Source organism: Arachis hypogaea, chromosome 12, assembly GCF_003086295.3.
Source record: "Arachis hypogaea cultivar Tifrunner chromosome 12, arahy.Tifrunner.gnm2.J5K5, whole genome shotgun sequence".
Taxonomy (NCBI): Eukaryota; Viridiplantae; Streptophyta; class Magnoliopsida; order Fabales; family Fabaceae; genus Arachis; species Arachis hypogaea.
In genome coordinates, this window is record NC_092047.1 from 98,917,589 (window position 1) to 98,989,677 (window position 72,089).

General features: G+C 33.9%; 2 protein-coding genes and 1 non-coding gene across 9 annotated transcripts; 2 read left to right on the top strand and 1 right to left on the bottom strand.

Moving 5' to 3' along the window:
• Nucleotides 1-1,500: 1,500 nt before the first annotated feature.
• LOC112727827 (probable proteasome inhibitor) lies at nt 1,501-6,651 on the top strand. The gene is made up of 9 exons (XM_025777741.3): nt 1,501-1,934; nt 2,778-2,949; nt 3,574-3,720; nt 4,606-4,692; nt 5,426-5,503; nt 5,612-5,646; nt 5,742-5,796; nt 5,891-5,980; nt 6,413-6,651. Exons 1-9 carry the CDS (start codon nt 1,760-1,762, stop codon nt 6,483-6,485), a joined length of 912 nt encoding a protein of 303 aa, XP_025633526.1. The 5' UTR covers nt 1,501-1,759; the 3' UTR covers nt 6,486-6,651.
• Nucleotides 6,652-19,231: 12,580 nt separating this feature from the next.
• Nucleotides 19,232-19,340, bottom strand: LOC112731150 (small nucleolar RNA R71). The gene has a single exon (XR_003166941.1). It is a non-coding gene; the product is annotated as a small nucleolar RNA R71 (small nucleolar RNA).
• Nucleotides 19,341-42,215: 22,875 nt separating this feature from the next.
• Nucleotides 42,216-57,068, top strand: LOC112727829 (uncharacterized). 7 transcript variants are annotated; one of them, XR_011868768.1, is made up of 8 exons: nt 42,217-42,514; nt 42,654-42,722; nt 43,199-43,295; nt 43,407-43,512; nt 43,632-43,674; nt 44,898-45,000; nt 45,156-46,228; nt 51,859-52,390. XR_011868768.1 is itself a non-coding variant. In XM_025777746.3 (8 exons), exons 1-8 carry the CDS (start codon nt 42,432-42,434, stop codon nt 56,795-56,797), a joined length of 561 nt encoding a protein of 186 aa, XP_025633531.1. In that variant the 5' UTR covers nt 42,217-42,431; the 3' UTR covers nt 56,798-57,068. The 7 variants fall into 7 exon arrangements, 6 of the variants coding, with proteins under 6 accessions (XP_072065649.1, XP_072065648.1, XP_072065647.1 ...); XM_025777746.3 differs by lacking the exons at nt 45,156-46,228; nt 51,859-52,390 and adding exons at nt 54,449-54,502; nt 56,792-57,068; XM_025777745.3 differs by lacking the exons at nt 45,156-46,228; nt 51,859-52,390 and adding exons at nt 54,449-54,502; nt 54,584-54,823.
• The last annotated feature ends 15,021 nt before the right edge of the window (nt 57,069-72,089 follow it).

Sequence of the window (72,089 nt, forward strand, 5' to 3'; positions counted from 1 at the left end):
AAATCATAAATCACTTTCTCTATTTATCCCAAATTGACGTTGCAGAGATGTGAAGAAGAAATGAAGAAATTAACTTGCATGTAAATGGAAATAAATCACCTTTATCCTCTGACTTAGCTAAGCTTGCTTTGATTAGGGCGATTAGACATTTGCTTTTGTGATTTACCTTTTTCTCTCTTTCTTCTCTGGTGAATGAACCAGGAAGAAGCTTTTTGTCTCTTTCTTCATGAATCTGACGGATGAAGCTTTGTGAACGTTGACTTTGGTTGGCTTCAACTTGGATGAATCAACTTGGGCTTGGATTGGCTTGATTTTCCATTCAGCCCAAATGATTTCTTTGCTTCATTTCTTTGGGCTTTGTTTGTGGATCAAAGAACTCACCAACAACCTTTGTTTCTTGGTTTCATTGGTTTGGGCTACTGCTTCTTTAATTTTGGCCTGCAACACTAACAAAAGCAATTAAAACTAATTGAGTGTTTAACCCAATAAATTAATGTTTATCATCATCATTTAAATTAATTATTTTCTTAACTTAACAGTATTCATTATTTCTAATAATAGGTAAATTTTTAAATGGCACCACAAATATTATCTGATGAAGAGCCGATGAATTATTTTTAAAACTTAAAAATCTTTTAATCCTTAATAAGAAAAAATGATTAGATATGAGATTGTACATTTTTGGAAGAAAAGTGAGCGAAATGTCACCATAAATTTTAAAATATTAGATTTAATAGTATTTGTATAGTTTTTTAGAGTCTGCATAATTCTAAAATGTCTCAGAATGTCTCGAAAAATTTCAGAAGACTCTAGAAGATTCTAAAAGAGTATATATGTATATAAAAGTATGAAAAGAAGTATAGAAGCATCTAAAAGTATTTAGATAAATGTGATAAGTTAAATATTTATAATGAAAGTTCTATATATTTGATCTAGACTATTGATTAGATTTAATTACGACTTCTATTAAGGAGGTAGATGGTTATAACTAGAGTGAGATTTTAAATTTAAATATATGAATTATTTGTATCAAATTCTTAAGTAATAAAATATTATTTTTACTAAATATGAGCATTAGGCTGGCTTGATGTTAATTAAGAGTTTAAGTAAATTTAAGTGCCGATATCCTTGCATTTGGTTAATATCTTTAAAATAAATAGACACATATACAAATACACAAAAATATATAGACAACATAAAAATACACAAATTTTATAATGTGTTTAGTAATAATGTACAAGATATATATATAAACCAAATGTTAATTTTACTTTCGTTAATATATTTCATCACTACTACATCAGAAATAAAAATTGGTAATTTAAAAAATAATTAAAAATAAAAAGTCAAATTTTATGTTTTATATATTATATTTTTGTATCTTAACTTTTAAAAAAAATACTAAATATATATATTTTATGTATATTTATATATAACTGTATTTATCTAAATTTATGTCTCAATATATAAACTATAAACGTAAACTACCGGTTTAATAATTAATATTTATATCTCAATAAACAAATACAGTCCTAAGTTTAAGTTTGAAGCGTTCAAGTATATCCAATGCCGACAGATAAAGACTCTAGCCCCGAACCACTTCGCCTTTGTGCTCAACTTCTCTCCGAAGAAACAAACACCTTCTGTGTCAAAATTCAAAAGAAAGAAAGAAAAGAACCACAACACTGTTGACTCCTCTTCACTCCGGAAGCTGAAAGCTGAAACGCAGTGTCCCAAACGTTAGAATCATAAACCGACAATGGCTACGGATAAGTCGGTGATGGCGGTCATAAGGGCGGCGAGGCCTTCCTTTCGAAACGACCACGATAAAGCAGCGTTTGCCGTTCACGCCACCTTCCTCTCTTCCGGCTACCTCCTCACCGCCACCGGCCCCCAAGCCCTCTCCGACGACGCCCTCTCGCATCCCTCCACTGGTAACACTTTCACTAATTCCCCGTTTTGTTCTCTCTTTTTTCTTTAACGAAATCATTTAATTTCGATATATTTTATGTGAAATGTCCAAATATAATTAATTATCACTCTTCTTTAGTGAAAACAATTGACAATTCTGTTTTCTGTTGTCACTTCTTTCTTCGCAAGAAACAGAAAACATAGGAAGTAAAAAGGCAAACCAAACGTGCCCTAAGTTGGTAGCACTAGCTATGCAGAACAATTTTCATCTAATCGGTGTAAGAGAGTTTTATAGGATTATCTAATCGGAAGTTTCTGTTTATGACTTTAAAAATAGTGACGAGGTGAGTCATGTATTGTTGATAATGTGAAAATATATAATTAGATGTATACTTAAGATTTGTTTATGCTGGCCGTGCATACAATTCAAATCCTCAGATATTTTAGGAACATTTTATCCATCAAGATTGAATATGTGTATTTAGCCGTTCAACATGTACTTTAAAAGATTATTTCTTCTTGAGTTGATGATTGATTGAAAACCATCAAATACTGATATGTTATTGATTGAGTGAATTAGAGAGGTTATAAAGTAAATTTGAGCTTTCTAAGTTGGTAGCTGTTAATGAACAATGATAACCACAAATAATGGCAATTCATGCCGGAAAACTGCACTATGCTTGGGCTTCCATACTAGACAAAGGATTAGGCTATGCAATCTAATCTGCGGATCAAGTCAATTAAGCTGAAGTTAGAAGACACCTTGTGGTGTCAAGAGAAGATGTAGCAAATTGATATATGCAGCTTGAATCTTATAATTAGCATTTACTGATCATTTTTAATATGTGGTTCGTGATTGTGTGTAGAGGAGGTGTCTGTAGAGAACTGGAACCAACTAGACCAAGAATATGCCTTTGTTTATGTCAATCCAGAAAAGGTTTCAAATAAAGTGCTGGTAAAGTGCCTCGTCATGAATGAGAAGTTACTCATTGATGCCTTGAAGGAAGGGTCTTCTGACCCTGCACACCTTGAGATTTGGTAAGCCTCTTTTTTCCCCCTTCAAGCTATAAGTTCTTCAAGATTTTGCTTTCATTTGCTGCATTGCAAAATTAAATTTTTGTAACTGACCAACCTGGTTTTCTTTGTTCGTGTTGAATTGGGCTGCGTTGGAGTTTGGAGCTTCTATTTGTTGATGACTTATTTTATTACTCTTTTTAATTAAATAAAATTTCCATTCTTGAACGAGGAAGACCAGAAACTAAAATATAATGGCTATGTTGGGGCAAAAAAATCATACATGATTTTTAATGAAAACTGAAGTACCGAATTGTGATTTGAAAACCATTTGAAATCAGAGTTTTTACTCTGTATTGTCAACTTTCACCCTTTTCCCCATTCCTTTCTTTGTCACATCAAATATTAAGATAGAATAGTTGAGGGAACAAAAACCACCAGAAATATTTTGTATATTCATTCTATGCTGCAAATTTCAAGCTTGTGTGTATTGAGTTTTGTTGCTCAAAGGTTATCTGCTTTTCTTTCTGGGTGAAGATTTTCCTGTGTCGGATATGTTGTGAAAATTAAAATTTTCTATGGTTAATCGTACTTCTTGTGAATTTACGGTTATGTCATGATCTGATGCTTTGATTTTTCTACATACAGTGTTAGGGATTATACTATAGCAAATGAAAGCAGCAATTATTCTGAGCAGTTCAAGAATTTGGAGCAGCTGGTGAGAAGACTAAATCAGGATATCTTAGCCAAATTAGATGGCTCCTCCACTTCCAGTTCAGCAAGTAATCCTCCACGGTACATATGGTTTCATGTCTCAATCACCTCTTTTTATCTTTTCCTTTTGTAAAATCTTCCTTCTTCCTTTTTCAACTTAAGAATGATGCTGTAATATATTTGTAGAAGTATTAGGATTTTTTCCTATTTCTGTTCTTTTATGTAGTTCCTGAGTTTCATGTATATGCCATCAAATATGCATTTCATTGTGTAGTTATAATATACTGATTATGGGTAATTGTGGTATTCTGTTACTATTCTCAACATTTTTAGCTATTTACATCGATACCAGATTTGCAGACAGTTTTCAATGAAATATTTTATTCTTCTGAAAGTTTCTGTTATGTTTTATTTAATAAGCCTTTTTCTTTTGACTTTTTTGTGTGCATTGTGCTAAGTTGTGTAGTACTGAAAATTGCATGATTTTTTTCCACTTTGAAATTCAAGATATTTGATTACGCTGCCTATATGTTTTATCTATATATCAGATTTCTTGATTGATTCCTAGTTAACGAACATGATCCAATTCTTGATTTGATGCCCATTTTGTGGCTGAGTAATCATATTTCACTTTTTACTTGAGGTTATGAACATGTCAACTCAGCTGTCCGTGTCCTTTTGTGTGCACAAAATAAACCATGTAGGATAACCAAATGAACTGAACTTCATTTTCCTTATTCTGCAATCAAGCACAGGTGCAAAATGTTGTACTGAGCACCTACACACACAATTTCGAGCCAGGATATGAATCTTGTATAAATCAAAGTCTCTACTCACATTGAAAATAAACTTTTGGTTGTACTTTCATACTTTGTATTAAACGATTGTTTGCATATGATGATTTTGAACGTATGATTTGTTTTATCAGATATCCTCTTCACTAAATTTTATCATTGTACTTTACAGATCTGGATCAAGAGAAGCAAGGCAAGAGATACACGAGCCTCCTGTTGGATTTGGTGGACATGGTGGTGCTCCAATTCATCCCTCTGGGTAAGGATTTGCCTATTGATATTATGATTTCAATGTAGTTTGTCAAACTGCTGTTATCAGCCTTGAATGATTGAATTCCCTCAATAGGAGAGATTTTTTTAAGGGTCTAAGTAATTGAAATATTTTTTGTTGTTTAGTTAATTGTCCATGTTTGTAATGTGAGTAGGCAGTGTTAATGATGTAGCATGATTATGTTCTACACCAATTGTGATCCTTTAAAATAAGTCTCCTTGTGAAGTGAAAAAGTGAGTTAACACTTGGATTAGTAACTCCCGTTGGGCATGGATCCCATGAAATTATCTAAAGGGAGTTCTTATTTTACAAGAATATTCATTTTAGTTGATCCAAATTTGTTTTACATATAATTACCGTTCCTACTAAGTCAAGGATTTTTAAATCACATTAACCATGATATCGTATTCATCTTCAAACTCTCGTGTGACTTAATAATTTTAGTAAGCCTTGTCCATTTATTTTCCCAACTGATGCAAACCAGATTCCTAGGCAACTGGTCAGTTGCTAGCTTGTAGACAGGAATAGTGTCCCATTTGTTTAATTTGTATATCTAGTGTTTGTCAAGATCAGTTTATATGCACTTAGTATATTTGATGGAGCAATTGGTTCACTTAGTTGCTTCCAAGCTATGCCGTCGTTATTTACCATCTTCACTATCTTCTCTTCATATAATAATGTTGAACTTTGCATCGATCAATATTTTTCATGTTTTCTTTAGAGTTATATATCCTCCCGTTAATCCAGTTGGTGGTAGTGATCTCTTTCCTGGGCCTCCTGCTGGAGTGTACCCTACATGGTATGTCTTCTCCAATATACTTTTTGGTTTTTCTTTCAAAGTTGTTAGCTCCATGTTAAAGTGCTTTTTAGTGTTTCATTAAGTTGAAACTCTTGTCGTTGATTTCAGGGGTGATCCGGGCACTGGTGGCAGCATGCTTGTAGGTATGTATCAAGAAAAAATTCCGATTTAAATACAATTATAACAAACATGGTTTCCCCTAAATATTTGCAATGCTGAGTTCTCAACTTGGAAACAGGACCTAATGATCCCCGTTGGTTTGGTGGAGAACCCCCTTTCCCCGGAGGACAACCGTAAGCTATCTGTATCTCATTCTTCCTGCATTGCTCTCCTACGATGATTTCTCATTTTTGAGGCTCACATCTGTGGTTTCATTTATCAAAATAGGGGAGTCCCTCCTGGTGTTCCACCGGGTGCACGGTTTGATCCCTTTGGTCCACCTGATGTTCCTGGCTTTGAACCCAACAGGTTTCAGAGGTATGGTTTGTTTATTTATTATACGTCATTTTGCAGCTTTTTATTTATTAGAATTTAGTTTCGATGTATTGTCAGCGTTTTACATGTACATCCAATTATATAAAGCTATATCAGCAAAAATAACTACTTTTTATATTGACAGCGTGAATTTAAAAGAACGGATGTGATTGTACCACTATGTAAACTGGATTAAAAGTTAAGATGTGTTTCCCTATCATGTCTTTGATGAAGAACTGAACATATTTGGTGAAAAAGGATTATTGTTATTACGTGGAATGATGAAAACTTCAGTTGTATTATTACTTCTCATATTTTTAACAAAGCAGCTGTTAGGGATAGTTAAACATTACATCAACTACAAAATCAATATATCGTGTGTTTGTGTGAAACACACTGAATTAAAATTTTCTTGTTTCTCTTATTCTTTTTCAGGAGGCCACCGAGGCAAGGTAATAATGTTCATCCAGATTTGGAACATTTTCGGAGGGATGGGGATTTTATATAGTTACCGAAGATCACGTTGTACATAGAACTGTTTAGTCATCTTTGGAACATCCATCTCAGTTTGTGTAATTTTGGATATTTCACGCTATAAACAATTCAATTTCTTACTTAATGTCTTAATTCCTGTTTCCAAGTCTTGGATAAATGAAATTAAAAAAGTTATTGCAGACCTTTTTTTATTAGGAATACATTCTTTCAATTTTTTTAATAATTGATAGAGTAAAGTATGATATTTTATTATTAATTTTATAAATAGGACAAAAAAAAAAGAGAGTAAGAGCAATGAAAAATTAGAGATTATATTTTACTCTTTCAATTTTTTTAACAATTTAGAGGATCTATTTGTAGAAAAAATTTGATTAGAGTAATTCAAACAACCTAGTGAGAAAATGATTAAATGAGGCATATTTTATACAAATTTGATATGCTGTGAAATAAATTAGAAAATAAAGTAATTACATAAAATTCTTAAACATTATTTCTTTGGAACTTTTAACAATGCGATATTAGATGAAAATCAATTTTTTCATTAATTTTCTGGATGGTGTGGTTTTTTCATATTAGATACATGATATGATTCGCAAAACAATTATTTCATAAACATAAAATGTATGTCACTAATACCAAAGAAAACATGTATTGTATATGTATTGCTTTATCTATTTATTTTTCTTTTGTTTTATTAAATGCAATTTATTCTCTTCCTCCTTTTCCTACTTATCTGGTGCAACATTCTTTTTAATAAATAACACATGACAAACCCAAAATTGTGGTGCCCTCTTCTAATTGAGAAAGTCCTTTGACTCCTTCTGCCCCTTCATCATTTTCAATAGTTCGTCATCATCAATTTCAACTCACAGATTTTTTTCTTTCTTGCTAATATACAGATTTTAACTTCATTGTCCTGAATTTTTACTTTGATTAATGTATTTAAATGTGTTGATTATAATTGCAATAAATTTTTATTATAAATGTTAAACAATTTGGTTATATAGTTTATTTACTATAAATGAGAACCTCGTCTATATTTTTTTTATGGGACCACTTCGATATTTATCACTATTCTAGAAATGCACGTAAATAAAATATATTTTGTGTTCATGAGAAATGAAATTTGTATGAAAATCTTGAACTCCTTTGATAATCATACAATGTGAGTGGGAGACACAATTTTGCATGACAATTTTAGGGTATATAAACATTTTTTCCCCAAATGGAAGAACCAATCTATGTCAATATAAGTTGGTTTGGTTAAATCCAATTGAGATTTATTTCTAAAATGAAAGAAGTTAGTTGATTCGGGTCAGATCATCATGTTATGATTTTTAAGTAGCTAGGTCCAAATATACTCCCAACCCAAAATACATCTTTATACCTAAGAAAAAGAAAACTAACTAAGGTTTTAATCTTTGTTGTTTTTCTCACTAAAATATATAAATTAGAAAAAGAGAGAATGGAGATTTCAAATTAGATATTTTAATCTCAACAATTTTTTATTTACTAAAAGTCTTTCGTAATTATTCTTGTCAAACACATTAGAGAAGTATTTATTAATCAAAAAATTATAAAGTTATTTTTTATTAAAAATATTATTCATACACCAAAAATTAACTACTAAAATCAACTACTAATATATTTGTGTATAAATACACGTGTGATTTAATAATTTATTTTTAATGTGTATTTATATTCTAATATGTATTTTATACTAGTGGGTGACTTTGATAACTAATCTTAGTGTTAGCATAGTCATTCTTTATATATACATTTTCTTTTACCAAATGAAATAATACCTTAAAAATAATTGTTCTAAAGCAAGCTAACCAAAATTTAAAACATGAATATTTAATTAAATATGTAAACTAAGTTAATACTAATGAAAAAAATTAGATAATTTAAAAAAAATATTTGTATTTTTTATCTTTTGATATTTCTTTGAGATAACTCAATCTCAAACATTATACAGTGTCCTTACTGTGAATTTTAAAAAACATAAAAACCAATTTTTACAAGAGTAAAAAATTGTTTATAGTTAAAAATGTAAATAGGTCAAGTGAGGTTTTAATTCTCAATATATCAAGTCTATAATATGATTAATTGATTTGAGCTGGTCTATTATCAACTATTTGTCAAGTATTAACTCTGATATGCTATTGAGTATAATCTAAAACATGTTTAAAAAGCCTAATATTTTTTATATGTAATATATTAAATTTAATATAAAAATATTATTTATATATTAAAAAATATTTGTCCTATAGATAAGGTGTCTTTCTAAACGGATTGTTAATTCATTAACCCAAATATCAAGTACAAATAGTTTTAGATAGAAATTTGGATACTTTTAAAATGATTAAAAATATAGCTCAATTCAGCTTCTCCATTTTCTTTATTTCATCTTCTTTTATTATCAGTTTTTTGCCCTACGGCTCACTTCTATTGTCTCCATGAGTCTCCTTACATGTCTCTTACTCTTCTCTTCTAACTTTATCTGCATCTTCTACATCCAAGGAGCAAACAAAATAAAAATATGAGATTATAAAACATAACTAGATCATAAAATATATGACACTTTAATAGATATGAAAGATACCTGATTGATGATATCTAGCCAAGGAATCGCACACGTATTTCCATTTTAATTTTTAGTTGGCACATATGGGCTACAATATTAACACTTTTTCCAAGGAGCATAAGAGAAGCACTTAAGAACTTTTTCATTAGAGTGATTGCTGTACAAAAATGAAGAATCGAGTCGTTAATTCAAAAATAAAAATAAAAGTTAATGTTATAGTATTAGATTTGTAATGATTGCATATATTTTTTTTTATATTTGATTACATTGTTTATTATTAACAATTTCTTTTTTTATATAGATATTTTGATTTTTTTTTTAAATAATTTTTACAAATAATTTATGTAAATAAATTAATTAATAACTAATATTAAACAAATATCTTAAATTAAAACTGATTATATTTTTGTCTAAAACATATCTATAGACTGAAATGTATTAGGTGTTTACACAGTCATCAACGCATTAATATGAGTACAGATTAGGTACCAGCTGCCACCAACTATCAGAATGGAGCATCATACTATACTACTATAGTATTCGGTAATTAGTAGGGGGCAACTTTATAAAACTTGGTCCGAACTCCAAAGAGCTTTGGTTTTGGGTGTTCTAGAAAAAGTTAGAACAGGAAACTCAGTTTCATAAAAAAAAAATAGCAATAAGACAACACAATAAAATTATACAACTCTGATCAGAGCTCCAATCATTTGGTAAATTCTACTTCATCAGGTTTTTCTTTTTGCTAACAGATTAATCACAATATTAATCTCCCTTTTAATAAGATTAAATTAAACCTCTTAATTAAAATTTAATAGTCCAATGATAGATTAGTAAATGAGAACTAATATAAGAATATTAATATAATTAATAATTAATTTAATTAGTTGATGAGAATATTGTATTTTATTGTGATTGAGATACTGATATAATGTGACCAATTTTTATTGTAGTCTATTATTATGTATCTAATCTAGTATGTATGTACTAAAAATACGTAACTATAATTATACCGTTATATAATATATATTAAAATATAAAATATATATTTTTATATATAAATATATTATAATTAATTTGATAATTAATTTTTTGTATATATATAATAATTTTATTATGTATCTATCTGCTATTATCTTTAATGCACAAAAATTGGAATAGAAGAAAGCGTGTCAACTCTTCTGCATTACTTGCATGCAAATAATTTGTTTTTTTTGGCAATTTATTTGAATAAAATAAATAAAATTTAAAATTATATAAATATTTTAAATTAAAATTAGTTACATAACTTGTTTTAAATATTTTTATATAAATTGAATGAAATTAATTTAATTTATATTATTTACATATAAATCAAATTAACTTGATTCAATTTGTTATATATATTTTATACTAATAATAATTAATTTAATTTCCTATATATATGTTGAATCAATAAAAAGAAGAGAAGCAAGTTCACTGCCTCATAGGAAAAAAAACGCATCTTATACTTTCAACTGTGAGCATCATGAGGGTTGCATCCAATAAATTATTAGATTTCTTATTTTAGTTTGGGTTTCGTTCTATTGAAAATAAAATTTTATATATTTTAATTTAAGATAATTTCTAAAGAAACTAGCTCAAATAAACGATTGTTTATTATTATTATTATTATTATTATCGTGCTTTGATATTCATTTCATTTCATTTAATTTGCGTTATGCAGGAGTAATACTTCATTTCTTCTTGTAGACAACATGAGAAAACAAAATATAAATAGGTTTTAATAATAAAATTGTTTAATTTGTGATCTATAATGTACGGACACTGATACAAATACGAAATATGATATGATACGAAATATACTGACACACAAATTTTAAAATTTTATAAGATATAAAAAATATATATATAATATAAAATATTTTTTAAATAAATTATAATGATATTTTAATATTTTATTGATATTAAAATATAAATTAATTTTTTTAATTATTTTTAATGTTTTATTTTAATTATATAAAATATTTTTTATTTTAATAATAATAATAATAATACATACTATTTTTAAATTTATTTAAAAAATACATGTTAAGAATAAGGTTGGATACATTAATACAATAGACACATTAAACAAATATCAATGAATACCATGTTTAAAATGTATTCGATAACATAACAACTCAGACAAATATCCATGTTTCTAAACTTGTGATAAACTTGAATATCAAAGAAATCGATATATGGATTTGTTTTAGGGGGTTTATCTTCTGGATTTTTTAAGCTATAAACATTATCTTCTAGATTGTTTAACTTAGTATATGCAAATGAAAAAAAAAGTCAACGGAGTTACCCCTATAATTTAGTTTTGTCCCTACTAATTAGAAATAAGGACCCGCTTACATTAATTTAAAGAACAAAACACATCGCGTTGATGCAGTAGAGATGCATTAAAACTAAGTTTGAATACTAGTTTACGATAAAAATATAGAAATAGTAGACACAGAAATTAGTTTAATTGTAAAAATAGAGACAGCGATATAATATAACTTCTTATTTTTGAGACAACTTTTTTTATGTATTCATTAAAATTTAGGACGAAAGATATTTGTCTTATTTGCTTTTATATTTATGCTTATTGTTTGTTAATTATTTTATTAGTTCTTAAAGTATTATTAAATTTTTAATTAGGTTTTTACCATTTGAAAATTTATAACTGAATTTCTACTAGTAGTTATATTTTACAAAAAAACATAATAATACAAACAACAACAACAAAGTCTTGTCCCACTAATTAAGTGGGGTCGACTACATGAATCAAACAACGCCATTGTACTCTGTATGTATCATGTCTACAGAGAGACCGTTTATATGTAGATCTCGTTTGACCACCTCATGGATGGTCTTCTTAGGTCTTCTTCTGCCTTTCGCCCTTTGTCCATCTTCCATCTCATCCACTCTCCTGACTAAATGTTCTATCGGTCTTCTTCTCACATGTCCAAACCACCTGAGACGCGATTCAACCATCTTTTCCACAATGGGTGCTACTCTAACTCTCTCCCTTATATCTTCATTCCTTATTTTATCCAATCGCATATGACCACTCATTCATCTCAACATCTTCATCTCTCCCACACTCAGCTTATGTTCGTCCTCCCCTTTAGCCGCCCAACACTCCGTACCATACAGCATAGCCGGTCTTATAGCGGTGCGATAGAATTTACCTTTAAGTTTTAAAGGCACTTTTTTGTTGCATATAAAACCAGATGCACCCCGCCATTTTGACCAACCTGCTTGGATCCTATGATTTACATCCTGTTCAATCTCTCCATTATCCTGTATGATGCATCCAAGATACTTAAAACTTTTAACTTTTCGTAGGATGTTTTCTCCAATCTTCACCTCTATATTGGGGTTTTCCCTTCTCAGACTGAACTTACATTCCATATATTCCGTCTTGCTACGGCTTATGCGCAGACCATACACTTCTAGAGCTTCTCTCTATAACTCCAACTTCTTATTTAGGTCTTCCCTTGACTCTCCCATAAGGACGATATCATTGGCAAAAAGCATGCACCATGGCACAGGCTCTTGGATGTGCTCTGTGAGTACTTCCAAGACTAATGTGAAAAGGTATGGACTTAAGGATGATCCCTGGTGTAATCCTATACTAATAGGGAATTCCTCTGTCACACTACCTTAAGTCTTCACACTAGTTGTGGCCCCATCATACATGTCTTTAATTGCTCGAATATATGCGATCCTTACTCTCCTCTTTTCTAAAACCTTCCATAAGACCTCCCTTGGTACCCTATCATACGCTTTTTCCAAATCAATAAACACCATATATAGATCCCTTTTATTACTACGATACCTCTCCATCATCCTTCTTAATAGGTATATCGCTTCAGTGGTAGATCTGCCTGGCATAAATCCAAATTGGTTCTCTGTTACTTGTATCTCTTTTCTCAACCTCCGTTCTATCACCCTTTCCCATAACTTCATAGTATGACTCATAAGATTAATCCCTCTATAGTTTCTGCAACTTTGTATATCCCCCTTATTCTTGTAGATAGGTACCAAGGTGCTCTTTCTCCACTCATCAGGCATCTTCTTTGACCTTAAAATCACATTAAAAAGCATGGTTAACCAGTTGATGCCTTTTTCTCCAAGACCCTTCCAAACCTCAATCGGAATATTATCAGGTCCTACTGCCCTGCCATTTTTCATCTGCTTTAGAGCCTCTTTTACCTCGAAGTCTCGAATCCTTCGATAGTAGTCAAAGTTTTGATCTTCTTTCCTTGTGCATAATCGACCAAGGCTCAGAAGAGTCTTCTGTCCCTCATTAAATAACTCGTAGAAGTAGCTCTTCCACCTTTCATTAATCTTCTCCTCTTGAGCCAATACCTCTCCATCCTTATCCTTTATGCACTTAACCAGATCCAAATCTCTCGTTCTTCTTTCCTGGCTCTTTGCGATTCTATATATACCTTTTTCTCCTTCTTTCGTGCCCAAAGACTGGTAGAGACCCTCATATGCTCTTGTTCTTGCTTCACTTACAGCCACTTTTGTCTCTTTCTTAGCCGCCTTATATTTTTCCCAATTATCTGCATTGCGGCATAAAGACCACTCTTTAAAGCATTCCCTTTTTATCTTTATCTTTTCTTGTATACTCGCATTCCACCACCAGGACTCCTTGTCTCTTGGTCCTATTCCTTTAGATTCACCAAAACTTTCTTTTGCTGTTCTTCTAATTACTTCTGCCATCTCCCTCCACATCTCTTCCGCGCTTCCATTCCCATCCCACTTTGCCTCTTCTCCTACCCGTCTTAGGAAGCTTCTTTGTTCCTCACCTTTCATCCGCCACCACCTCGTCCTTGGGTTCTTCGTATGATGTCTTTTCCTCAACTTTTGCTTAACGCGAAAATTCATGACGAGTACCCTATGTTGTGTTGTCAAACTCTCTCCCGGGATAATTTTACAGTTAATGCAAAATTTTCGGTCGACTCTCCTCAACAAGAAGAAGTCGATTTGAGAGCTTGTCATGCCACTCTTATAGGTTATAAGATGTTCGTCTCTCTTTTTAAAATATGTATTTGCGATGAGAAGATCAAAGGTTGAGGAAAAGTCCAAAATAGTTTTACCCTCAGCATTGATCACCCCGAAACCATGGCCTCCGTGAATACTCCCATATCCAGTCACTTCTCTCTCAACATGGCCATTTAAATCTCCTCCTAAGAAAATCTTATCTCCCTAAGGTATGCCTTGAACCAAACTCTCTAGATCCTCCCAAAACCTTATCTTGTGTTGTTCGTCCGAACCCACTTGCGGTGCATAGGTGCTAATCACATGGAAAGCACCTCCCTCCACCACAAGTTTGATAGAGATGATCTGATCTCCCACCCTCTTGACATCCACTACGTCCTTCTTCCACTACTTATCCACAATTATTCCAATCCCATTCCTATTCTTCACCTTTCCCGTATACCAAAGTTTGAAACCAGAAGTATCCAACTCCCTAGCCTTTGCACCAACCCATTTCATTTCTTGTAGGCACATAATGTTAATCTTCCTCCTTGTCATGGTGTCCACCACCTCCATGGACTTTCCTGTTAGAGTGCCTATGTTCCATGTCCCAAATCTCAACCTTCTGTCGCTTCGACCTTTACCTTTTACTTTGTGAACTAGCTTATTTGCCCTCGTCCGTTCACGAAAACGTGAGAACCCTTGCTCATTTAACACTACATCCGGGCACCGATGCAGCGGCTCTTGCTTTGACACCGTACTCGAGCCATACGGCGCGTTGCTTCTGGGCAACAACCTAGCTTTAGCACAATAATGTCTTTGATTCATGTCATGGGGGTTTGGCTATATTTTTATGTTGGTTGCCGAAGACCTAACACAACCCTCCTCCTTTATCCGAGCTTGAGACCGGCTATGTACCGCAAGTGTAACATAGGCGGAGTTAAAAAAAAACACATAATAATAACTATAACAAAATATTTACTTTCATAATATTCTACTATTTATTTTATATCAAGTAAAAAAAATATTTAAACGATATTTTGTATTTGGTTAATGATGAGCGGATAATTGATACGCTTTTTGGCATTGTTTTTACATAGTTTTTAGTATGATTTAGTTAGTTTTTAGTATATTTTTATTAGTTTTTAAATAAAAATCATATTTCTGGACTTTACTATGAGTTTGTGTGCTTTTCTGTGTATTCAGGTATTTTCTGGCTGAAATTGAGGGACTTGAGCAAAAATCAGATTCAGAGGTTGAAGAAGGACTGCAGATGCTGTTGGATTCTGACCTCCCTGAACTCAAAGTGGATTTTCTGGAGTTACAGAAGTCCAAATGGCGCGCTCTCAATTGCGTTGGAAAGTAGACATCCAAGGCTTTCCAGCAATATATAATAGTTTATACTTTGCCCGAGTTTAGATGATGCAAACTGGCGTTCAACGCCAGCTCTCTGCCCTATTCTGGAGTTAAACGCCAGAAACAGGTTACAAACTGGCGTTTAACTCCAAGGAAGACCTCTACACATGAAAGCTTCAATGCTCAGCCCAAGTACACACCAAGTGGGCCCGGAAGTGGATTTCTACATCATTTACTTATCTTTGTAAACCCTAGTAACCAGTTTAGTATAAATAGAACTTTTTACTTTTGTTTTTACATCTTGGAATCTTTGGATTATCTTTTGATCCTTTGATCACGTTTTGGAGGCTGGCCATTCGGCCATTCCTGGACCTTGTTCTTATGTATTTTCAACGGTAGAGTTTCTACACACCATAGATTAAGGTGTGGAGCTCTGCTGTTCCTCATGAATTAATGCAAAGTACTATTGTTTTTCTATTCAATTCAAGCCTATTTCTTCTCTAAGATATTCATTCGCACACAAGAACATGATGAATGTGATGATTATGTGACGCTCATCATCATTCTCACTTATGAACGCGTGCCTGACAAACACTTCCGTTCTACATGCAAACAAGCTTGAATGCATATCTCTTAGCCTTCTGATTCATGATCAGAATCTTCGTGGTATAGGCTAGAATTATTGGCGGCCATTCTTGAGATCCGGAAAGTCTAAACCTTGTCTGTGATATTCCGAGTAGGATCTGGGAAGGGATGGTTGTGACGAGCTTCAAACTCGCGAGTGCTGGGCGTAGTGACAGATGTAAAAGGATTACTGAATCATATTCCAGTATGATCGAGGACCGACAGATGATTAGTCGTGCGGTGACAGCGCATTTTAGACCATTTTCACTGAGAGGACGGGATGTAACCATTGACAACGGTGATGCCCAACATAAGCTTGCCATGGAAAGGAGTAGGAATGATTGGATGAAGACAGCAGGAAAGCAGAGATTCAGAAGGAACAAAAGCATCTCTATACGCTTATCTGAAATTCTCACCAATGAATTACATAAGTATCTCTATCCTGTTTTATATTTTAATTATATTTTAATTATCAAATATCCATAACCATATGAATCTGCCTGACTAAGATTTGCAAGATGACCATAGCTTGCTTTAAGCCGACAATCTCCGTGGGATCAACCCTTACTCACGTAAGGTTTATTACTTGGACGACCCAGTGCACTTGCTGGTTAGTTGTGCGAAGTTGTGACAAAGAACTAAGATTATGAAAGTGCGTATTAAGTTTTTAGCGCCGTTACCAAGGAATGAACGATCACGATTTCTGCGCACCAAGTTTTTGGCGCCGTTGCCGGGGATTGTTCGAGTTTGGACAACTGACGGTTCATCTTGTTGCTCAGATTAGGTAATTTTATTTTAATTTTAAGCTTTTTGTTTTATTCTTTTATTTTCAAAAAAAATTTCAAAAAAATAAAAATAAAAATAAAAAAATTAAAAATTAAATTATTCTATATTCTTCAGAATTTTTAAGAATAAATTCTAGAGTTTCATGATGATCTGTTGAAGTCTGGCTGGCTGTAAAGCCATGTCTAATCCTTTTGACCGAGGTTTCAACTATCTCAAGAGAAGAGCTTCTTTGTCTTTTCCAGCAAATTAGCTGTTGTATATAATGTTCTGCTGAAGCTTGGCTGGCCATTGGCCATGTCTAGTATTTTGGACCGGAGCTTTCACTGAAAGCTTGGCTGGCTAGTAAGCCATGTCTAATTCCTGGACCGAAACTTTAGACTAACATTGCATGATTCCTGGAATTCTCATTAAAAATTTTGAAATCCTTAATTTTCTTTTTTCAATTAATTTTCGAAAAATACAAAAAAATTTAATAAAATCATAAAACCAAAAAAAAATAATTTTGTGTTTCTTGTTTGAGTCTATTGTCAATTTATAAGTTTGGTGTCAATTGCATGTTTATCTCTTTCTTGCATTTTTCGAAAATTCATGCATGTGTTCTTCATGATCTTCAAGTTGTTCTTGATGATTTTATATGTTTGATCTTTACTTTTTATTGTTTTGTGTCTTTTCTTGTTTTTCATATGCATTCTTGCATTCATAGTGTCTAAAAATTAAAAATTTCTAAGTTTAGTGTCTTGCATATTTTTCTTTTCTTAAAAATTTTCAAAAATAAGTCTTGATGTTCATCTTGATCTTCAAAGTGTTCTTGGTGTTCATCTTGACATTCAAAATGTTCTTGCATGCATTGTTTGTTTTGATCCAAAATTCTCATGCATTGAGTCTTTTTGTTGTTTTTCTCTTTCTTCATTAAAAATTCAAAAATAAAAAAATATCTTTCCCTTATTCACTCATAAATTTTCGAAAATTTGAGTTGACTTTTTCAAACATTTTTAAAATTTAGTTGTTTCTTATGAGTCAAATCAAATTTTCAATTTAAAAATTCTATCTTTTTCAAATCTTTTTTAAAAATCAAATCTTTTTCATTTTTTCTTTCATATTTTCGAAAATTTCAAATTGATTTTCAAAAATCTTTTTCTTATTTTGTTTCATAATTTCAAAATCTTCACTAACAATTAATGTGATTGATTCAAAAATTTTAAAGTTTGTTACTTGCCTATTAAGAAAGGTTCAATCTTTAAATTTTAAAATCATATCTTTTTGTTTCTTGTTAGTCAAGTAATCAACTTTGATTTCAAAAATTAAATCTTTTTAAATTTCTTTTTCAAATCTTTTTTTTTTCAAAATAAATGTCAATCACATCTTTTTCAAAATCAATTTCAAAATCTTTTCTAACCTCTTATCTTTTTAAATTTGATTTTCAAATCTTTTTCAAACTAATCCTATCTTTTTGTTTCAATCATATCTTTTTCAAAACTACCTAACTAATTCTCTCTCTAATTTTCGAAAATCACCTTCCTCTTTTTCAAAATTCCTTTTTGATTAACTAATTGTTTTAAATTTTAATTTAATTTAATTTAATTTTTCCTTTTTTTAATTTTCGAATTCTAACCTTAATTTTAAATTAAAAACAAAAATATTTTTATTTTAATTTATTTAATTTTCGAAAATTCTTCTCTCTCACCTCCTTCTAATTATTTATTTATCTACTAACACTTCTCTTTCACTCAAGAATTCGAACCCACTCTTCCCCTCTGTGTTTGGATTCTTATCTTTTCCCTCTTCTATTCTTCTCTTCTTATACTTACATAAGGAATCTCTATACCGTGACATAGAGGATTTCATATTTTCTTTTGTATTCTCTTCTTTTTCATATGAGCAGGAACAAGGATAAGAACATTCTTGTTGGAGCTGATCCTGAACCTGAAAGGACTCTGAAGAGGAAGCTAAGGGAAGCTAAAGCACAACTCTCTAGAGAAAATCTGACAGAAATTTTCGAAAAAGAAGGAGACATGGCCGAAAATAATAACAATGCAAGGAAGATGCTTGGTGACTTTACTGCACCAAATTCCAACTTACACGGAAGAAGCATCTCAAACCCTGCCATAGGAGCAAACAATTTTGAGCTTAAACCTCAATTAGTTTCTCTGATGCAACAGAACTGCAAGTTTCATGGACTTCCATCAGAAGATCCGTTTCAGTTCTTAACTGAATTCTTGCAGATCTGTGATACTGTTAAGACCAATGGGGTTGACTCCGACGTCTATAGGCTTATGCTTTTCCCATTTGCTGTAAGAGACAGAGCTAGAATATGGTTGGACTCTCAACCTAAAGATAGCCTGAACTCTTGGGATAAGCTGGTCACGGCTTTCTTAGCCAAGTTCTTTCCTCTTCAAAAGCTTAGTAAGCTTAGAGTGGATGTTCAAACCTTCAGACAGAAGGAAGGTGAATCCCTCTATGAAGCTTGGGAGAGATACAAGCAACTGACCAAAAAGTGTCCTTCTGACATGATTTCAAAATGGACCATCCTGGATATATTCTATGATGGTCTGTCTGAATTATCAAAGATGTCATTGGACCATTCTGCAGGTGGATCCATTCACCTAAAGAAAACGCTTGCAGAAGCTCAGGAACTCATTGATATGGTTGCAAATAACCAGTTCATGTACACTTCTGAAAGGAATCCTGTGAGTAATGGGATGCCTCAGAGGAAGGGAGTTCTTGAGATTGATGCTCAGAACAAAATATTGACTCAGCAAGTCAATATAATTTCTCAGAGTCTGAATGGAATGCAAGCTGCATCCAACAGTACTCAAGAGGCATCTTCTGAAGAAGAAGCTTATGATCCTGAGAACCCTGCAATAGCAGAGGTGAATTACATGGGTGAACCCTATGGAAACACCTATAATCCCTCATGGAGAAATCATCCAAATTTCTCATAGAAGGATCAACAAAAGCCGCAACAAGGCTTTAATAATGGTAGAAGAAATAGGTTTAGCAATAGCAAGCCTTTTCCATCATCCACTCAGCAACAGACAGAGAATTCTGAGCAGAATCCATCTAGCTTAGCAAATATAGTCTCTGATATATCTAAAGCCACTGTGAGTTTGATGAATAAAACAAGGTCCTCCATTAGGAATTTGGAGGCACAAGTGGGCCAGCTGAGTAAAAGAGTCACTGAAACCCCTCCTAGTACTCTCCCAAGCAATACAGAAGAGAATCCAAAAAGAGAGTGCAAGGCCATTACCTTACTTGGTGTGGCCGAACCCAGAGAGGAGGAGGAGGACGTGAATCCTAGTGAGGAAGACCTCCTGGGACGTGGTGCACGAATTGTAAATCACACTTTTCACAAATCGTACCACTAACCAGCAAGTGCACTGGGTCGTCCAAGTAATACCTTACGTGAGTAAGAGTCGAATCCCACGGAGATTGTTGACTTGAAGCAATCTCTGGTTATCTTGTAATTCTTAGTCAGGATATCAATTATAATTATCAGTTTGGATTGCGAAAAATAAAAGAGCATGAATTAAATACTTCTTATGCAGTAATGGAGAATATGTTGGAGTTTTGGAGATGATTTGTCTTCTGAATCTTTGCTTTCCCCCTGTCTTCTTCTTCACGCACGCAAGGTTCCTCCTATGGCATGCTGTGTGTTGGTGGATCACCGCTGTCAATGGCTGCCATCTGTCCTCTCAGTGAAAATGGTCCAGGTGCGCTGTCACCGCACGGCTAATCATCTGTCGGTTCTCACTCATGCTGGAATAGGATCCATTGATCCTTTTGCGTCTGTCACTACGCCCAACCCTTGTGAGTTTGAAGCTTGTCACAGTCATTTAATCCCTGAATCCTACTCAGAATACCACAGACAAAGTTTAGACTTTCTGGATTCTCAAGAATGCTGCCAATGGATTCTAGCTTATACCACGAAGATTCTGATTAAGGAATCCAAGAGATACTCATTCAATCGAAGGTAGAACGGAGGTGGTTGTCAGTCACGCATTCATAGGTTGAGAATGATGATGAATGTCACGGATCATCACATCCATCATATTGAAGTGCGAATGAACATATTAGATAGAAACAAGCGTGTTTGAATAGAAAACAGAAATAATTGCATTAATTCATCGAGACACAGCAGAGCTCCTCACCCCCAACAATGGAGTTTAGAGACTCATACCGTCAAAGAGTACAAAGTTCAGATCTAAAAATGTCATGAGGTACAAAATAAATCTCTAAAAGTTGTTTAAATACTAAACTAGTAACCTAGGTTTACAGAAAATGAGTAAACTGAGATAGATAGTGCAGAAATCCACTTCTGGGGCCCACTTGGTGTGTGTTGGGGCTGAGACTTGAGCTTTACATATGCCTAGGCTGTTTCTAGAGTTAAACGCCAGGTTGTAACCTGTTTCTGGCGTTTAACTCCAACTTGTAACCTGTTTCTGGCGTTTAACGCCAGAATGCAACATGGAACTAGCGTTGAACGCCAGTTTACATCGTCTATCCTCAAGAAAAGTATGGACTATTATATATTGCTGGAAAGCCCTGGATGTCTACTTTCCAACGCAATTAAGAGCGCGCCATTTGGACTTCTGTAACTCTAGAAAATCCACTTTGAGTGCAGGGAGATCAGAATCCAACAGCATCTGCAGTCCTTTTTCAGCCTCTGGATCAGATTTTTGCTCAGGTCCCTCAATTTCAGCCAGAAAATACCTGAAATCACAGAAAAACACACAAAATCATAGTAAAGTCCAGAAATGTAATTTTTATTTAAAAACTAATAAAAATATACTAAAAACTAATCAAATCATACTAAAAACTATGTAAAAATAATACCAAAAAGCGTATAAATTATCCGCTCATCAGGACGTTCAGTGACCAATAAAGAGTTTCCCTTTGAGGAACCAAAGGAATCCGAGGCTCATCTAGAGACCATAGAGATTCCATTGAACCTCCTTATACCATTCATGAGCTCTGATGACTATTCATCTTCTGAAGAAGATGACTATTCATCTTCTGAAGAAGATGAAGACATTGCTGAAGAGCAAGTTGCTCAATATTTAGGAGCAATCATGAAGCTGAATGCCAAATTATTTGGTAATGAGACTTGGGAGGATGAACCTCCATTGCTCATTAAGGAACTAAATGCCTTGGTTCAGCAAACTCTACCTCAAAAGAAACAGGATCCTGGTAAATTGTTAATACCCTGTAACATAGGCACCATGACCTTTGAGAAGGCTCTGTGTGACCTGGGATCAGGCATAAACTTAATGCCACTCTCTGTAATGGAGAAACTTGGGATCTTTGAGGTGCAAGCTGCCAGAATCTCATTAGAGATGGCAGACAACTCAAGAAAACAGGCTTATGGACAAGTAGAGGACGTATTAGTAAAGGTTGAAGGCCTTTACATCCCAGCTGATTTCATAATCCTAGACACTGGGAAGGAAGAGGATGAATCCATCATCCTTAGAAGACCCTTCCTAGCCACAACAAGAGCTGTAATTGATGTGGATAGAGGAGAATTGGTCCTTCAACTGAATGAGGACAACCTTGTGTTTAAGACTCAAGGATCTCCTTCTGTAACCATGGAGAGGAAGCATGAAAAGCTTCTCTTACTGCAGAGTCAACCAAAGCCCCCACAGTCAAACTCTAAGTTTGGTGCTGGGAGGCCACAACCAAACTCTAAGTTTGGTGTTGAACCCCCACATTCAAACTCTAAGTTTGGTGTTGGGATGTCCCAACCTTGCTCTGATTATCTGTGAGGCTCCATGAGAGCTCACGGTCAAGCTATTGACGTTAAAGAAGTGCTTGTTGGGAGGCAACCCAATGTTATTTAATTATATTTATTTATTTCCTATTGTTATTTTATGTCTTTTTTAGGTTGATGATCATGTGGAGTCACAAAAACTACTGAAAAATCAAAAACAAAATGAAAAACAGCTTTAAAAATAGCTCACCCTGGAGGAAGAACTTACTGGCGTTTAAACGCCAGTAAGAAGCATCAAACTGGCGTTTAACACCAGAAAGAAGCATCAAGCTGGCGTTAAATGCCAGAAACAAGCACCAAACTGGCGTTTAACGCCAGAACAGAGCATGAAAATGGCATTAAACGCCAGAAACAAGCAACATTTGGGCGTTTAACGCCAAAAAAAGCAACAAGCTGGCATTTAACGCCAGACATGCATGCTAAGGGCGTTTTACACACCTAATTGGAGCAGGGATGTTAAGTCCTTGACCCCACTAGATCTGTGGACCCCACAGGATCCCCACATTTTCTTCTCTCCTCTTCACACCTTTTCATAACTCTCTTCCACAAATACCCCTCACCAATCACCTCAATCACTCTTCCACATCACCTCTTCACCACTCACATCCATCCTCTCTTCCCCAAAAACCCCACCTACCTCCAAAATTCAAACTCTTTTCCCTCCCAAACCCAACCCTAGTGGCCGAACCCTAAACCTCCTCCCACTCCTATATAAACCCCTCATCCCCTCTTCATTTTCACACAACACAACCCTTTTCTTCTCCCCCTTGGCCGAATACACTTTCTCCCTCCATCTCCTCTATTTTCTTCCTCTTCTCCTTCTTTCTTTCTTCTTTTGCTCGGGGATGAGAAAATATTTTAAGTTTGGTGTGGTAAAAGCATTGCCTTTTATTTTTTCATAACCATTAATGGCACCTAAGGCCAAAGAAACCTCAAGAAAGAGGAAAGGGAAGGCAATTGCTTCCACCTCTGAGTCATGGGAGATGGAGAGATTCATCTCAAAGGTCCATCAAGACCACTTCTATGAAGTTGTGGCCAAGAAGAAAGTGATCCCTGAGGTTCCTTTCAAGCTCAAAAAGAATGAGTATCCGGAGATCCGACATGAGATCCGAAGAAGAGGTTGGGAAGTTCTTACCAACCCCATTCAACAAGTCGGGATCTTAATGGTTCAAAAGTTCTATGCAAACGCATGGATCACTAGGAACCATGATCAAAGTGTGAACCCGAATCCAAAGCATTGGCTTACCATGGTTCGGGGGAAATACTTAGATTTCAGTCCGAAAAATGTAAGGCTGGCGTTCAACTTGCCAATGATGGAAGAAAACGCACGCCCCTACACTAGAAGGGTCAACTTTGATCAAAGGTTGGACCAAGTCCTCATGGACATATGTGTGGAAGGAGCTCGATGGAAAGTTGACTCAAGAGGCAAGCCGGTTCAATTGAGAAGACTGGACCTTAAGCCTGTAGCTAGAGGATGGTTGGAGTTTATTCAACGCTCAATCATTCCTACTAGCAACCGGTCTGAAGTTACTATAGACCGGGCCATCATGATCCATAGTATCATGATTGGGGAGGAAGTGGAAGTTCATGAGATTATACCTCAAGAACTCTACAAGGTGGCTGACAAGTCCTCCACTTTGGCAAGGTTAGCTTTTCCTCACCTCATTTGCCACCTCTGCAATTCGGCTAAAATTGACATAGAGGGAGACATCCTCATTGAAGAGGACAAGCCCATCACTAAGAAAAGGATGGAGCAAACAAGAGATCATGGACCTCAACAAGAGCACTCCATCATCCTCCATGAGATTAGAGAAGATCAAAGAGCTATGAGGGAGGAGCAACAAAGGCAAGGAAGAGACATAGAGGAGCTCAAGAGCACCATTGGTTCTTCAAGAAGAGGAAGACGCCACCCTCACTAAGGTGGACCCGTTCCTTAATCTCCTTGTTCTTATTTCTCTGTTTTTTGTTTACTATGCTTTATGTTTATGTTTGTGTCTTATTACATGATCATTAGTATTTAAGTGTCTATGCCTTAAAGTTATGAATGTCCTATGAATCCATCACCTTTCTTAAATGAAAAATGTTTTAATTACAAAAGAACAAGAAGTACATGATTCGAATTCATCCTTGAAACTAGTTTAATTATTTTGATGTGGTGATAATACTTTCTGTTCTCTGAATGAATGCTTGAACAGTGCATATGTCTTTTGAAATTGTTGTTTATGAATGTTAAATATGTTGGCTCTTGAAAGAATGATGAAAAAGGAGAAATGTTATTTGATGATCTGAAAAATCATAAAAATGATTCTTGAAGCAAGAAAAAGCAGTGAATACAAAAGCTTGCGAAAAAAAAAAGAAAAGAAAAATGGCAAAAAAAAAAAGAAAAAGAAAAAGCAACCAGAAAAAGCCAAAAGCTCTTTAAACCAAAAGGCAAGAGCAAAAAGCAATAGCCCTTAAAACCAAAAGGCAAGGGTAATAAAAAGGATCCAAGGCTTTGAGCATCAGTGGATAGGAGGGCCTAAAGGAATAAAATCCTGGCCTAAGTGGCTAAACCAAGCTGTCCCTAACCATGTGCTTGTGGCGTGAAGGTGTCAAGTGAAAACTTGAGACTAAGCGGTTAAAGTCGAGGTCCAAAGCAATAAGAAGAGTGTGCTTAAGAACCCTGGACACCTCTAATTGGGGACTCTATCAAAGCTAAGTCACAATCTAAAAAGGTTCACCCAATTATGTGTCTGTGACATTTATGTATCCGGTGGTAATACTGGAAAACAAAGTGCTTAGGGCCACGACCAAGACTCATAAAGTAGCTGTGTTCAAGAATCAACATACTGAACTAGGAGAATCAATAACACTATCTGAATTCTGAGTTCCTATAGATACCAATCATTCTGAACTTCAAGGGATAAATTGAGATGCCAAAACTATTCTAGAGGCAAAAAGCTACTAGTCCCGCTCATCTGAATGGAGCTAAGTTTCATTGATATTTTAGAATTTATAGTATATTCTCTTCTTTTTATCCTATTTGATTTTCAGTTGCTTGGGGACAAGCAACAATTTAAGTTTGGTGTTGTGATGAGCGGATAATTGATACGCTTTTTGGCATTGTTTTTACATAGTTTTTAGTATGATTTAGTTAGTTTTTAGTATATTTTTATTAGTTTTTAAATAAAAATCACATTTCTGGACTTTACTATGAGTTTGTGTGTTTTTTTGTGATTTCAGGTATTTTCTGGCTGAAATTGAGGGACTTGAGCAAAAATCAGATTCAGAGGTTGAAGAAGGACTGCAGATGCTGTTGGATTCTAACCTCCCTGCACTCAAAGTGGATTTTCTAGAGCTACAGAAGTCCAAATGGCACGCTCTCAATTGCGTTGGAAAGTAGACATCCAGGGCTTTCCATCAATATATAATAGTCCATACTTTGCCCGAGTTTAGATGACGCAAACTGGCGTTCAACGCCAGCTCTCTGCCCTATTCTAGAGTTAAACGCCAGAAACAGGTTGCAAAGCAGAGTTAAACGCCAGAAACAGGTTACAAACTGGCGTTTAACTCCAAGAAAGACCTCTACACGTGAAAGCTTCAATGCTCAGGCCAAGTACACACCAAGTGGGCCCGGAAGTGGATTTCTACATCATTTACTTATCTCTATAAACCCTAGTAACTAGTTTAGTATAAATAGAACTTTTTACTATTGTTTTTACATCTTGGAATCTTTGGATTATCTTTTGATCCTTTGATCACGTTTTGGAGGCTAGCCATTCGGCCATTCCTGGACCTTGTTCTTATGTATTTTCAACGGTAGAGTTTCTACACACCATAGATTAAGGTGTGGAGCTCTGCTGTTCCTCATGAATTAATGCAAAGTACTATTGTTTTTCTATTCAATTCAAGCCTATTTCTTCTCTAAGATATTCATTCACACACAAGAACATGATGAATGTGATGATTATGTGACGCTCATCATCATTCTCACTTATGAACGCGTGCCTGACAAACACTTCCGTTCTACATGCAAACAAGCTTGAATGCATATCTCTTAGCCTTCTGATTCACGATCAGAATCTTCGTGGTATAGGCTAGAATTATTGGCGGCCATTCTTGAGATCCGGAAAGTCTAAACCTTGTCTGTGATATTCCGAGTAGGATCTGGGAAGGGATGGCTGTGACGAGCTTCAAACTCGTGAGTGCTGGGCGTAGTGACAGACGCAAAAGGATTACTGAATCCTATTCCAGTATGATCGAGGACTGACAGATGATTAGCCGTGCGGTGACAGCGCATTTTGGACCATTTTCACTGAGAGGACGGGATGTAGCCATTGACAACGGTGATGCCCAACATAAGCTTGCCATGGAAAGGAGTAGGAATGATTGGATGAAGACAGCAGAAAAGCAGAGATTTAGAAGGAACAAAAGCATCTCTATACGCTTATCTGAAATTCTCACCAATGAATTACATAAGTATCTCTATCCTGTTTTATATTTTAATTATATTTTAATTATCAAATATCCATAACCATATGAATCTGCCTGACTGATATTTGCAAGATGACCATAGCTTGCTTCAAGCCGACAATCTCCGTGGGATCGACCCTTACTCACGTAAGGTTTATTAGTTGGACGACCCAGTGCACTTGCTGGTTAGTTGTGCGAAGTTGTGACAAAGAACTAAAATTATGAACGTGCGTATTAAGTTTTTAGCGCCGTTACCAAGGAATGACCGATCACGATTTCTGCGCACCAGTTAACAAAAAATACAGTAGTTTAATTTAGTTAAAAAATCTATGTACAAAATTTTATAACGTAAAAATTTAGTTATAAATTTAATAAAATTATAAACAACCTAAAATTTATTTTCTTATTAAAATATTAGTTAAAACAATAAATTTGGCTATGCTCGAAAGGATATTTTCTTTTTTTATAATATAATAGAATCCTCGTTTCTAATAATTGGAAAATGATTCTTTTTGGGGAAAAAGTAATTTTGATGTACTAATCTATATCATTTTTTTTTCCACTATGTTATCTAATTATCTGTTTTGTTTAAAGTATAAGACTAATAATATTTTATATGAAAATACATAATAAATGTTTATAAGGAATTTTTTTATATTATTAATTTACAAATGAAAAAAATTCAAGTTTTAAAAAGTTGAGAGAAAAAAATAAAAAATCTTCAGAACCAACAGTTTTTAACAATTTTAATTAATATTTAATCAACAAAAATATTAAATTATCTTTAATAAATAAATTTTATTAATTTATATATTGAAATTTTAATGAATATAAATATAAAATATATTAATCTATGTACATAAATTTTAATAAATATAAATATTTATTATGTAATTTATTTATATAAATTTTTATTAATATGAGTATAAAATATTGTTAGCCAAATCCCAAATATTGATCCAACGGTCATGTAATATTGCCGAAAAAGAAAAAGGGTTTAAGGCTTTTAAAGCAGGAAAGTGATATCCAATTTCTCAGTCATCTCCTCTCAAAGGGAGACGTAACTGTGTGGGAAACGTGTGGCATGATTTCTATGTTCCTTCCAGAAGCCCACCCCCACCCAACATCGCAACATTTCATAAGATCCAAATTAAAAATAATTAAATTAAATTCAGACCTTTATATGCCACCCTTTTCTTCTAGAGAAACCATGCACATACTAAGGAAAATGTCACAACCGAACCCAATTAGGCCCTGTCACTATCATTGTTATTAATTTATTAATTAGTCCATTTCAGTTTTGGGTTTTATATATAATAAATATTACAATATAATCATATGTGCCTCATGATACTTTCTAGGCAAATACATATCCCATCTTTTTTCAAAATCTTTAAAAGTTCTCAAAACCGCAATGCTTCATAGCTCTTGAACCTCATCATCAGGTTTTGTTTGAAGCTCACCAACAAGAACAAATTGAAGTATATGATTATGATTATGGGTATGAACAATAAGAAACCAGTGATCTTGGTCTTACTGCTACTCTTGATTGTTTCAAATGGAGAGAGATCTTCATCAGTTGTAGAAGGAAGGGCACTCTCCTTAGTATCACATCAAGGTTAATATCGTAATTACAGCTACTCTTCAATTTCTTACATTTCTTTTTATCTCTGGTGCCACAAATTATTGGGATTTTGTGTGGTATTTGCAATAATATTATTGACTTTATATTTGCAGAGTACTCTAAGATTTTTTCTACACTTGGAGTTGTTTGCAAGTGTTGTGATGGAATTGATGGTGCCTGCTCAAATACTTGGACAAATTCTTGCACTAATTTGCAGTGTTTACCATGGAAATCTCACTAGTTCGTAATCTGTTTTTCATTGATTTCTTGTGTATATATATCAAGTTTAGGAATATTAGGTAAAGAAATTAAAACAATCCCAAAATTTTGTAGTTTCTGTGTGTATTCGGTGGAAATATATGTGTATGTATCTTTGGGACCTTATCAATTCAGGGTAGTTACAGATTGGATTTCACCCAGCATTCTCACAAATTTATTTAAAAACCTAGCAATATAGAGATTAAAATATTTGGGTAAATATCTTTTTTCATTCTAAACGGTTTGGATAAATGTTAATATTATTTTTGAATTTTTTATTTTTCAATGTCAAATGTTTTAAAAGTAATTTGATATTTGTATTTATGTTTTTTGGATTGTTCTAATATGGGACAATAATTAAATTGGCTTTTAAGTTGATTTGAAAAATACAAAATTATAGATTGACGTGTTACTGATGTGTGATATGGCAGTCCAAGGTTGTCACCATTCAGCAGTATAATTAAAATGTATTTAAAATATTAAAAATGAAATTAAAACAAATTAAATACTAAAAATATTTTTAAAATTTCTTGAAATATATTTTAAATAATAAGAATAGAATTAGATAAATTTAAATACGTAAAATATTTTCCAAAATTTTTTAAAATTTTTAAAGATAAAAAATATACCTGTATGCTATTCTAGAAGCAGTAATAAATCAAATTCTCTTAACTATATACTCTAATTATTTTGGTAATATTATATTCGTCATAAGTTTAGTTTGTTAAAATTTTTATTTTTTAAAAATAATTTATAAAAATTAATTTTTAAAAATTAATTTTTTAAATAATATTTATATTTAATAAATTAAATTAAAAATAATTTTTAATAAATATAAATAATAAATATATTTAAAAATATTTTTTAAAAATTAAAAATATTATAATAAATATTAATATAAAAATTAAATTTAAATATTAATTAATATAAAATTATATTAAAATTTTTAATTCTGATAACCACAAGTCAAAACTTTAAAAAACTATTCATATCGATTTTATTTTGGTTTTGTTGTTTACCCTTTTAAAGTGCATGCCGCAATCAAATCTGAAAATCATGGAATTTGTTTTGAGCATATAGGATTTGAATGTATAAGAATAAGACGGGATACTTTCATGTAAATTATTTAGAAATTTCATCATTGGTCTACTTCTAGGAGAAATAATTTTGTATTCAAAGCTAGAGAAAACCGGATGAAAGGTAAAAAATTAAGGTTTTGGAATTTTGATTAGTTTTAAAAAGAATAATATTATATGACCAATAAATTTATTTAATACTTTAAATAATAATATTAAATTTTAAATTCAAATAATATAAAACTAGTTTCAATAAAATATATTGGTCATTAATATTTTTCTATTAAAAAAGTTATTTTCAAAGTTTGGCTTTATTTAAACATTCAACGTTTCACGCGGGTCTTACACAATTTTATATGTGGCTCAAAAAAATGAGACAGACATTTTTTTTTTTTCAACTCTCAAGTATTAACAACCGAGGTGAACTGAATGCAATTAAGGAAGCAGAAGATTCTCGTGGAAACTAGGAGCAATTGAGCAATAATAAGACAGAACATTGAAAATAATATTTTTATATTTTATTTGATGATAATTTAAATATAAAAAATAAATTATAAAAATTTAATTTATTTGTATTTTTTTATACAAAAAAAATAAAAAAATATAATAATAAATATATAATTATAAAATTAATAAAAATAATAAAAAAATATATCTTTTATTAGTATTTATACCTCTTTTTTATTAAAATATAAATATATACTAAATAGGTCTCGAAAAAAATTTGAGTTGGATGTTTTTGTTGAATCTCCGGTATGCTAATAGGTGTGAATGCAAAAGAAATTTCAGAAAATGGATTTTATTATAGGGGTAAAAATAGGGGTGGTAACATGCACTCTATTTGTGGGTATCCAATCCGATCCAATTCGGTCGGATAGGGTTGCTAACCCGATCCACAGCGGGTAGGGTAGTATCGGTCGGGTCGGATATGGTGCGGATTGAGCCTCAATCTTACTCGACCAACCCGCATCTTATATATATACATGTTATATACTTATATAAAAATATGTTTCAAGTGGATGTTGAACAAATGATCCCTCACTAAATACAAAAGATCTTTATCCACTAAGAGAAGATCATTAATTGATAATTTAATATCTTTTTTTACATAAAAATAAGTTCTATTTTAAATTATCACCAAGTTATATAATAATGTTGCATCTTTTTAATAATATGTGGGTTAAGAATAGGTAGGGTTAAGGTTGTGATATTCGGTTGTGATATTCTCAACCTGCGGATAAGATTATGGTTGGATCCAAAAACTACCTTACCCTACCCATTCCCACCCCTTAAGTAAAAATCACATTGATAAAGGTACAAGACCTGAACTTGACTGTGAATGTCAAACAGTCCAAGCTTGGAATGAAACTTCGAAAAATGTTCGGAGCCAAACTCTTGGTCAACACATCCGCAACCTACTTGGCTGAGGAAATGGGCAACAGTTTTAGCGAACCATCTTGACATCTATCCCTCATAGTATGACAGTGAATCTCAATATGCCTAAAACGTTCATGGAAGAAAAAATTAGAGGCAATGTATAGAGCTGAATGGTTGTCGCAAAAAATCGTGATTGGCTTGTCCAAAGGCACTTGAAAGTCCTTGAGGATGTAGCTTATCCACCTTTTCACACAAGTCGCCAAAGCCAAGGCTCTATATTCTGCCTCTGCAGAAGTGCATGCAACCGTTGTTTATTTTCTACTTTTCTAAGAGAGCAGAGGCGAGCCAAAGAAGAAACAAAATCTTGAGACCGATCTTTGTATGTCCGCACATATACCGCCGTCTGAATTAGAGTAGCCTGTCAATGTCATGTTAGAATTCGCAGCAAACAATATGCCTCTCGCTGGTGCATTCTTGATGTATTTCAAGATGTGTAGGCCCGCCTTAAAATGATCTGTGGTCGTGCAATCTAGGTACTAATTCAGTTTGTTCATTATGAAATTGATATCACGCTTGGTATTAGTGAGGTACAAAAACCTCCCTATGAATTGGTGATAGGGAGTCAAATCAGCAAGAAGTGTGCTAGAACTCTTGGACAGCATTGAAGTGTAGCTCATGGCTGTAGAAACTGGCTTGGCATCAGAGAGGCCAAACTCCTTCAAAATATCCAAGGCATACTTGCGCTAATACAGTAAGATGCCTGCTGACTTCGAGCAATCTCAAAGCCAAGAAAGTATTTAAGGTCGTTGAGATCCTTGATACAAAACTTAGCATCCAACAAAGTTTTCATACGTTGAATTTCAGCCTTATTATTACCAGCCAGTACCAAATCATCGACATAGACTAAGATGGTAGTGAAAGAGGAAGAGCTGCCTTTAGTGAACAAAGAGTGGTTCACCTTGGATTGATGGTAGCCAAAAAGCTTTAAAATAGAACAAAGTTTATGATTCCATTGGAGGTTGGCTTGTTTGGGGCTATATAAAGAGCATTCAAGCTTACAAACATGATTAAGAGAAATATAGAGTCCTGGTGGAACACACATATAAACTGTCTCAGGCAAGTCACTGTGAAGAAATGCGATATTGACATCCAATTAATGGATATAACACCCTTTTGTTGATGCAAAAGCAAGAAGGATCCTGAAAGTCGAGAGCTTAAGAACTGGGCTGAATGTGTCAAAATAGTTGACACGGGTTGTTTTTGTGTAACCTTTGGCAACAAGCCAAGCTTTATGTCTTTCAATTGCACCGTTTAGAAGATACTTGATCTTAACCACCCATTTGCAACCCACAGCTCTATGAGACTTTGAGAAAGGAACAATAGACCAATTGTGGTTGTCTTGAAAGGCTTTCACTTCAGATTTAATTGCCTGGCTCCAACACTCATGTTGGATGGCTTGCTCATAACTCTGCGGTTCAGTATTGGAGTTGATTACAAGAGAGAAAATTTTGTATGCATGCGATAAATGATCATATGATAAGAATCAGGACATAGGATACCTATTGCCGAAAGACGTGGCACTGTGCAAAGAAGTTGTGGAACACAACTGCATACACTAAAAATTGGACAAGTGAGTTGGAGGTCTCTTTGGTTTAGTTGAATGTCAAAGGGGTTGAGGAGTGATGTGTGGGGTAGGTGGGGAGGGAGGTTCAGGGTGTTATGAGGGTGGCGAAGTGAAGTGTGTATTGATGCACCACTATTTCGTGGTACATTTTATGCTGAATTGAGTGGATTTTATCCATTATTCTCACACTTATTCATAGAAATTGCATTTTTACATTTTCCTTCCTAATTTCGTGCTATGATTGAAAACATGCTTCTTTGGCCTTAAATTTGCTAATTTCAATCCTCTCTTATTACCATTCGATGCCGTGATATGTGTGTTAAGTGTTTTCAAGGTTTATAGGGCAGGAATGGTTTAGAGAACGGAAAGGAAGCATGCAAAAGTGGAAGGAATACAAGAAATTGAAGTTTTGAGAAGCTGGCAGCGACGCGCACGCATAGACGACGCGTACGCGTGACCAGTGAAATGACCAATGACACATACGCATGGCTGACGCGTACGCGTGACAGAGTGTCACGTGCTGCAATTTACAAAAAATGTTGGGGGCGATTTCTGGGCTGCTTTTGACCCAGTTTCAAGCTCGAAAATGCACATTAGAGGCTGCAGAGCGGAACTGGAGGAGGGGATCAATCATTCACATTAGTTAGGTTTTAGATGTAGGTTTCTAGAGAGTTTTAGGATTTTTTCTTTCAATTCTCCTTAGGTTCAGGTTCAATCTTTCTTTAATTTAGTTTTCTCTCACTTTTATTTGTTTAAGTACTTTAGTTCATCTTCTTCTCTTGTTAATTTCTCTTTTTCACCATTTTTATGTTTATGAGCTATTGTTACATTTGATTTCGTCTAATGAAATTTATGCTTTCTATGATTATTGTTGCTCTCTTTAATTGTTAGTCATTGATTCTTGCAATTGGTTGTTTGGATTTAATATTCCGTGTTAATTTTCTATATTTTTATTTTGTGTCTTCCAAGTGTTTGATGAAATGCTTGGATGGATTTTAATTTAGATTTTTATGTTCTTAACTTGGATTGATCAATTAGAGACTCTTGAGTTATCAAAACTCTTTTGTTGATTGGTAATTGAAGATTGCCGGTTAGCTTGAACTTCACCAAAGCTAGTCTCTCACTTTGAGTTGACTAGGACATGTGAACTCAAGTTGATTGTATGCACTTGATCTTCTTCCATTGGTTAGAGGTTAACTAAGTGAAGGCATCAATTCACAATTACCATCAAAATTGACAATGATAATAAGGATAGGACTTCTAATTCTCTTTCCTTGCTTATTAAACTCAAAACCCAAAAAGATACAATCTCATAACCAATAATACATACACTTCCCTGCAATTCCTTGAGAGACGACCCAAGGTTTGAATACTTCGGTTAATTTTATTGGGTTTGTACTTGTGACAAACAATTTAAATATTGATTGAGGTTTAATTGTCAATTTAGAACTATACTTGCAATGCGATTATTTTTGTAAAATTCTTTACCGACATTTTTTCCCATCAATTTTTGGTGCCGTTGACGGGGAATTACAAACGTGTGCCTTATTATTGGTTATTGTATATATTTTTTTGCTTGTTTGTTAGTTTTTGTTAGTTTTAGGACTTTGTTGCTTATTTTTATTAGTTTTTGTTTTTATTTGCTACTATGAATTCTCACCCCTTTGGCTATGAGTTTGGTTCAAATTATGTTGTAGGGAATGGAAGCTACAATGAGAACATGCATCAAGGATGGGACAATCAAAGGTGGGAGGAGCCTCAAGCTTATGGACAACCCTCTTGGCAACAACCTCCACAAACGTACTATGAGCAAGAGTCATTCCATGATGCATACGAAGACAATGGATATGGTGGACCTCCTTGTAGTTACCAACAAGCCCCACCATACATCTATGAACCTCCTCATCAACATAGTTTTGAACCACCATACTCACAAGTTTCTTTCTACCATTCACCTCCACATGAACCTAACCCTTATCCACCATACCAATCACCATACGAACCATACATAGAACCACCCCAATTCCAACACAATTACCCCCAAGAACCACCACCTCAATATACACAATCTCCATATCCTCATCAAGAAGAACCACGTTCGTATTATGAGCCCTTTCTCCCAACAAATGAACCTTCCTATCCACCCCAAGCTACCATGTGATACCTTTAGTGTTATTCGCCAAGGGCAAAGAGATCTTCAACCTACACTTACCTCTACTCTTACTAGTCTCACTTCTACTCTCCAAGCTCTTATATCCCGTGTGGATCCACCCTCTACCTCCTATCAACCCTCAAACTCTAGTGTACTTCCTTTTTAACCACATAATGCTCTCTTCATTCCACCACCACCCTCCATGAAAGAAAATCCATATCCATCAATCCAAGAGCAACATGATCCAAATTATGCTAGTGACATGGAACAAGAGAGAAGGGACTGTCTTAGGGAATTAATGGATCGGATCCACGCATCCATACTTCAAGAGAAGCGAGTGAAGGCCCAAAAGGTGGAGGAAGTAGAGACCCTTAATGATGAAGGAATAGTTGAAGATTTAGGAGAGGTTGTACGAGAGGAAATTTTCATCATTGAAGACAACTCTACACCAAGCGACATTAACGATCTTGTTGAAGCTTCTTCCATCGGATGTGAAACCGATATTGAGGAGGAATGTACACACCCTCCAACACATGACTCAATCAATGAGGAAGAGTTGGAAGAAGTTAACAAGAAAGTGGAAATTGAAGAAAGCTGTCAAGAGGTGGAAAACATCAAGGAGGAGTTTGATTTTGTACTAGAGCAAGTGGAGAAAGCTGAAGTTAGTGAAGAAGAGGAAGTAGTTGAAGATTTGGGAGATGCGGAACCTCCTTGGGAATCTCAAGTCATAGATCCTCCTTCCAAGAAGTTTGGATTCGATGTTGAGGAGGGTGTACAACCTCCAAAGCATATTATGGTTGAAGACTTTGAAGAGGTCAAGGAAGAAAGTGCACAACCTCCAAGACCCTTGGTAAATAATGAAGAAGAGATTGAATTGGAACAAAGTTACCAAGAGGAAGATGTTGCAGTTGAAGAAGCTCGCCAAGAGGTGGAAGTAGTCAAGGAAGAGTACAAGAGAGTGGATATTACAAGATCACTAACAACACCTCTCCCTAAGCCATTACCATCCAACACAACATTCAAGTGAGTAAAATTCTTATCCTTGAACTTTACCTTCCCATTTGAATATGATTTGCTTGAGACGGATGGTCAACTTAGAGCTCTCTGTGGTTTTAAGAGTAAAAGGGAGATGGTTAGTGGTTGGCAACACAATCCTAGGTTCGTTATGGTTGGATGTGCAAGGTCTAAGTACAATGGTTGGTATAATTCTCAATTTATTGAGTCTAGGAAGTTATTTGGATGCTTCAGTGAGAATTCGGATTGCTTGTCACCTGGTTGGAACAATGATGATCAACTTGAAGACAGGTGTAGAAACAAGATTTGGGATCTCGGCATACAAGAGGATCAACTTTGGGAGCTCAAAGCTTGTGAAGAACTTCATCAAAGCTTGGTGAATTCACTTGGAAATGTTAGAGCCTATTGGAAGTCCAAGCGTTGGTGGAAGTTTAAAGATGAGTTCAAGCACAAGCCACCATGACAAGGACCTCATCAAATATCCAACTTAAGGACTTTAACTAAAAGTGTTAGGTGGGAGACATCCCACCATGGTAAATTCTTCCTATTTTATCTTTTATTTAGATTGGTAATAAGTTGAATTTTCATTTTTTGTCAGGTTTAGTTAGTTTACAGTGTGATTTCGCTTGTTTATCAATGTTTGACATTACTTTGGTATCTTGTTCATTAAAAAAAAAAAAACAAAAAGAGCTGTTACGCGTGCGCGTGACCGACGCGTACGCGTCGATGCCCAAATTTGGCTCATGCCCAAACCGTGCTGGAACGGCGCGACAACGCGGTCTGGACAGAGAGTTATGCCAGAACCGTGCTGGTGGGGTGCCAGGCGCATAACCCAACCCACGCGTGCGCGTCACTGACGTATACGCGTCATTTGCGTTTTTCACCATCCACGCGTAGGCGTGGACGACGCATGCGTGTCGACGCCAGAATTCTGCTGGTCCAGTACTTCAAACAGAGGGTTGGGCTGCCACTGTGCGACTATTGTGCACGGAGCACAATTTACATCCACGCGTATGCGTGACATACGCGTACGCGTCACCTCCTCATCCTGCAACCCATGCGTACGCGTGGGCGACGCTTTTGCGTCGCGTCTTCTTTTTCTTTCTTCTCTCCTTGCTTCTTCTTTCTTCTTTCATTTATTCTTCTTTCTTCCTCCCTTCTTACTTTCTTCTCATCCTTATTCTCTTTCATTCTCTTTTTCTTATTGCATTTTCATACTTTCATTCATTGCATTTTATCTTTGTGCATGTTTTTAGTTTCTTTTCTATATTTGTTATTTTTCTATTGGTGTTAAATGTTCTTATTCATCTGTCGAATATTTCTTTCATTATTTTGGTGCTTAGTGACTTGTTTATATTGTTGGGTGATATTATTTATAGATCAATGCTAATCTTCTATAACACTTGTATTCCTTTTTCATTGATATGAACTTCTATTGTCTTTCACAACCCACTCTATCCCTCATTGTTGCAATTCTTACACTATTGATATTCCATTCACCTATATTATTTTCTCATTTGTATGTTGTAGCTACCATGTAGTTGAGAACCTCATTATTATTTTCCATTAGCCCACCATACTTTATTTGTTTGCATATTTTTGTTTATGGGTTACTCTTCTTCCTTTTTCTCTTCTTTCAGGATGGCCACCAAGAAGGAAAAGGGAAAACTTCTAAATGGAGCAACAGACAAGCCCATCTGCACATTCTTTGGAGGAAGCACATCAGTTGTAGCAACCCGTCCACTTGCACATCTTTGCATGCACCGAGGACAGTGCAATCTTTAAGTATGGGATGTCGATACCGAATTCTGTGGGTTAGTTACTTTCTTTTCAACACCAATGTTTAGTTTTCGTTGTTATTGAGTTGTTGCATTGCATGATAGATTGCATGTGTAGTTAATTGCTTGCATTTAAGTACTACTTGGTTGAAGTAATATTTTCTTTTTCAAAAATTTTTTTAGAGCATTTCACTAATTTGAATTAAAATTTTTGTTGAACTTGCTTGAAGAAATTTATTTTGGAACATGGTTTAGAGCTCGAATACACAAACCTTGTGAGCTTTTTGAACCTATTTGATTAGTTGCATCTTATCAACCAATATTTTGTTTTGGTGTGTGTTGTTCTCTCTAAAATTGTGATCTTTGTCTTGCTTGATTCTATATTTTCATTGTTTGAAGTATGCATGCACTTATGTGATTGAGGCCTTTGTTTCACTGAGCTTACATATCCATATGGCCTTACCCTTTTATTATCCCTTGCAAACCAATTTTGAGCCTTTTTAACCCCATTTATTCTTTACTTTAGATCATCACTAACTCTAAGTGGAAAACAATAATGTCCTTAATTTGAATCCTTTATTAGCTTAGACTAGTGAAAGTGTTCATGATTTAAGTGTGGGAAAATTGGTTTGGGAACATTTGGTTTGAGAAGTGGGTATTGTATACTTTTAGTGAAAATGTGAAAATGATAGTTGAGCATATATTCTTGCATTCAACACCTTAATCATATGCATTGAGAAAAACAAGAGAAAAAAAAAAAAGAAAAAGAAAAAAATGATAAGAAAAAGAAAAGAAAAAGAGCAAATAATAAAAGGAGACAAAATGTCCCAAAGTAAATGGTGATAGCAATGCATATGTACTGTACTCAAATTTGGATGCATGAATAGGTGGAAAACATAGCTAATGGGTAGTTAGATTTTATATTCTGATTGCATGGAATGTCTTAAGTTAAGTGGGAAGTTTGGGTTAATCAAGGATTCATATTTTTGTCCACTTGACCAAATACAATCCTACCTTGACCCTAACCCCATTACTACCCTTGAAAAGACCTCTTGATATGTGTATTTGTGCATCAAATTTTTGTAGATTGGTAGAAGAAGAGCAAGCCTTAGAAAACAAGATTAGTAGAGAATTGAGAGAATCGAACCTTAAACACCTGAGCGATTAGAGTGTATACATGTCTAGTGAGGGTTCGATGTTCGATTCTTTGTTCCCGGCTTTCACGAGCTTTCTTCTTGCAGGTCTACATGTATTTCATTTTGAGGTTTGAATTAGTAGAATCCAGTTCATATTTGTTCTTGGAAAATTTGATTTACTTTTAACTAAGTAGTTAGAAGCATTTCACATTTAGTTACATTCATCTAGATAGGTTACATTTCATATATTCTACCATTCCTCTTCACCACCTTTGTAGCTTCTCTTAAGCTTAGCATGAGGACATGCTAACATTTAAGTGTGGGAAGATTTGATGCACCACTATTTCGTTGTACATTTTATGCTGAACTGAGTGGATTTTATCCATTATTCTCACACTTATTCATAGAAATTGCATGTTTTACATTTTCCTTCCTAATTTCGTGCTATGATTGAAAACATTCTTCTTTGGCCTTAAATTTGCTAATTTCAATCCTCTCTTATTACCATTCGATGCCGTGATATGTGTGTTAAGTGTTTTCAGGTTTATAGGGCAGGAATAGTTTAGAGGACGGAAAGGAAGCATGCAAAAGTTGAAGAAACACAAGAAATTGAAGTTTTGAGAAGCTGGAAGCGACGCGCATGCATAGAGATGCATACGCGTGACCAGTGAAATAGACATACGACGCGCACGCGTGGCTGACGTGTACGTGTGACAGAGCGTCACGTGCTGCAATTTACAGAAAACGCTGGGGGCAATTTCTAGGCTGCTTTTGGCCCAGTTTCAAGCCCGAAAATGCACATTAGAGGCTGCAAAGCAGAGCTGGAGGAGGGGATCAATAATTCACTTTTCATTCACATTAATTAGATTTTAGATGTAGATTTCTAGAGAGAGAGGCTCTCTCCTCTCTTTAGGTTTTAGGATTTTTTCTTTCAATTTCTCCTTAGGTTCAGGTTCAATCTTCCTTTAATTTAGTTTTCTCTTACTTTTATTTGTTTAAGCACTTTAGTTCATCTTCTTCTCTTGTTAATTTTCCTTTTTCGTCATTTTTATGTTTATGAGCTATTGTTACATTTGATTTCGTCTAATGCAATTTATGTTTTCTATGATTATTGTTGCTCTTTTTAATTGTTAGTCATTGATGCTTGCAATTGCTTGTTTGGATTTAATATTCCGTGTTAATTTTCTATATTTTTATTTTGTGCCTTCCAAGTGTTTGATGAAATGCTTGGGTGGATTTTAATTTAGATTTTTATGTTCTTAACTTGGATTGATCAATTAGAGACTCTTGAGTTATCAAAACTCTTTTATTGATTGGTAATTGAAGATTACCGGTTAGCTTGAATTTCACTAAAGCTAGTCTCTCACTTTGAGTTGACTAGGACTTGTGAACTCAAGTTGATTGTATGGACTTGACCTTCCTCCATTGGTTAAAGGTTAACTAAGTGAATGCAATTCACAATTACCATCACAATTGACAATGATAATAAGGATAGGACTTCTGCTAAGAGCTTTCTCAGTTATTAGTTTATTTTCTTGTTATTTACATTCCTTGCTTATTAAACTCAAAATGCAAAAAGATACAATCTCATAACCAATAATACATACACTTCCCTACAATTCCTTGAGAGATCCGAGGTTTGAATACTTCGGTTAATTTTATTGGGTTTGTACTTGTGACAAACAATTTAAATATTAAGTGAAGTGGTGAAAAGGCATCAAAGATGAAAATTCTAGTCATATCAAAATTACATGAATATGTTAATAAGTCAGTTGTAACAGCTTCATGCATAAAGGAAAATTTATGTTCATAAAAAAAATCACATTTTTTGATAAAAAAATATCCTTGCTATGTAAATTCAATAAAGGAAATTTCTTAGCGCCTAACTTATATCCTAAGAAAACGCACTTTGTAACTCTCCTATCAAGTTTCTTTTGTTAAGAAGCCAAAATTGCAACAAATGTCAAACATCTAAACACCTTGAAGTGTTGCATGTTTGATAGAGATTAATGAAGAACTTGAAAGGTGTTGTCGAAATGTAGAGGTGTAGTTGAAATTCTGTTCAAAATGTGGACATCATATGCAATGGCAAAATTTCAAAACTTTATGGGGAGATGACTTTTGAAAAGTAAGGCTCGAGCCATGTTAAGAAGATCCTGATGCTTTCTCCCCACCACACTATTTTGTTGAGGAGTTTCAACATAAGTGGTGTGGTATAGAATTCCTTTTGAAGCATAGATTCAGGCATATGGAATTTTTTTGCCATTGTTAATGCGTAAACATTTGATGACCTTGTTAAATTGTGTCTTAATTAATTGAACAAAATTCCTTGTTAAATGTGATGCCTTAGATTTTGTTTGCATGAAATAAGTCTAAGTAAATCGAGATTTGTCATCTATAATCATCAAAAAATATTTATGGCCGATTGTGGATGATATAGCCAAAGGTCCCCAAATATCAATGTGAATTAAGTCAAAACAATTATCTGAATGAACTTTTTTTTAGGAAAATGGTAAACGATGCTGTTTGGCATAGTGACAAGGTTCACAAGGTACATTGTTCAATGATTGCAAGTTACAATTCAAAAAATAATAATTCTTATGCATAGCAAGTAATCTATCTAATGAAATGTGGCATAGTCTATCATTGCCATAAGGTTGTAGAGCTACTATCAGCAAAAATTGAGTGTATGATCTGTCTTAGTGATCCGATCCTAAGGTGAGAACATAATGGAGATAAATTGGATTTAGTATATACAGTCCGTTTTGGAGATCAGTAGTGCCAATCATCTGCAGGCTCATCCAATCCTATTTGACACAATTAATATCATTAAAAGTAAATGTATGTAAGAGTTGAGTGACAACCTAAGAAATTGAAAGAATATTGTAAGAGAATGAGGGTACATAAAGAACATTTGTCAAGTAAAAGGTTTCAGTGGAGACACTACAAAAAAAAAGAGTTTAAAATGGCATTAATATTATGGCGGTTCTTTAAAACTGCCGTAATAACCGGTTATTATGGCATTTCCAATTGCTGCCATAATTAACTTTGTGTTTCGTGGCGGTTCAAGTGATTATGGCGGTTTTGAACCGCCGTTTTCATACGTATATAATATAAAAATTTACAATAACCCTAGCTTGAAACAGATGAGGGCTCGCTCTCCCTTCTATCCCTGATCTCCCTCGTCTCTCTCCATAGCTACCTCTTCAACCTCCACCGTCGCTTCCTCTTCAACCTTTAACCATCCCTTGTTCTAGGTTGCACTCACCTCAGATCTCTGATCTCAGATCTCAGATCTCAACCTTTCAACCTTTCACCCTCCCTTCTTTCGGATCTCAGATCTGCCGTCGATGCTGCTCATTGCCACTGGTCTACTACACTCCTTCACGCCGCCGACGGCTCTTTCTCGCCGTTGCTACTCAGCTTCTTTGAGGTTATTTTAATGTTTTATGCTGCATGTTCATGAATCTTCGCTTAACATCCCTTTTTCCTTTTGATTTTCCTTTTCTGCACTTCGCACTTCGCACTTCCTTCTGAGGTTATATTTGATTTAGTTGATAATATTCTCGCAGGGGATATTTGAATTGGGATTTATGTTGCAGACCTAAAATTATTTGTCGCCTTCCCCCAAAAATTGTTGGGTTAGTTCAATATCATAAATTAATTTGTATGTACAAGACATTTTACTTCAAATTTTAAATTGATGAGCTCGTTCAATTGTTTTATTGAAGACTAAATCTGCTGAAAGGTTCACAGTTGGAATCTAAAACAGGTTTAGGCTTAAGTAAGTGCAACATGTTTCTTTAATTTTTAACAAAATAGTATCTCTTGTTTTCAAGATTTTGTAAAAAGAGAGGAATGATTATTGATATTTCATCTATAATATTACGTTTAATTTCTTAAGTGTTCTCAAGAAATATGTAATAATTAGCACATTAAAATTGTTGAAAACAGTAAATAGTATATATCTTATTAGTTAGTTACCATGTGAAGCTTTGTGGTACCATATTTTAGATTTAATTTCTATGAATGCTAAATCAAGTACTATTAACATCATTATTGTAATTTTATTGCTTTAAAAATTCTCCTGACGCTTTTTTCTTTTTAATTCTCCTAGGATAAGGTTTTGTGTGTCAGTATATAGAAGCGATCCGTCCTCTCTGCATCTGTTATTATATTTTGAGCCATTAAGTATTGCTTTTGAGACCCTACAGGTATTACTACTTAGTATGTATCACGGCAGATTTGGGATTCACTCATCTTGTTTCTGATGTTTGCAGTGGCTATTGGTGTAATGATACTGTTTTGTGCATTTCGTAATATAGGCCATTTTAGTGCATGGATTTCAGTTCCTTGACATATGGCTTCCTCATTCAGCTTGCAACAGTAGTGATTGCCAAATGCCTAAACTGTTTAATACACTAACAGCAGGTAGTTTTGATTTAAATTTGTTTTTAAACTTCTAATAATGCATTAACATGATTGCAATCATCCTGAATTTGCTTCTTTCTATTTTAATAAACTAAATGTTAGCTACTTTGTGTTTGTAGAAGGAAACGCCACTAGGTTTGGCCACACGATTTGCTCACCCAGGTAGTTATAAATGAGTAATTTCTGTAGTTGTTTAGTTCTGCTGCCCTTGCTCTGTTCAATGTTTTTTGCATTAACTAAACATTTATTTTTTTATTCATTTATATCTTTTGGATAAATTCTAGAAATCAAAATATGTCCTTGTTCTGTAAATGAGTTTGAGTCATCCGTTCTTGCTAGCAATCTGAATTGCTCTATTGAAGGCTAGTACTTATATTTTATACATGCGGTACATCGGTAGTCATGTTGGAAATTGGAACTTAATAATTGACTGATCATGTCCTGTTTCACTATGATCTTACTTATTGAGGTTTGTGCCTTTTGTATTGCGTATTCATGGTAGAGGAGCCAAACTTATTTTAGCAAGTGCAAGAACACCTCTAACCCTTGCACTTAGACACATTAGTGTATGCTGTAGTTCTTGTTTCATTTCAGTCACAGGTCATCAACATCAAACATGTAGTGTAGCTCATTATTTGATTAACATGTCCTTGCACTGTAAATTAGTTCAAATAAATTAGTGCATAACATCAACCCTTAGCATTGTAATATTAACTCTAATAATATTAAATGTAAACACACACATTCTTGGATGGTTCTGTTCTCTGAATTAGCTAGCTAGGTTAGGAGTAATAATCTAGTTTTATTGTGTATAACCACGTGTTGTTGCTTCCCTTTTGTTTGACCCCATAACACTTATTATTATTATACATCGAAAGTTTCCTTTTCTACTCTTTAATTTGATCTATTTTTATTAACTAATAATAAGCATTGAAAAGCTCATTTCATTAATGATAGTTTGGTTGCTCTGTGTAGCATTAAATCTCAACAACTATCAACATTAGGAACTTCAAATCTTCGTATTTTAAATTGCATGTATAGTTTTCCTTTTCGATGTGAGCATGTAGTTCCTTTATTGCAATTTTGTTCAAATTTTTAGTTGCTTAATTAATCACCTGCTCTTGTTTCTTATTATATTAAAGGTAATATATCTTTGTTTCTTTTAAAATAAATGAATAACTGAAACTGTATAGTTGCTTAGTAATATATTACGTTCAACCAAATTAAATTTTAGCTGAATAAAAAACACCAACCATACATATATTATATAGATAATGACACTAATAATTATTTCAGACCTTGACTAATGTTTGATTATTTAGATAACTAGCTAACTTGCTTTAACTAACATAAATCTGTTGGTGATAATTTTTTATGTGAAACAGGTGGTTTTCTTCAATTCTTGCTGCTAGCTACTTTACTTTGAAAGCTTCAAGTTTTAATATTTATTGGGAAAGAAAAAAGAAGAAAAATTATTATTTGAAAGAGGTGATTATAATTTTCTTATATTTTTCTTTAGAATACTATTTAAGTAAGTTTTTAATATCTAATTTTCGCATACAAGAATAAATTTTTTGCCTTTAGAATATATATATATATATATATATATATATATATAGATTTTTTAAAATCCCTATTTATAGTTCCTCTTAGTCATGTCAATCGATAAGTCATGGATTGGAAAACCACAAACCACGGATGAGTATAAAGATGGTCTAAACAAGTTTTTGGATTTTGCTTTTGAGCATCGATCTCTCGGGGGTCATCAGCTTAAATGCCCTTGTCCGGTGTGTGGTTTTGGCAAGTGGCAAATAAGAGAGAAAGTTTTTGAACATTTAATAGTCAAGCCATTTCCGAAAAACTACAAAGTTTGGTATTGGCATGGTGAAGAAGCAGTTGGACTTGGGTCACAAGCTCATCAAACTAGTCATATTTTACAAGATGATTCGACATCTCAACATCCAATGGTAACAATGATCAGTGACGCTTTTGGAGTTGCTGGACCTGACTTGAATGAAGATGGAGATGGAGATGAAGACAACATAGAAGATGGAGATGGAGATGAAGACAATATAGAAGATGGAGATGGAGACAATGCAGAAAATAAAGAGCACAATGGAGAAAATGTAGAATTTTACAAGTTGTTGGAAGATGGTAATGAGCAATTGTATGAAGGGTGCACAAAGTATTCAAAGCTGTCTTTCTTGATTAGTATGTATCACATAAAGTGCTTATACAGAATAAGCGACAAAGCCATGACCGAAATCCTCAAGTTGATAAAAGATGCTTTTGGAAATGCCAAGATTTCAAATACATTCTATGAGGCCAAGAAAACCATAAACAAATTAGGGCTTAATTATACCAAGATACCTGCTTGCCCTAATGACTGCATGTTATATTGGGGGAAGGATGAAGATTTGCAAGAATGCAAAATATGCAAGACATCTAAATGGAGCGATGCTAAAAAGAAGAAACCGGCAAAGATCTTGTGATACTTTTCACTAAAACCGAGACTTCAACGATTATTCATGTGTTCTAAGACTGCTCAATCAATGCGATGGCATGCTTCGGCAGAAAAGAAAGATTCGAAGATGAGGCATCCGCGGGATTCTGAAGCTTGGAAGACATTCGATTTACTTCATGATAGGTTTGCCGAATAAAATTTATAACCGAAGTATTTAAACCTCGGGTCGTCTTCTCAAGGAATTACATGGAGGTATGATTTATTATTGGTTATGGAAAAAGGGTATATTTTTGGGTTTTTGAAATAGGGAACAGGAAAATAAATTGGCAATAATTAAAGTAAATTAATAATTATGAAAAACTCTTGGCAAGGTATGAGAACTGGAAATCCTATCCTAGTTATCCTTATCAGGTGTGATGAGAATTGTTATTGCTCCCACTTAGTTAACCCTTACTAAATAAAGGAAAGTCAAGTGGACTAATTAACTTGATTCCTCAAGTCCTAGTCAACTCCTGTGGAAAAACTAGCTTTAGAAGGATCCAAGTCAATCAGCAGTTTCCAACTCTCAATCGACCGCTGAGTTTGATAACTCAAGTGTTACCAATTACTTAACTAAAATCAAAAAGGAGAAAAATCTAAATTAAATTGAAAGCATCATAAATAGAATAAACCAATCATAAATCTGAAATACCTCAAATTATATTAAATAGAATATTCAAATCTAACATGAAAAGTTCATAAACCAATTTGACAACATAAGTAATTAACAAGTAAAAGCATTAGAGTAATTAAAAGTAGAAGAGAACATAAAATTAAAGTAAACATTGAACCTGGAATGGAGTAATAACCATAAAATAAAAGAAATCCTAATTCTAAAACCCAAGAGAGAGGAGAGAACCTCTCTCTCTCTAAAACGACATCTCAAACCTAATAATTGTGAATATGAAAGTTGTGTTAACGAATGGATGCGTTCCCCCACTTTATAGCCTCTAATCTGTGTTTTCTGGGCCAAAAACTGGGTCAGAAACAGCCCAGAAATCCCTCCCAGCAATTTCTGGTACGTACAGGTCGCGGCAAAGTCACGCGGGAGCGTCGTCCACGCGTTACCGTGGATTGGGTTTTTGCCAGGTCACGCGTCCGCGTGATCCACGCGTGCGCATCGCCTGGCTTCGGTGAAGCTATGACAAATTATATATAGTTGCAAAGCCCCGGATGTTAGCTTTCCAATGCAACTAGAACCGCATCATTTGGACCTCTGTAGCTCAAGTTATGGTCGATTTAGTACCCAGAGGTCAGGCTGGACAGCTTTAGCAGTTCCTTCAGTTTCTTGTATTCCTTCCACTTTTGCATGCTTCCTTTCCATTCTCTAAGCCATTCCTGCCCTGTAATCCCTGAAATCACTTAACACACATATCACGGCATCAAATGGTAATAAGAGAGGATTAAAATTAGCAATTTAAAGGCCCAAGAAGCATGTTTCCAATCATAGCACAAAATTAGGAAGGAAAATGTACAACATGTGAATTCTATGAATAAGTGTGAGAATAATGGGTAAAATCCACTAGATTAAGCATAGGATAAACCTTAAAAATGGGGTTTATTAGGGATCATCTACAAAGACACTCTGATGCTAAAGTAAGCGTCCGTATGATGAGACGGCTAATTAGGATAATAGTGACGTACATTGGGGGAGTGGTAGATTCCTCCCCTTTATTCCATGTCCTCAGGTAGGCCATTTTATTTGGGCCCTTTCATTTGAAAACTTTTGCCAGCTGTCCAGATTTCCGTTAGGAGGATCATATCACGCGAGGGACACTGTCAGTTAAGCGGGTCGTAGAACCATCGGGTCGTGGGTCCGCCAAGTGGACCCCCGGTCTTTGTTGGGCTAGGTCAAAATAGTGTCCCCAATGCGTCAAGTCGTAAGACTTACAGCTGGCGCTTTAACTTACTCGTGTCTTCGTGTGTGGTTTGCTTCCTTTAATTGCAACTTCGACGACACTCCAATTCTTCTAGCGCCTTCTTCATATGCGTGAGTTGTCCCCAATTGTTGCTTGAGATGTCACTTCAAATCTCGTGCCCAGAGCATTTAATGTTCCTTAAGAATGATTTGAAAGTGCGTGGAAAAGATCATTATACCCCTGGTCTTTCGCGCTTCTCCCCCTTCAATTACAGTTACCTTCATTTCTTCTTCCTCCATTTCTTTTCCTTTTTGTAACTTCCATATTTTCCTCTGCCATCCTTATTGCCCCTCATTTTTCTTACTACCATCACCAATCGCATCGTTACGATCATCCTTTCTGTCCTTTCTGGTGGGTTTCATTCTTCCTCTATATTTGCTACTGTTTTCTTCCTGCAACTTTTACGTTCATCTTTACTGGTAAATGGCTACTTTTTTGCAATACTCTATGACATTATCATACTGGTTTCTTGTTGCAATTACCTTTTGGATCAAACTGGCTTTGTTAGATAGTTTTCAAAAGGGTGCCATAGGCTTCCTTTTTGCAGTTTCGGCTAGAAGGTTTAGTGTAGGATGATTTTGGTTTAAGTGTAGAATAACTTAGCTTTAACTTAGAACTTTTTCCTGACCTCACGATTTAAGTGGTGCCCCCGTTGTAAGTATGGCACAGCGACCCCCTGTGAATCGGTACGCTTGGTGTACTATTGATGTCACGAGCACGTCCTCCAGGATAACCGCGGAGGAATTACAAGAGCTATGTGACTCAGGAGCGTTGTGTGGCAGTGGCACCGAGGAGGCGAACTACGAGGTCCTAGTGCTGGGTCCCCACGAATGCGTTTGCCAGCTGAACATTGAGGCTCCTCGTGTCTCGGATTGAATGTGGGGGTATAAACCCATGTTCACTACATTGGGTGTTTGGCTTCCGTTTCTCCCCTTTTATTATGGCCTTTTTAAACAGATGCGAGGTTGCTCCTTCGCAACTCCATCCAAACAGTTGGGTTGCCATCCACTATATTGAGATGGTTTGTGAATACTTGGATCTTCCGGCCACTGTGGAGGTTTTGCTCCATTTCTTTCTCTTTACAAATCCCTCTCGGGAGGGTAAACATGAAAAAAAGATACCTCTCTTTCCGAGCCGTACAGAACCGGAGGAACTTTGGTCTCTTTAAAGACTCCTTCCATGGATTTAAAGAAACTTTCTTCAAGGTGAGACCAGCTCGAGATTCTCACCTCTTCTGGCTCACCCTTGATGGAGAAAGGCACATCTCGACCTACTAAAGCTTTGGCGCCAACTCTAATTATATGATTAAGGTCACCTATGACGGCATAGGTTGGCAGAACCAACAAATTGCCGATGTCTTATTGGCGATTTGATTCTAATAACCTTAACCCCTATCTCTTGATGGGTGACTAGGAAGCTAGTTAGGACTGTGTAGATAAATTGATGCTTCCTACTGTCATTCTTTCATTTTTTCGAATTGTATACTGCTGCTTTATTATCGATTTTGTAACTTGGTTATTTTCTTTTGTAATCGGGATGGCCACTGGGAACACTTCAATTAGCCGTTTGATGACTCACTTCTTTTCCGGGGATGACGAGAACTTTGATTCCTCCACTCCTCAAGCCGAGATCCCTCAAGCCGACGAGCCTGAGGTTCAATCTCAGCCCCTCGACTAGGCCACCTCCCGGGCTAAGTGCTGGTGGTGAGGTTGGCCGTGGTGGTTGCACAGTCTTCAGGCGTTCAGGTTGAGGAGCCCAAAGTGGTCGTGATCCCTAACCCCAAGAAAAGAAAATCCAGCTCTAACCCGGGTCTGGTGCTCTCCGTGAAGAAAAAGAACTTCGACGTGGGTTTTTTTATTGATTCCCAGCTACTGCCGGAAATCGAAAACTTTTTTCGGGACGAGGAACTGGCCGCCCAAACGAGATGAATGTATCGCCGCTATCTCCAAGCCACCGCTATTCTAATATTGAGAAAATTTCATATACATGGTATTATTTATGTTCAACACTCCAAAATAAAATAAAATAAAATAAAATAAAATAAAATAAAATCTATGAAAATTAATGGTTAAAAAACATAAAATATATGATAAAAAATAATAAACTAAAACTTACATAACCTAAGAAGTAGAAGAATACAGAAAAAATTTTATGTAAATATTGTCACAATGAAAAACTTTATGTTAGTTATACGAATACATGAAAATTATATTTTGTAAATACGAAACTCACAAGAATAAGTAAAAGAAAGACTGAGAGAGTATCATAATTATAAAAAATGAACAAGTAATTAATACGACTAAATTATTGGATCACTGGATTAATGATTCAACTAGGAGGTTATTAGTCGAAACGTTTAACTCAATAATAATAAAATAAAAATATAAAATTATAATAATATAACAATTTAAATAGTAAAAATAAATAAACATATTTATAATTTAATATAATATAATATATAATACTATATTATAAAATTATAATTTAATATCATTATTAAATGATAATAATAAAATTATAAAAAATTATAATTTAATTGTTATTTTATATAACATATATTTTAATTTTAATTGGTATTACTTACGGTGTAATAACAAATTTGGCTGAGTAGAGAATGGAGATAATGCAGGTAGCAATGGATAGGGTAGGGTAGGTTTGGATTCAACCCTAATCTTACTTGCGGGTTGAGATTTTTATATAAACCCAACCCTCTTCTATTTGCGGGTTGAGAATATTCCAACTTTAATTCTACCAGTTCTTAACCTGCAGATACCCAACTTTATCCGTGGGTTATTAAAAAGTTGTAACATTATTATATAACTTGATGATAATTTATCAATTAATGATCTTTTCTTAGTGACTAATGATCTTTTATATTTAGTTAGGGGTCCTTAGTTCAACATCCACTTAAAACAGATTTTTATATAAGTATATAACATCTACATATATAGGATGGAGGTTGGTCGAGTAGGGTTGAGCCTCAACTTGCACCCTGCCCGACCTGCATAAGAATCATACCCATACTCTGTCCTACTATTGCGGATCAGATTGGTAACCCTATCTGACTGGATTGAATTGAGTTGGATACTCGCAGATAGAGTGTATGTTGCCACCTTTATAGTAGAGGTCCATCGTTCAAATCTTAGGTGCTACATGTTTCTGAAAGTGAATTTTCTAAAATAAATTTTATGCTAAATATAGTCACTGGATCAGTTGATTCGGTTCATCTCAGATTTTTTATTTTAGTAGAAAATTATGAATATTTTAAAATAAATTTTATGATTGTTTTATGCATATAATTTGTTTTATGAAATGATTTGTTTGAGGGTAAATATAATCTAAAAGAATTGGACACTAAAATTATGATTAACTCTTAATATTGGTTTTATATATTATTTATAATTATAAAAATAAAAATATAAAATAAATTTTTAAACTTAATAGAAAAATGGCTGAGTGCCTGTTGAGCTATGACCAGCATTTTAAAGAATAAATGTGTTATAACTGCAGCCACAAAAAAAATTGTATTCTCTCTCTATAAATTTTGTTATGTACTATGATGCGACCTTCTTCATAATAGTAAGACTTTTTTTTGTGTTGACAAGTGAGACTTTGTTTGATCTAGAGTAAATAATTATTTTGTACTACAAAAGATTTAAACGCTCATAAAACTGACAATAAAAAAAGTAAAATTAATACAATAGTCATTAAAGATGAATTTTGTTTGGAAAAAATATCCAATCATTAAATTTTTGTCAATTAAAAAATACACATAATTTTTAAAAATTGTCCTATCACATAATCTTCAATCAGTTAAAATCCTAAATTTTTCTAATAATATTAAAAAAACTCACAACTCCTCTCTAAATTCATTCCTAATAGGACATGACTACTCTCCCTTATTCTATCCTTACTCATTTTCAGATATTTTTAACCCTAAATGGTCAAAATACACATGAGAGATGACAGGAAAGAGAAGGAGAAATCAAAGAAGAACGAAGATGGAAGAAAAAGGAAATAAGAATAGGGTGAAGGGTGTGCGAGCGCTGGAAGCCATCATCTCTGTAGCAACAAATAAGAGAAAGAAAGAGATGCAAGAATGAGAGACATACAGAGAACAAAAAAAATAAACAGAGAGAAACTAAAAAAGAAAAAAAAGGAAAAGAAGGAAAAGTGAAGAAAGCGACGACAGAGGAGGGTCACGGCCGCAGTCGCCATTGAACGAGTAAAAATAGAACGAAATCATGAGCTATCTATCTTCGTTTCTTCCTCTTCCTCCATCTCCTCCCTCTTCTCTCTCTTTGTTGCTATCCAGATACGTTGTCACATTTACTTTGCAACCGCTGCATCAGTTATTATTACAGTATACTAGAAAAAAAATTGTTTAAATGTTCTTTTAATTATTTTGCATCTTTTTCTTTTTCTCATTTTCTTATAAAATCCAAATTTATGCTTCTGCTTTTGTTGTTATAGCTTTTTTTATTGAAGGGTTTTATTTTATTTTTATCCCTTTTCTTCTTTTTTTTTTCTTTTAAATATGAATTAGATAATCATATTTTGTGTTCCACTATTATGATGATTTAATTTTTTGTTTTTAAAATTTTTTTCTTAAACTATTTAGATTCAATTTATCACCCTGATTCTAATTGCTTATTTTTTTTATTATGGTTAATATAGCTAGGTTAAATTCTCAAAGAAATTGAAAATGATATGATAGGGTCAATTTAAGAATTTTATGTGTTTTTTGAACTGAATCAATAAAAATTTAATATTTAAATATTTTTGTCAAATAAAATTTATTTTTGATGGATATAACATTAGTTTCATTTTTTTGTGGTTAATTTTATCAGCGTCCAAATCTTTCATGATAAAAAAATAATTATTTACTCTCTGATCTATTTATTTTAAATTTAAATTTTTGGAAAAAATTCCAAAATCTATCTGCTACCACATTTTAATTTAAACTCCAAAAGGAGACAACAAACAAAAACCACCTAAGCCCAACAAAATGGATCATGAGAGTTTCTTTTGGAAAACTAATTATTTTGTGGTTTTTAATAAAAATGGCATATTTTAAAATTAAAAAAAAATCTAATAAAGAAGTCCGTCGTTAGCCCATTTAGGTCAATGAGTTTCTATTATGCAAGTGCAGTCTTTATTTTGTAGGCCCATAAATATTTAATATATAATTAATCCAAAATATTTAGTTCGCATACACAAAGGGGTTGGTCCTTAAAGAATCATATTGGCCCATTTGATAGTCTTAGACTCTTAGTTTTCGTGATATTTTCATTATTTTGACTATGTTGGTATTATAGAAATTATTAACAAATATTTTTTTAATTATTAACGTAGTTTGTTAAAAAGGTTTTTTTTTGTGACTTAAATAAATTAAACAAAGTAAAACAAGACAAACAAAACAAAGAAATTGTTTAAATAGAGAGACAGTTCCGTTTAAGACTATTCTGAAACTTCTCTCAAGGTGAAGGAAGCTCCACATAAGAAAGTTGTAACTTCATCGCCATCTTTGCTATAGTGTCTGCCACTGTATTTGCATCTCTCATAATCAAACGAAAGTCAACACGCCAATTCCAATGCATGATATCTCTTATTTGAGCACCAATAAATCAATAAACCCAAAACCATCTTGGTGATTAGTAACAAGATTAAACACTTCCATACAATCCGTCTCACAAATAACATCTTGTTGACCCACATCCCAAACTAAGAGATATCCTCTCCAAATAGCAAACAATTCCCCTTGAAGAATACTATTACTCTCAATCATTCCCAAACACCCCATTTGCCAACTCCCATTACAATATCTAATAACATAAGCAAAACCAACACTATCACCCGAACCAGGATAACTAGCATCACAATTAATCTTAAAAGTACCAATGGATGGAGAATTCCAAAAATCATTTAGAGTAGAGGGTAGGGACATACGTTGTAATTCAAAAATATTTCTAAGCTCTTTTTCTGAAGTTAATGCCAGATAATTTCGTAAAAACGCGAACCGATAAATTAACCGGCAGTACCGGTTTAAATCTGTTTGATACTGTGCAAGAATGATAAAAACAGTAGAAAAGCTTAAGAAAACAATTAGAATTAAAAATCGGGGGCTAATTTTAATGGTTTGGCCTAAAATTGGGTCAAACGGTCCAAAATTGCTAACGAGTTGGACCGAGTCTAAGTCCAACATATAAAAAGTCACTTAAGTGACAAATTCACCCACTTTCAGCATAAGAAGGCTGAAGGAACGTGAATGAGAGGAAGAGAGAAGAGGGTTTCACAAACACTATTCACACCTACCTTCAATTGACCATAACTTGAGCTACGGAGCTCTGATTCGCGTGCCGTCAGCAGCTACGCAAAACTCTCGCTGAGCCCGTTAGTTTCATCTAACTTGTATTGGTAAGATTTCAAAATTTTCTCTTCTTTCTGAAGCCCTAAGAATTTTTGAAAATGTAGGTGTTGATTTTGAGTGAATTTTTATGTTTTGATTGATTAGGTGGTCTCTAAGGTTGGGCTATTGGTGGTTTGTGCTCCAACACCATCGGAGAAGGTAAAAAAACTCTGTACCTTGTGAATTTGTGAAATTGATGAACCCTAAGTTTTGATTTATGATAAAATTATGTATGTCTAGCTTGAATTGTGAATTATTGGAGCTTTGGATTAATTGTTGGTGATTGGAGGCTTGGTTTGGACACAAATTTGGTGTATAACACATATTGGAAATCGACCAAAGTGTGGTTTCGATTTTCTCTATGTAATATGTAATATTTCTGGACACTTAGGCTAGTGGACCTTAGGATAGGATTAGATTAATTGTTGATAATTGTTGAAATGAGGTTGTTGTTTATAAAGGGTGTTGATTTGGAGTTAATGTTGTATGATGATGAATTATCGATGTTGAGCTATAATTGGTGGTGGATGACTATTATGATAATGATGGGTGGTAAGTGATGAATTTATGTATGAGAAATTATTGATGTGGATGTTGTTGCATATTGTTTGAAAGATTTATTGTGGAAAGGATGAAAATGTGAATTGTAGGTTGTGGAATGAATTGGAACGTATATGAATATAAATTAGATAAATTAGGACTGGTTTGGATGTAGAGCAATTGTTTTTGAATTGAGAGATTTGGTGAAATTAAGGTTTTAAGGTTTTTGGTAAAAACAGATTTTGGGCCAATTTTGGCAGATCATATCTTGAGTAACAGTTTTTGAAATTGATTAAATTTTGTATCAAATTAAAGATAATTCAAAGAGTTTTAAAAATGTATAGATTTTGTAGAAATAAGAATTTTGTAAAAAAAGATACGATCGTTGGAAGTTTGTGTCAAAAATCTTATTTCTGTGATGTTGCAGAAATTGTGAGTTCTGGTTTGTGTGGGCACGCCCACTGTTGTGTGCATGCTCTGAGCAGGGGCCATGTTTTTACTTGTGCGTATGCACACCCTGTAAAATTTTGAATACATGTGTACGCACACCCTTGTGCGCACACACACAGAGGGATATGCCTACTGTTGAGAGCGTTAGCACACTCTGGTGCGCACACACACCTTGCGAAATTTACAAGTTGTGCGTACGCACATGCTGGGAAGTGCCTTCTGTTGAGAGCGTTTGCACATATTCATGCGTGCACACAAAATGAAAAATTTTACCTTCTGTGCGTATGCACACCTCTATGCATACACACACTTTGAGAAAACTCTTCTGAGAGTGAGTACGTACAACTCAATGCGTACACACACTGCCCTGTTTTTTTTAAGAAAACCTTGTTTTTAACTGTTTTACCTTCCCGGCAAGCTTGTCAACTTCCGTAAAGCTTACCTAGGGTGTCTTAACTTATTTTTAGGCTTTCAAACATAGAGAATACCATAAGTAAGTTAACTAGATCATTTTAGGTATAAAGTTTAGAAGACGGAGTCTTAGAATTTGGAGTACTGAGGGTGGATTAGTTGAGTTAAGTGGTAGAGTACTGTAAAGACGATTGGTATGTTGAAATTATGGAGTTGTAGATTTGATGATGTTTGAGACAGAGTCTAGGATTCGGATTAGACTGAGTACTGAAAATGATTTCTGAAAAACCTCTGATATACTGTTTTATACTGAGATTGTTGAGACGCTATGCGCCTGGCAAAGACGGCTGGTTAATCCCGCTTGTCGAGGTCACGGCCGTGGCGTAAGGACGGTTGGTTTATCCTGCTTACGTTAAAATGTGAGGTCTGTGGCAGCGTATCCCGCTCACATCCTTTCGGATCACAGGAGTGTGCCCGGCACTATAGCTATGGGGGTTCCTGTATCTATATTTGTGGTCGAAAGGCGACATCTCCATGGGGATGTGTCGGGTTGGCAGTTGAACCGACGATGTGATATCAAAGTCAAATAGGACAGGCATTCATCACATGCATATTTTATCTGTTTGCTTACTTTGTCGACTTGCATTGTTTGCCTAATTGTATAACATGATTATTTGCTTCTTGAAGTTCTTGATATACATGTTTATACTTGTACTTTACTTGCATTGCTATTACTTGTGTTTTTTGCTGGGATTGAGGAGGTTCGGAAGGCGCTGGCAATGGGATCGCATGGAGGTTAGGCTGGCGAAGGCTGTGGGACATCGGTGTAAATGTTAGAGTAGAAAATCCCTAAGTTAGATTTCCTTATTTCATTATGGTTTTAAAATGATGGATTCAAATTTAGTTATGCTTTAAGTTGAATTATGGTTGATATGAAGCTCTAGAATGGCCTCTGGCATCCCGAAGTCTTACATCTTACATTATTGGACACTATTACCATACTGAGAACCTCCGATTCTCATTCCATACTTTGTTGTTATTTTTCAGATGTAAATCGTAACCCACCTCGGTGAGTTGCGTGGTGGTGACAGAGCGAAGGATCTTCTATCACCTTTTGTCTTTTGATTTCTTTTATTTAGTACTCTCACTTTTGTATTAAACTTGCCTTAGAGGCTTACTTTGAGAGAGATATATTGTATATGCTGGTTTTACTTTCAAAACTTTGTATGTCTGTATATAACTAGTTGGCCTAAACTCTGTGGGTTGAAGCTAGTTCCTTATGACTATTATACTCATATATCTATTTATGCTTCCTTATCTTGTATCTATATCTTATCCCTTAAGTTTGTAGCTTCGTGTGAACGTTTGCGCTTTTATAACTCTGTTTTTGAGCTTATTTCTTCATCGGGCTTCTAGAATTACTATTTGTTTCTATATATATATATATATAAGCCTTAGAATTGTCGTGACCTTTAATTAACATTTGCTTTACGGCATGAGGTAAGGCTTAGGGTAATTAGGGTGTTACAATGCACACCTCTGCCCCTGCTCCCCACGGAGGTACCGTGCATTTGTTTCCGACAGTCGTGCATTTCTGTCGAGTGAGAAGGCCGCCCATCGCCCCACTGCGCCACGCACAGCCGCACTGCCCTACTGTTCCCTGCGACGCGCATTTCTGTCGAGGAAGAAGGCCGCCCGTCACACAGCTGCACCGCGATGCCGCGTCATCACATCTCTACTTCATCCTCTTATTCTGTCGCGCCACGCCTCCTTATTGAGTTGTCACCGCAATCAACAAGGTTAGTACATGTTTAAGGTTTACAGTTAAATGGATGTTTCTTCTATGTTTCAAGGCTCCGTACAGGGACGGATCCACTCTTTAGGGTGTGGGAGCAAGCGCCCCCACTACAATTTGAAATTTTATTGAGTAGTATATAATAATAATATTTATTTGTCCCACTAAATTATTAAATTTGACCCTACAATAATTTTTTATTCAACTTTCGACACTTGATAGCCAATTTGAGAACTTCATATTAGATGTCCATTATAATGATCAAGTTTCAAATTTAAATAAGATTGATATTCTTTCTTAGAAATCGACTCGAAAGAATATTATCTATCCATTTGTATTTCTTCTTTTAAAATTAGCTTTAGTTTTTTTCATAATAACTACACTAATTAAATAAAGGGTAAAGTACTAAATTGGTCCCTTACGTTTGGACGTAATTCTGTTTTGGTTCTTAAGGTTTAAAGTATCCTATTTAAATCCAAAAAAGTTTCATTTAGCTTCAATTTAGTCCCACTGGAGGTCAAAGATAAATAATTAACAAAATGTCCTACATGACAGCAGTATAAGAACAAAGATCGATAATCTAGAGAATAAGTACAAGTTCCAGAGGCACAAAATCAACCGTGGATGCGTCAATACATTTATTTATCATTTTCTTATAATTAAAATGAAATATTTTCTATAAAACTAAAAAAAATGTTAAATACATGTATTGATGCATCCACGGTTGATTTTATGCCTCTGGAGCTTGTACCTATTCTCCAAATTATCGACCTTATTCTTATATTGCTGTCATGTAGGACATTTCGTTAATTATTTATCTTTGACCTCGCGGTGGGACTAAATTGAAACTAAATGAAACATTTTTGGATTCAAATAGGACACTTTAAACCTTAAGGACCAAAACAGGATTACGCCCAAACGTAGGGGACTAATTTAGTACTTTACCCTTAAATAAACTTTTTCAACTATAAATATTATCAAGAGCTAATTGTATGAAAGTTGAGTTTTAAATGATTGTTTAACGATATATACAAAAAAAAGACATTTTAATTATATTGTCAAGGTTTTACAATATGAAATATAAAAAATTAAATTTTAAATTATATGTTATTATTTAAATTACTATTTTAGTATTTTAATTTGTAATTAGATATTTTGAAATCTAATCATATTTTACAATAACAAAATATAATTATAACAACAATTATGCTACGTATATATAAAATAAGCACTTGTAAAAAATAAATCTTAAAATATAAATTTTGAAATACAAAATACACATTAAAAAAATTAAATAATTTATGTATTTATACACAAATTTATAGTAGATAATTTGATAGCTAATTTTTTATGTATACGTAATATTTTTATTATAAAAATTATTATCATATTATATATATTTTGCCCCATTATCAAAATTTTTTGGATCCGTTAGTGGCTCCGTATGAGATGTTCTTTGTTTGAAATGAATTACTGAACGTTTTTTTTACTCCATTTTAGACGTGTGTGTATATGATTTGAATTGATCTCTGCATGTTACTAGGTCTATTTGGTTTGTTGAATTTCTATTTTTTGTGGTAGCAGATGTTTGATATTTTTGTTTATAAACGGGTATTTTTTTTTTTTTTTGATATAGTGAATTTTGAAATCTAGCCCAATAAAATGGTAAGAGTTGGCTGAACTTCTTTTTGATTACCTTGCAAAATTGATTTAGATTAGATTCAGATTAAAAATATTGACTCTTCATATGTCAAAATGAAAAAAATAAAATAAAATAAAATTACAAAAAAAAAAAAAAACCAAAGGAATTTTATTATCTTTTGATTAGATGCTAACTCTTTCTTTTTTATTACCCCAAATCTTTAAAACACATACACTTCCAATTATATATTCCTACCTCGACTGACACTATTCTAAATGTTTCAACTTTGATTTCATCGCATTCCTTTTTCAGTGCAGTTTGTAGATATTAAATAGGCATACCGCAAAACTGACACTCTATTTTTATTTATAAAAAATATATATTTTTCTGTAAAATTAAAATAACATATTTTAGTCTATTTTATTAAAAAATAAGTGATGATAATAATTTGGTTAGGTCAAATAATAATAATAATAATAATAATAATAATAATAATAATAATAATAATAATAATAATAATATCATCGTTGTTGCAATAAATTTTATTTATTTTAGTATTAAAATTGTTATAAAAATATTTATTTTAAATTTTTGTATATTTCATAATTAATGATAAAATGTAATGATTATCAAATAATATTTGATAAAATAACTTAAAATGTATCTTATATTAATCTTACAGAAAAAAAAATGTATTTTATAAATAGAGAAAAACAAATGAATATTATTTTGAAATATATATATATATTAATCTTCTAGTTTTAATTTGTGTATAATTTAATTTTTTTTTTTGAAATTTAAGTAAGTGTAATTTTGCGTAGACAAATATCATGAATTAATATATATACGTAATAATCTTGGCTTAGGCAAGAGAGGATCCACACTTCAGAATTTCAAAGTGGCAGTGTTGATATTCGAATTCTTGTGAAATCTTCATGGAAAAGTAAGTGAAAGTTGGAAAACTATTCAAACCCCAATATATATTTCATTAATATATTTTTTTGGTTTTTCACTGAATCTTCTAATTAACTCGACAGGTCAAAAACTAATCAGCCGTGGTACTAAACTCCATTTAAGGGTTTATCGATGGCTAATGGACTACTGCGTACACAAGGCGAGATTCAAATCTCCGACACTTACTTAAGTGAACAAGTGAGTTAATCACTAGACTAACTCAACTTAGTTAATACATAGGCACATGTGAATTAAGTGACAAAATAAACCATAAGAGAGAATCCACATGCCCTACGATACTCGAATAATAATAAAGTTGGCAACTTACACAAGTTACTTGGTGAATTGCAAGTTTACCAAACATTCATTATATGTTACGACTAAGCTTTCAAACTGGGCCTAAAGGCATCAATCGACTCATCATGAAGACACACTACTTTTATTAAGTGAAATTTATGTCAAATTTAGACTAGATTTATGTTTTAGATTTTCTTCTATTATTCATTATAAATAAAAGACACGAGATTCACCAAAATATGTAATCCAACCCTAATATTCATTTGAATTTTAACGACTTGATCATCGAAAATTTTTTGTGGATATTTTTACTAAGCTATCGCTTCTTTAAATTATGTTAATCTAACTAAGAATTCAACACCTCTATAATAATTTATGAAATTCTTACATTTTTATATGAGAAATCTCACTGTCGTTCTTGTTAGAAACAAGAGACTGAGAGAGTAATCTGAAAAGTGTATTATTGAGTTGTGTATAAAAGTACAATATACAAGAGGTATTTATAGGTGCTAAATGAATCAGAGTAATAAAGGCATAAAATCCTATAATTAATATACAGATATACTACATAAATGTAGTCGATACTAATTGATCCTAATTAATGCTAATGATTCTCTAACATCCCCCCTCAAACTCAAGTGGGAGCTAAGGATACCAACTTGAGTTTGGATAACAAAGTCCGGAAACGAGTCGGGTGATGAGCTTTCGTGAAGATATCAGCAGTCTGATCTAGTGTTCCAACAGCAATGAGACGAATAGCATCAATAAGGATACGTTGCCGAACAAAGTGACAATCAAGCTCAATGTGTTTGGTGCGTTCATGAAAGACATCATTATGGGCGATCTGAATAGCACTGCGGTTATCACAAAAAACATCAGTAGGGGACGACTGAGGAGCACCCAAATCTTCGAGAAGCCAACGAACCGAGACAACTTCAGCAGTGGTGTCAGCGAGTGCACGGTACTCAGCTTCTGTACTTGAGCGAGCAGTGAACGTTTGCTTCTTAGCACGCCAAGAAATGAGAGCGTCGCCAAGAAACAAACAGTAACCAGTAGTAGAACGACGATCAGTGGGATCACCAGCCCAATCAGCATCGGAGTAGGCCTGAAGAGACAAAGAGGAATGGGCAGAAAAATAAAGACCATGAAAGAGAGTGCCCTTGATGTAGCGAAGAATGCGTAGAACTGCCGCATAGTGAGTAGTACGAGGAGCTGACAAGAACTGGCTAAGTACATGAACCGGATAGGCGATGTCTGGTCGGGTGACAGTCAAGTAGACCAGACCACCTACTAACTATCGATAGAGAGTCGGATTATCCAAAACAGTGCCATCCATAGGGGTAAATCGAACATTAGGCTCAAGAGGAGTAGACTCAGTGCGACTATCTGTAATCCCAGCACGAGCAAGAAGATCTGAAGCATACTTAGCCTGAGAGAGATAGATGCCATCATCGGTGGAGATAACCTCGAGACCAAGAAAATAGCTGAGAGAACCAAGATCTTTCATCTCAAAGGTACGGTGAAGTGAGGCCTTGAGAGCAGAGATACCATCAACATCATCCCCAGTGATTATCATGTCATCAACATACAAAAGTAGAAGAACAACTCCACGTTCGCTCTTACGAATGAAGAGCGCATTCTCATGAGGGCTAGAAGTAAAACCAAGACTGCATATGGTAGTGCTAAACTTGTCAAACCATTCACGAGGAGCTTGTTTAAGTCCATAAAGTGCCTTGCGAAGGAGACAGACCTTATCAGAAGGACAAGGATATCCCGGAGGTGGTTTCATATAGACTGTCTTTTTCAGATCCCCATTAAGAAATGCATTCTTCACATCCATCTGACTGAGAGACCATTTTTTAACCGCGGCAATGGCAAGAAGAGCTCGAACAGACGTAAGGCGAGCGACAGGGGCAAAAGTCTCTTCATAATCAATACCATACTCTTGCGTACAACCTTGAGCAACCAAGCGGGCCTTATAACGGTCAATAGAGCCATCAGAGCGAGTCTTGATCTTGTATACCCATCTACTGCCCACAACTTCCTGATCAGAAGGAGGATCAACCAGATCCCAAGTGTGTGCTTTTTCAAGTGCCTGTAATTCTTCTTGCATTGCTTGTTGCCAATTTGGGTTTGAGGAGGCTTCTCTGAATGTCTTAGGTTCATGTTGATGAAGAATAGTAGAAAAACAATGGTAATCAAGAAGATGAGGAGGTGGATTCCTTACCCTAGAAGAACGAGCGGGAGGAGGAGGCATGACGGTAGGATCAGGATCATCGTCCGGTCTGGAATCATCGGGAGATGGAGAAGGCGGAGGAACAGGAGGCTGTGGAGGGTCACTCGAGGTAGAACCTGTAGAATCATCACTAGGAAAAAGATCAACATTGGGGTTAGTAAACAAAGGTGACTGAGTAGTGGGAATCGACTCAAAGGATGAGAACCGAGAAAACATGTGGTGCTCCCAAAAGACAACATGACGAGATATACGAATACGTTTAGAAAGAGGATCCCAACAACGATAACCCTTGTGTTCAGTACCATAACCAAGAAAACAACATATACGAGCCCGAGGTTCAAGTTTACTATGTTCATGAGGCTGAAGAAGAACAAAACATACACAACCGAAAACTCGAAGAGAACTGTAATCTGGGGGGGTATGATAAAGACGCTCAAAGGGAGTAACATTACCAAGAACAGAAGAAGGGAGTCTATTGATAACATGAACAGCAGTAAGAACAGCTTCACCCCAAGTACGCTCAGGATACGAAGAGGAAAGGAGCATTGCACGGACGGAGTCAAGAATGTGACGGTGTTTGCGTTCAGCTCTACCATTTTGTTGAGACGTACCAGGACAAGAAAACTCAGACAGAGTACCCTGTTCTGCAAGAAAGGCTAAGAGTTTGGAATCACGGTATTCCATAGCATTATCACGTCGGAAAACCTTAATGGCCTTGGAAAACTGAGTTTTAATCATAGTAGCAAAGTTGATATAGATCTGAGGTAACTCATGGCGATTAGTCATCAAATAAACCCAAGTAAAACGGGAATAATCATCAATGAAAACGACAAAGTATCGAGCTCCGCCCATAGAGGCAGTGGGAGCGGGGCCCCAAACATCAGAGTGAATGAGATCAAAAGGAGAGCAAGCAAGAGATGAATTATTGTGAAAAGATAAAGCAGGTTGTTTGGCAGTTTGGCAAGAAATGCAGTCAAAAGATTCATTCGGAACCTGACCTAAAACACCCTGAGATACAAGAGGACGCAGTTTTCCTAAGGAGGTGTGGGCAAGACGTTGATGCCATAAGTGAAGGGTAGAGGGAGAAGAAGCAGCACAGAGATTTGGTACAGGAGGAATATGAAGACTTTCGAGTTCAAACAACCTTCCGACCTTACGTCCAGTCCCGATGATCTGTCCCGTCCGAGGATCCTGTACACGACAACCAGAAACAGAAAAGGTGACGTCAAAACCCAGATCAACGAGTTGACCAACAGAAATAAGATTGAAGTTTAATTTGGGAATGTAGTAAGTATCAGGAAGATTAAGAGATGACTGAGAGATAGAACCCTTGTGTGTTGCATACAAGAGGGAGCCATTTGCAGTATTGACAGAAGGTCCATTTGTAGTTGCAGACATGGACGAGAAAATATTACGCAACGGAGACATGTGGTTAAAGCAACCCGAGTCAAAGTACCATTTAGAAGTACCTGGAGGGCTCGATAAAGCAGCAGGGGTATTACCAGAAACAGATAGAAGACGCTGTAGAAGAGATGCAATATCAGATAGAGAGACAGTGGTAGGTTCAGTAGTAGCAGCAACAGCAGAAGCAGGCGCAGAACGTGGTGGACGAGTAGGACAGGTAGTAAGCAAATGTCCCGAGAGCTTGCAATAACGGCAGAACAACTGTGAACAATGGTAGCTAATATGCCCTTTCTGGTGGCATGTGCGACATTCAACAGAGGGACAGCTGGAGAACGGGTGCCCGAAACGGTTACAGTTGCGACAGAAGGCCCCCTTTCTGTCTGTGGCAGCAAAAACATCTGACTTTGCCATAAAAGTAGTCATAGAGAACAAACATCAGAAGGCCCCCTTTCTGTCTGTCGGGCGCGGGCCGTCTCGCGTCTGGTTGCCACGTGGGGCTTGGATGAGCCGTTGATCTGGAGCGCTGATCCAACGGCGACGGATGCTTCTGGAAGAGAACGCCTGCAACCGGATAGCCAACTTCAGGTGGCGCGTGGCGGCGCGTCCGGCGGAGTCTGGCGGTGATTCCGGTGGCGTTGAAAACGTTGCAACGAGTTGAAGGCGACGGCAGTGGCGGTGACGAACCGAAACGGCAGGAAGGGGTTGAAAACGGAGCACAAAGTACTGCTCGGAGACAATCGGACGGCGAACTTCAGACGGAGCGTGGCGGCGCGTGCGGTGGTTTCCGGTGACGAGGCTGGACTCGTTGAACTCGCAACGACGAGACGAAGGCGGTGGTAAGGGCGGTGACGAACCAAAGCGTCTGAAAAGGGAGCAAAAGAGAGACCAAAGAACACTGACGGAAGAGGAAAAACAAAGGACTATAAACTAATATTCATGGAAAAAAAAATGACCTAAGCTCTGATACCATGTTAGAAACAAGAGACTGAGAGAGTAATCTGAAAAGTGTATTATTGAGTTGTGTATAAAAGTACAATATACAAGAGGTATTTATAGGTGCTAAATGAATCAGAGTAATAAAGGCATAAAATCCTATAATTAATATACAGATATACTACATAAATGTAGTCGATACTAATTGATCCTAATTAATGCTAATGATTCTCTAACAGTTCTTAATATTTGATGTTATTATATGGTGAAAATTCAGGTGCAGTATGAAGTTGATAGTTGAAAGCCATTGAATGATTTGAATGATTTGAATAAATTTTTTTCTGACAATTCTTAATTATCAACTTTACGTGAAATTTACTGTACCTAAATTTTTACCTATTTGCATTTGATATTTTTAAACATTTATATTTATTTAGTTTTTCTTTGACGATGAATAAGGAGATCGACAATATAGAAAAGTATTAGGTGAGAATATTTTCTGTTGTTATATTTGAGCTAACACCAATTAATTATCAAGGTTGGCCTAGCATTCCCATGCTATATTCGTTTACATGCTAATATATCTTCTAAAATTATTAAAGATGAACATTAAACAAAGGAGATCTAAATTCTTGGAATTTGAAATGGCATGGTATGATTCTTTTTTAATAATTTTTTTCCGAATGTAATCTTCAACTTGTAAGTAAAGTTCGTCCAAAACTTAACATATTTTCACTAAGCTAACTCCATTTTGGATGTATTTCTCCCACACTAACTATGAGTTACTTTTAGTTTCTTGGCTATTGACTATTGAGTAACCTAAAATTTTGTTTAATTATTTGATATATATTTTGGTTTAATTCCAAATACAGCTTCTTTAACCGCTGAAATTTGTTGTCACAATTAGAAGGACACAAAAACATGTAAAATATTATTCTTAACTATTTTAATATACATATACATATATTAAAAAAATGGAGTTAACTAATAAGTGAAATTTTTAAAAAGTATATTTTCTATTAAAATATCTTATTTATAACAATTTTAACAAGGGTTCTTAACAAGACATTTATAAAAATTATTGTGAAAATTTAAAAATATGGTTCATCAAATATTAAGTATTAAAGGTAGAACATTCTAAGTTATGGACACAAAATAAAATGCGGTGGTCAATGCAGTGGTTCATCAAATTTCTAACTGCATATTCCTTTTATAGATACGCGACGACACTCACTTCTGATTCAAACTTTGACTGTTTAACATAAAAGGAACACAAAGTTGGTATGTGAAAAAGATGGTGCCGTATGTATATATACGGTTGCTTAATTAGTTTGTCATCATCTTTTTTTCTTCTTTTTTCGCTTTTAATTTTGGGTAAGAAATAATATTATTTGAATATCTAAAGCTATTATTAATTAAATATTTAATATGATTTAAAAGGAAGAAATTAAATTTTAATTGAATGATAAATAAAGTGTAGGTTTGTGTTATAATTTAATAAAAGTAATCTTGAAAACTAATATTGCACGATCAATATTATAATTCACGGATAACATTTAACAAAAAAAATACTAAAATTTTTAAAGGAAAAGTCTAGGGGCCAGCAACTTTGTTAAATTCTGGCCAGCATATAACCAGCAAAGAAAAGTGAGCCATTGGATGAAATCTCACACCATTAAAACCATCATTGATGGTTATTTGATGGTTACAAATCACAAAAGTAGCTAGTTCCTAGCATTTCTTATTTTTAAAAATAAAAATATTTAAAATTTAATTAAAAAATAAATTCAACGAAAGTTCATATTTAATGATGGACTTCATAATAAACTTATTTAATAATTTACTATATTATTAATTAAAATGGACTGTTATAATATTAATTTTTATTACTCAATTTAATAATATTATTACATAAAATGGATACGATACGATATATATTTTTGATAAATATTTTGCATGTGCATATGAATTGGCATTCTTTGAATGTAAAACGTAGATATATCGATAGATACCTTAGCGTGCTTCACTAGAACTGTAGTTACATTGTATTTGTATGCCACTTATTGGTCATCAAATCTTTGGTCCTTTTTCTTTCATTAATGTGCTGTCTGTTCTCTTTTTCTCTTTGTCTATTTTCAATTATGGAACATTTTTTTTTTTTTTGATAAATCAATTATGGTACATTAGTACTTCTCATCACTTTGAAAGAATCCATTCCCTCAGCACTTTTGTCATTGAAATGTTTTTGGCTGTAGGTGGATTTTAAGTTAGTTACATAGTATCAAATATAATTAATGGCAGTTGTTTTGTTATTGTTTATCTTTTTTGTCTTTAACCAAAGACAACAAATTAAAGGGATCGAATAATGATGAGTTGAATATATTACCACGGGTTAAAATAAGATGAAAGGATGTGTTTGACATTTAGGATAGGATAAGACAAGATGTAAAGAATAAGACACAAAAAATAAAAGGTGAATTCTACCTTATCCCCTCTAAAATAACATGTAAGTTACCCTTCATGATGTATCACACTTTAATTGGTTATTATCTTAACTATAGTTGGGTTATTTTGTAATTTATTATTTGAGATGGGTAATTGTATAATTTCTTAAAATATTAAAATTCTACCCGCCTTTTACGCAATCTCTTTCTACAGTGCATCATTCCTTAACGAGTCGTTGAATTCTCATGGCTTGTAACTTCTTCGTTCTTCCCCAGTATAGTCAGCACTGACTTCATTGCTATCTCATGTCCTCTCACTCAATCTCTCTTTTTTTTTTTTTTTTTGCCATGGATCACTCCGGTTAGTTTGGTTATTAAATTTTTTTCATTAAAAATAATATATGGAATATATATTCATATGTAAAATATAATATAATATAATATAATAAATTTATTCAAAGTACTTAAAAGTATAATTAAAATCAGAAATATACAAATATAATAATAAAATTTGTACTCTAAACAAGTAAACATACATATCTTTTATCATACATAAATTATTTAAAAAGAGTATAAATTGTTAAAATTAATAACACAAATTTAAAATGATAAAATTCAACTTTCTTACAAGTAATTTTTATAGTATTTTTATTCTTTTAATTTTTAATTTATTAATATTTTATTATTTAATTAATGATTAAACAAATTATTTTCATGAGAAATATTTTTTGTATAATCTTAAAGAAGAGACCAATATACCAATTTAAAAATTAATGTAAAAATGATATTTTAAATAAAAAATAGTTAATATTAAAATTTTTAAATACAAAAATAAATTATATAGATATTCAGGATATAAATATGAAATACATGTTTAAAATAAATAAAGGAGACAAAAATAATTATTTATTTTTCATGAGTACTCCCATTTTATATGTTTTATTTATTTTAAGCATATATTTTATATTTATCTTTTAAATATTTATACAAATTATTTTTGTATTTAAAAATTTTAATATTAAATATTTTTTATTTAAAATTTTATTTTTACTTTATTTTTTAAACTACTATATTGGTCTCTTCTATAGGATAATACAAAAAATAATTTTTTATAAAAATAATTTGTTTAATCATTAATTAAATAATAAAGTACTAATAAATTGTAAATTAAAAGAATAAAAATATTATAAAAAATACGGTAAAAAAGTTGGATTTTATTATTTTAAATTTGTATTATTAATTTTAATAATATATTTATTTTTTAAATAATTTATGTATGATAAAAAATATGTTTACTTGTTTAGAGTACAAATTTTATTATTATATTTATATATTCATGATTTTAATTATACTTTTAAGTATTTTAAATAGATTTATTTTATTATATTATATTTTAAATATGAATATATATTCCATCTTGTAATTAAATAAAGATATATTTTTTTAATAAAAAAATTTAATAACTGAACTAACCATTAATAATGTTGATGTTGGTAAAGAGTGATTCATGACAAAAAAAAAAAAAAAGATTGAGTGAGAGGACAAGAGATAACAATGAAGTCGGCGCTGGCTATACTGGGAAGAACAGGAAAGTTACGAGCCATGGGAATTCAACGACCCGTTAAGAAATGATGCAATGTAGAAAGAGATTGCGTGAGAACGTGCTTCAATTAACGGGGAAGAATTTTAATATTTTAAGAAATTATACAATTACTCATCTCAAATAATAAATTACAAAATAACCCAACTATAGTTAAGTAATGACCAATTAAAATGTGACACATCATAAAGGGTAACTTACATGTTATTTTAGAGGGGGTCGGGTAGAATTCACCAAAATAAAAATATAAAAATTAATATTTTTGTATTTTGTTTAGTAATAAATTGAATATAAGATAAAATAAATAATAAAAAATTTAATTTACCTTCATTTAGTGTTTTTGTGTCTTTTTTATCAGAAAAAATATAAAAGACATTAATTTAGTGTCTCAAGACATAATATTTTTATTCAATTTTATCTATTAAACACGATTTTATATCTTAATATCTTATCCTTAAAATTAAATACAGTCTAAGAGACTTAACCTTATTGTCTCGTATTTATGTTCATGACTTTTTAATATAAATTTAATTTTGATGCGTTATAAGAATTTCATACATGTATTTAATTATGATTGTTTCATTAGTAAAAATAATTGTTGTTTTATATTTATTGGAGAGAGAGAAAGGGAGGGAAGGAGAGAGATTCTTTTTCTAATGTCTCATGTACTAAAGGATTAATTAAATCAATCTTCATGCAATCTTATGAGTCATTTGGATGTTGGATGGCTTTGAACACATTGAACATCATTTGCAGAGAATTTGGAAATTCCCAAGATCTTTCAATTTTTGGGGTAAATTCTTTTGGATGGTTGCACTATATTTCTTAGTGAAGACCATTGTTTTATCTTCTTTCTAAGTCATCTTCTTTGTTATTAGCTCCTTCATAAACTTGGCATAAAGTGACATGTGTTCCAAAGTTTCAGCAAAAAGAATATTGATCTGTAATTTTCTAAAGACTTCCAAGAACTTAAGAGAATTGTTTGTCCTTAATCTCCTTTTATAGCCTTTGAGAAAATGGAATTCTAGACTTGTATTCTTGCACTTTTGCCTTCTCTATTACTTTCTCTTTTGGAGGTTGAATTGGTGGTGCAGTAACATCTTCTTCTTGGTGGTTGACATCCTCAGTGACTTCCTTAAGTTGTTTGTCATTGCTTGTGACTTCTTTATCCACTACTTTGCCACTTCTCCAATTTATGACCATGCATTCTTCTTTTGGATTTGGCACTATGTCACTTGAGAATGCATTTATGAATTTTTTTCACCAATTACTTAGCAATTTGACCACTTGCATCTTCAAATTTCAGATGGAGGTCTCTTGATTTTTGAAGTTAGATCTAGTTTCCTACATGAAATTTGTGATTTGTTGACAAAGATAGATATAGTTTGAGAGAATTTCTCCATGGCAATCTCAAGAGGGGAAGGCTTTTGAGTATTTTGTGAGGATTGTATGGGAGGTGTTTGTTGTTGGTAAAGAGTGTCGAAATTGTTGAAGTTGTTGTTTCTTTGTTCTTGATTATCCCATCCAAAGTTAGGGTGATTTTTTCATCCTGAATTGTAGGTCTTAGAAAATGTCATTATGTGGTCTAGAAGCATTTCCCATAAAATTCACTTGCTCAGTGGATACTTGATCATTCTTGAATAGCTCACAATCTTTACTCTTGTGGACTCCTCCACAAAAATTACACGCCATTCCTTATGTGCCCACTGCTGAGACTTGCATATTCTCCACTTGTTGAGTTAGTGCATTGAGTTGTTGAAACATGGTCCTGTTTTGTGCCATAATGGTATCCAAAATGTCTAGCTCCATGACTACCTTATTCATTGTCCTCTCATTAGAATACATGTACTGATTGTTGGCTACAATGTCAACCAATTCGAGGATTTTCTCTGTTATTTTTCTATGTAGAGATTCTCCTGTTGATGAGTCAAGCAAGGTCCTTGAGTCCTGAGAGATTCCATCATAAAATGTCTAAAGTTACACCCAATCAGAAAATATATCACTAGGGCATTTTCTCAGCATCTCTTCGTATCTATCCCAAGCGTCTAAAAGAGATTCTCCGTCCCTTTGACTAAAGGTTTGGACATCATATCTTAGCTTGGCTAATTTTTGTGGTGGAAAAAATTTGGTTAAGAACTTGTTTAACAAATCATCCTATGTGAAGATACTTTATAGGGGCTGTGTTTGGAGTCATTGCTTGGCTCTGTCCTTTATAGAAAATTGGAACAATCTCAACTTGTAAGTATCGGGAGAGACTCTATTACTCTTGACCGTGTCATATATTAATAGGAAGTTTGATATGTGCAAGTTTGGATCTTCAAGAGGGTCACCACCAAATTTATTTCGCTGCACCAACTGGATAAGTTGAGACTTCAATTCAAAGTTATTTGCTTCCACAATAGGCCTCACTATGCTACTTCCACAGCTTTTAGAAGTGAGGGTGATAAAATCTTCCAGTATTCTTCTAGTATTGGCATTGTTGTTGTTGGGATTGTTGTTCTTATTGTTTGCCATGTTGTTCTCTGGTTCTTCTTCAGTTTCTTCTACTATCCTCTGATTTCTAGCTTGCTTTCTTAATTGCTAGAGGGTTAGTTCAATTTCAGGATCGAACTGAAAAGGTTCTTTGTCTTGATTGAACTGCATAAAGCACACAGACAGCAAGAAAAACAAAAATTAAAATTTTCAACATCACAGTAAAAAAATTTTTCAGTAAGGTAAAAACAAAAAAAAAGGTTTACTTTGGAAAATCATTTAACTGGTAGTTGTCAATCTTAATTAATCCTCGGCAATGACACAAAAAACTTGATGGATATTTTCCAAAACTTATCAAGTGTACCGAATCGTATCAAGTAATACTACGGTGGGTGGGTTATCGTTCCCACGAGGATTAATGGATTAAGAAACAATGATTAATTGACTACTCTAATAAAACAAATTAAAACTTTAGTTTGAAAGGTATTTGGTATCAAAAACAGCAAATTGAACGAAAGCAGCTTATAAATGATTAAGAAGTGGTATGAATAAAAGCGTTAAGGCTTCA

Excerpts from the sequence above, each read along its gene's own strand:
- LOC112727827 (XM_025777741.3), top strand. The coding sequence starts at position 1,760 with ATGGCTACGGATAAGTCGGTGATGGCGGTCATAAGGGCGGCGAGGCCT. Across the intron at positions 2,950-3,573 it reads CCTGCACACCTTGAGATTTG|TGTTAGGGATTATACTATAG; the intron begins GTAAGCCTCTTT and ends TTCTACATACAG. Across the intron at positions 3,721-4,605 it reads TCAGCAAGTAATCCTCCACG|ATCTGGATCAAGAGAAGCAA; the intron begins GTACATATGGTT and ends TGTACTTTACAG.
- LOC112727829 (XM_072209545.1), top strand. The coding sequence starts at position 42,432 with ATGCTGCTCATTGCCACTGGTCTACTACACTCCTTCACGCCGCCGACG. Across the intron at positions 42,723-43,198 it reads CTTCCCCCAAAAATTGTTGG|GATAAGGTTTTGTGTGTCAG; the intron begins GTTAGTTCAATA and ends TAATTCTCCTAG. Across the intron at positions 45,001-45,155 it reads AAAATTATTATTTGAAAGAG|TTCCTCTTAGTCATGTCAAT; the intron begins GTGATTATAATT and ends CCCTATTTATAG.